The following is a 72,089-nucleotide window of genomic DNA, read 5'->3' as shown; positions in this document are numbered from 1 at the left end:
GGCCAGAAATATCTAGACCTATGAATAACCCATTTCATTTTATAAGTCAATTGATGAGCTCCACATATTCCTTCATGTACTTCTCCCATCTAACAAAACTTCATCTTGACTGTTTTGTAATACAACTATTCATCTAACAAAACATACTTAGTCAATTTATATCTCAAATTTCTGGTAACCTTCTGTGATGGATTCTTGAGGTAATCGGCTATTTCAACTCTCTAATCATTAGCCAAGGTCTCACTACTGAAGATTTCTTTGAACACTCAATAGCCTGACACATTCTGAGCTAACCGATTGGCCTCTTGATTCTGTGCTCTTGGAATATACCGAAGAGAAGTAAGGGGAAACTCCTCAAGTAACTTTTGACATTCATCATGGTATCCATTTAGAATATCATCTTTACATTCATATAGGCTAATCAACTGATTAATAACTAGTTGTCAATCTCCAAATATTTCAATTGACTTATCCTTTACTTCCTAAAGAAGTTGAAGTCCCTTAAGAATAGCTTCATATTATGCTGGATTATTGGTGGTCATTGGTTTGGTTTGAAAGACAAACTCAAAACTTGCCCCCCGAGGTGAAATAATAACAATACAAATGCCACCACCTTGCTTGCATAATGATCCATCAAAGAACAATGTCCAAGGCATAGGTTCCACATAGTCGATGCTTGGTTTATGGTGTTGAGTAATAAAATCAGTCATCACTTGTCATTTGACTGCTTTAGACGACTAATACCTCAAGTCAAATTCTGATAATGCAAGAATCCACTTTCTCATTCTCCCATTTAATATCGGCATTGACAATATGTGTTTGATCACATCAGCTTTAGACACAACTATACACTCAGCTAATAATAAATAATGTCACAATTTAGTGCAGGAGAAATATAAGTATAAGCATAACTTTTCAATAGGAGAATATCTTGTTTCTGGATCCAAAAGTCTTATACTTAAATAGAAAACAACTTGTTCCTTTCCTTTAAACTCTTGCATCAAGGCCGATCCAATCGTTTGGCTATCGGCCGACAGGTACAACTTAAAAGGCTTACGTTGCTGAGGAGGAACTAGCACAGGTGGAGATTTTATATACTCTTTTATCTCCTCAAATGTTTTTTGTTGTACATCACCCCATTTAAATTCTTGATCATTTTTCAACTTTAACAAAGGAGAAAATGGCAGAATCCTTTCTGACATATTTGAATTAAACCTTCTGATAAAATTAATCTTACCAAGAAGAGATTATAATTCTATTTTATTAGTTGGAGGTACTGTCTCATCAATTTCTTTCATACTTTTCTAACCAATCTTAATTCCTCTCTCGTGGACCATAAAACTCAAAAATTGTCCAGCTGACACTCCAAAGGCACACTTATTAGGATTCATCTTTAAACCATATTTTCTTGTGCACTCTAAAGTCTCCCGCAGATCAGCCAGATGTTCTTTGTACCCTTTGGATTTCACCACCACATCATCAATATAGATTTCAACAATCCTATCGATCAACTTATAAAAAATATAATTCATTGCCCTCTGATAAGTTGTACCAGCATTCTTTAATCCAAAAGTCATCACAACTCATTCAAATAAGCCGATTGCACCGGGGCACCTAAAGGCTAGTTTTGCTATGTCTTCTTCAGCCATAAAAATTTGATTATAACATGCATTACCATCCATAAAACTAATTACCTTGTGCCAAGCTACTGCATCTACCAACATATCAGCTATTGGCATTGGATAATCATCCATCGGTGTAGCCTTGTTCAAATCTCTAAAATCAATATAGACTCTCAACTTCTCATTTTTCTTATACATAGGAACTACACGTGATATCCACTTTGCATATCGGCAAGGTCGGATAAATTTTGCTTCTAGTAGTCTTTTAGTCTACTTAATATCATCAAGAATATTTGGATTAAATCTCCTTGGAGCTAGTTTAAATAGCCAATATCCAGGTTCGATCTAAGCCAGGCATTTCATAACATTCCCAAGCAAAACAATCTTTAAATTCCTTTAACAAATCTATCAATTCTTGTTTATACTCAGGATCCAATTTAGCACTTACATACATTGGCCTAGGCCTATCTCTAGGACCAATATCTATTTATTCTAACTCATCGGCCGATGTAAAGCCATGTCCTAGTTTACCATCTGTACCATCTATTGGATTATCCATTAAAACAAACTTTTAGAGCCAACCGCTCAGATCAACTGTTGGCCTTCATTATTGATTCTAATAAAGCCTCCTTCCCATCGCTTGCTAGAAAAATACTCAAAATCTTCTAGTTCCCAATACATTGGATCAATTGCTGCTATACTTACGGAATCATCAGCATGAACTAGCTCAACATTGTCTCTATGCCACTAAATCAAGCATTAATGCATAGTCGATGGTACAAAACAATTGGCATGAATCAAATCATGACCAAGAAGTAAACTGTATGAACCATTTCCATCAATGACAAAGAATGTAGTGAGCAAAGTCTTGCTCCTAATTATCAATTCAACATTTATCGCCCCCTAGTCTTGAATGCATTACCCCCAAAATTCTTAAGCATCATGTCAGTCTCAATCAAATCTTCTGGTCCATTACCAAGCTTGCAATTAACAGAGGCACCTCCATCAACCAACATTTTTCTCATCGGTTTCCCATCGACAAAACCTTTCACATATAAAACCTTCATATGTCGATGCTTAACTGGTTTATCAAATATAGCTTGTTGTATCAATGTCAACTGGGCTGCCTTCTCTTCATACTCTAATTCATCAAAATCCGAATAGACTTCTTGATTTGCTGGAGCTTTAAATTTAGATGGTAAAAGAAAAGTCATTTGAATATTAGCCGATGGTTGATCCTTATCGGCTGTTTGCTTAGCACGCCATATTTGCGGTTTACTTGATTTCTGAGCCTATTCTAATTCTCTGCTCCTTAGGCATTGTACTCTTCTCTTCTGAGTTCTTGTTAAACCTCCTGGACACGACTGTCATTCCTGCCAGACATTATGTTGATATTCAATTCGATCATAGATAGACCGACGATTAACTTGAGATTTCCTAAACTCTCAATATTGTTTGCTATATTTTGGGTAATTATTTCTAGTAGGCAATCTCAAACCTTTATTCCAACAATGTTTGAAGAAAAGGCAATTCCAATATGACTCAGCTTATTCTCTTTTATATCTCTCTTCTTCTTATTGACGTTGATATTCCTTCTCTTCTAACCAGCGTTGATAATCTTTTTCCTTTTGCCGTTGCCATTTATTCAACAGAATTCGAGATGTAACATGTGGTCTCATCGCACCATCTCTCGACGTTTCTACCTGCTCATATCGGCTCTTTTGTTGGTTACGACGTCTTTTAATTTCACCATATTCATTTGTCGATATTTGCATCTCTGGATCAACTATTCTAGTTTCTCTTGCCCTAGCTGATGTCAAAACATTAGTTTTACCTTTGTGCAACTTAGCATCAACCATGTTCTGATCCTTTGGGAAAAGATTATGATCAACTTTCATTTTCCGAGCTGTATCAAATTTAACTTCCCTTGTTGAATAGCCCTCTAAATATGCTGTCAAAAAATCCTACAATCATTAGTAGTATGAGAAGTAGTGTTATGGTACTTGCAGAACATCTTATTCTTCAACTGATCTGGAGCTAATATAACATGATTGGCAGGCAGTTTAATTTGTCCCTTCTCAAGCAAGAAATCAAAAAGTTTGTCTGCTTTTGTAACATCAAAATCATAATTTTCTTCAACTTCTTTTCCCCAAGGATTTGGAACCATTACTATCTTTTTACCCCAATTCCATTCAGCTACGGTAATTTCCTCTTCTTCATCATCATCATCGACTAAATATGGATTATTAGCTTCAGTGATTGTAGCATTCTTCTGGAATTGGGTATCTCTACGCATATTCTGGAACTAGCTATTAAAAGATACCACCCGTTAAGCTAATTGACCTAAATTTTCAAATTCTTGCCCAAGCAACTTTTCTCTCCATGTTGGCAACATTACTTGAATGACCAACGTAGCTAGCTGATCATCAATCAAATTCAACGAAAAGCATAAGTTTCTTGTTTCTCGAAACCTCTAAAAGAACTCGGCACCCAATTCATTAGCTCTTTGCTTTATAGTTGTCAAATCTATAATCTTTCTTTCCCCTATCCCAGAGTAGAACTATGTATGAAATTTCTTTTCAAGATCACTTCAATTGGCAATAGAATTAACCGCTAGTGATGAAAACCAAGTGAAAGTTGGTCCCAACAGGGACAAAGAAAAGAAACAAACTCGATGCGCTTCTTCAACAGAGGCTTCACCCAACTGAGTAAGATATCGACTGATATATTCTATTGTACTTGTGTTATTTTGACTAGTGAACTTAGTAAATTCTGGAAGCCTATAGTTCATAGGAAGGGCAACAAATTATACCACTCTAGATATGGATGTTTGTATGAAAAGGTCTACCCTTTTGGTTTTAAACTAAACTGATTTCTCATCATTTTGGTTACTCTAAGCAACAATTCATCAGTATTTGAGTTTGGGTTTCTTAGCAATTGCTGATCCATCTGCAGATTGAAATTCTGAGTGCCTTGATATCTTGGATTTGGAATCATATTGAGCATATTATAATCTGAACGATAATGATATCCTTATGAAATATCTATCTATCGAGCCTCTTGCTGATTTACTATTTGAAATCTCTGATTAAAAATATTAGGAACTGTATCTCTACGAATCCTTTGAAGCGATTGTGCTATTTTTTGAGCCGACGGTGGTATTTGGTCTGATATACCAAAATTAATCATCTGATTTTGAACTTGCCCTGTCGGCTGTTGCACATGTTACACTGATGATCTAGGATTATATTGCATTTGATTAGTAGTAGCACCCTGAATTTGCTCAGATGGATTCTAAATTGCCTGGGCATCATCACTCTTAGCTAGTGCTACTTCTTGATGGCTAGTACCACCTTGATTAGTCCCCTGAGTTATTAGATGCAGAATATTGTAATAAGCCGGTCCAGCCTGATCAACTAGAAATCCATGAAAACCTCCTTCATGGTATTGTGCAATGTAGTCAAGAAAGTTGTATTATGATTCAGCATTGCATCATGAACAGATTTGTTGATAGCTTCTACAAAGAAACGCCTATCATCAGTTTTGTCTGTATCTGACTATCCATGCATTAAAACTCTCGACAGTGGATATTTCTGAATAACTTTATTGTCAAGTGTTTTTTTTTGTATGACAACAAGCACTTATTTCAAAACTCCTCTATAGCCTTACCAATAACATCTTTATCCTCATCAGGTAAGTCTTCATAAGGTACCATAAGAATATCCTTGATGTTGTGAACCGTCATGACGATTGTGGTCCTACCGAGCGTGCCAAAAAGTGTATTGACACAAAAATGTGGTGATGTGATCAACACACAGTAAGCCGGATGATCTAAGTGGAACGAGATTAGAGACCTGCTTGGCTTCAACACAGAACCAGTCGATTCTGAAAACCCAATGACGTGCCAGTTAATTTGACCTGCAATTAATAAAGAGAGAAAATCTTATCAATAATTTATGGTGGAACATGTCAGGGTTGCACCAGATAGTTCCAAATATACGGCTAGATAGCCGATTCAATAAGGTTATCGACTAAATAGTCGATATCCAGTGTATCCATGAAATGAAGCTCTTTAAATCAAGGATTATCCGCTAATATTAAATGATAATGATATGAATCAAAATAATTGATGCTTATGGAACATCAAAAAGCATCATTGGCTAAATGGAATAAGATCGATATAAAGCGTCGAGCCGATAAGTTTGATGAAAAGAGTATAACATGCGAATAAATCAACTATCTAATATAAATGAATTTACAAATAGTTTGAATCTAATCTATTATCATCAATAGTGAGGTTGGATCGGATCAATGCAGCTATAATAATGATAACAAACTAAAGCCAAAGAATATATAAAACTATCTATATGTTGACAGATTCATGAAAACATGCCATATGCGTGATAGTATAGGCAAATCAGCTAAAATAGCCAATGCAGTCATTGTAAACAAATAGAGTACATATCTTGATCATGAACAAGACCATTAATCGATAATTTCTAATCTAAAGTCTTACCAGTGAGGTTCGACCAGATCGATGCAGCTATGGTAGTGTCATTATATTAGATCTCATTAACTAGTGAGTTTATTCAAGATTGAAACATAACTTTGGAGACATACTATGTTTGATTAGAATAGAGATAAAACATCTGATCTAGCGGAATTAAGCCATCAATTATAAGATTTAAAGCGTGACCAGATCAAAGGACGACCAATTAAAATTATATGATGTCGATCTATCTCTATCTCAATCAAGTGATTTATTATAATTAATAAAATATTAATTATAACAAGATCGATAACTGGTGAATCAACAAAAAATAGTAAGAAAAATCTTACTAATCTTAGTAGATTCGATAAATGGTGATATTGTATTAAACAACAAGTTATTTAACACAAGATGGATAACTTTAATCTATATTATGATTCGTAAGAGATCAACCAGCTGATGCAGCCTTACAAACTACGATACAGATCGATAATTAACTTATATTATGGCTTATAAAAGATCAATCAGCTGATGCAACTTTATAAGCATAATACAAGTCATGATGGTACTCACAAGCAAGTTGTAGGTCGATCAATCGATGCAGCCCTGTTTGCTGAAGAACTCGCCGAGGTCTACAGTACTTCTACTCCTAATGTGATGGCGAAAGCCAGAAAAATTGTATTGATTGAGTGTTCATTTCCTTGTACAATAACCAGGGTCTAATATTTATACCCGGAACCTAAATACGAATCCTACTAAAATACGACTCATTACAATTCTTGGAGTAAAAGAAAACTTCCTAACTTAATAATAACTTAGACCCTAAATTTCCTTATTTGTAGAGTCCGACACGTCTTCCTGGAGCCATTCAAGCATAGCCATTGATGTCGTCTGCTGAGGTCAGCTATAAAATAGCCGATTCTGACATCGTATCTAAATCAGTTAATATCGATTCACATCTAATCGATTCCTTGATGACAAAATCCTAAAAGCTTCGAGTTCCCATATTTTTTTCTCAAATTTTGATGTAAACACATCTAGATGCGTAACAAAAGCTATGCACCTAGAAAATCAAAATGACTTATAATTTGGGATGGAGGGAGTACTATATACGGACTACTCCAATGCTGATCAATTGTTAGTTTTATTTTTGCTGGGTTGCGTGTGCAAATTGATTGTTATCGTATCTATTCTTAAAATTATTCACAAAAAAAGAACATATTCTTAAAATCTTCTAATGTAAGAGACATTTTACAAGTGTCTTGAGTACAAATCTATACTTATAGCATATATGTTTCAAAACTAAATAAAATAATATTTATTGACGTTTGTAGCTTTTTAAGTTTGACCCCATCTTATCATAATCGACAAGTTTTTGTGGCCAATATGCAATAAGACTTGTGAAACGACCCTAATTTCCATGAAGGGAAATCCACAGCGTCGAAGTGTAATAAGATCATTGTAGATCATATTACCCAAATTTCAATCGAATATCACATCCATACAACGATAATATCAGAGTACAAGTAGTGCGGAATTACATAATTTATTACATTGCCGCATTGGCGGGATCAAAAGTAGCATTCATTCAGAAACAGCTTGAAGATAAGATCGCCAAACTCGAGCGTAGGCATGAACCCCTCATCCGTCAAACTCCTCGGAGCTATACTCCTCAGCAGAACCTGTGTGCCAAAATTTATCAGTACGATTTGTACTGGCCACTCCCAACCCTATGAGCATTGCTTTGTGAAAATTAGATGCAAGTTGGGTATAAGCAAAATGAACCTATAAGGCTGGGGTTTCCTATGCATTTAGCATATCAGTAAACAATAATATTTTGTCAAGTTTTAACACCATTCCCACACACATTCCACTCCATTCCCTTTTCTGAGCTAGGTTTCGATCCTAGGATCGACATACCACCATCTCCATACCATCACCATACCATACCATCGCTCAGTCGACAGGCCAACTCCCCCTCGACACTGTCTCAAGGCCCGTAGCCCTAGGCTATGTCCGACACTCTCTCACGGGGGAAGAAGAGAAGGACTCATCTCACTATCTAGTTTAAGCGAATCCCAGGAAAGGTCCATAGCCGACAAGTCGGCATATGTAACGATCGATCAACCATACACTCTACAGAGGTTTTACATAACCACAAGATCTGCCTTCCTCACTGACCGTCGTCAACTAGGCTGATTCCGGCTGCTTGCTAGCCTAGGATAATGCCACTCTACCATTCAGCCCTAGTTCACCCCAAGTCAAGTCTGGGGTGGCTGAAACTGTGAGTCATGAGCCAGGTCCACAAGGTCTCCATGAAGTCTCAGAAGGGTGTGGGGGGAAATCCTCCGCGCCCCGTACCTCCTTACACTATCCGCTATCAACCTAGCAGTAGTGGCAATATCCTACCAAGTAGTCCAGTCGTCCCGCACCATATAGGGCGAGTGGTACGTAAGGCTTCCTGGTGAATCTGAGTACTAGTAAGTCCTTAGGGATGACCAAGCCAGAATGTCTCCATCGGGGTTTCCATTTACCGTGCCACCACAGCACCTCCATCCCAGGCTCCACCCATCACAGGTTCACACCCAGGTCCACCTCATATACCATCTACCCACCACAGGTATCCATTTCTAGGGGTGCCCAGGTAGCATCCCTTAGCAAGACTTGCCCCAGGCTCGTCGTATACTCCAACTTGGTCAACACAACCCTCACCCTCCACACACCCAAGTCACACACGCAGCACTCTCCCCATAGTTCAGGTAACACCAGTTTCCACCACGCACATAGTATAAGCGTAGTAGAAGTATAAGTAATGAAATATATAGCAGTAAGCGTGTGTCTAGCCTAATAGCTAGGTATGCAGGGGTAAGGTTGCATCAAGGTAAAGGCTTTCAAGCAAGCATACTACCAAGCAAGTCCTAGCATAGTATAATTGTAGCAGTAAAGTAAAGCGATAGCAGTTCTAAGTTAGCCATGCGTAATAGGTGCTACAAGATTGGGTGGGATGTGGCACCTTTAGTGTAGTCGTCTCCGTTCTCCTCACGGTACTCACGGTCCTCGTCCGTCAGGTTCTCCTCCAAGTCTGCATCGTTTGCATTATAGTCGCATTAGCGACGTCTATAGAATAGCACAAAGAAGCAATGAAAATTCAAAAGAGCCAAATGCACTCAAACATGGGTTCATTGCATAGAGCTTGATTTTAGATGAATTTTGGTCCTGGTTTCGTATTTTTCCGAGGTCGTATGAGTTAGTTATGAATTTCCGAAGTTTAAATCTATTTCTAAAATTGCAAAAAGGCTGAAGTAATCCTGGGCTGACACGTGTCATGCTGTGGTTGGTCCACGTGGCTTGCTGTCATCAGCATGACGTCATCATCTCAGTTCCGAGCTGACAGGTGGGTCCAGGGGCTCTTGGGTCGTAGACATGTGGGTCCCTTGTGATGTCATCATGACATCAGCATCTGACGTGTGGGTCCAACGTGTCTGTGCTGCTAACATGTGGGGCCAGGTCAATGATCAACATTGACCAGTCAACACTCAATACGGGCTGGGTCTGAACTGGGCTGGTTGGGCTTTGGGTTGGGCCGGTCTAGGCCAGGCCGAGCCGAACAGGTGGCACGCTGTGACGCTGCCATGTCATGGCCGTGGGCTCTTATTGGGCTTCATCCACAGCACGGCTCACACCATGTGGCTCACGGTGGACCAGCGCTCCTGGTCCATGGTCCTAAGGCTGGGTCCATGGTGGACCGAGTCCATCGTCATTTCTCCTCGACTCGGCTCATGTGCACCGGGTGCAGGGCTGCACTGCTTCACCTTGCCCCTTTTCCTCTGTTTCTTCCACGGCGCGCTCCTGCCGGCAACATGCTCATCGGTGAGCTCCCGCAACGGCTCAGGCCTCCAATTGAGGTGGGGAAAAGCCTCCCTGTGCCATGGCGACTGCAATGGTGGAGTTCGGGCGATGGATGGTGTATCCTAAGTCACTAGGCATGGCGAACGGCGGCTCGAGCACAACCGACATGCGGGAATGGCGCAGGTGCAGCGGCATTGGCCGGCTCTGTGGTGCGCATGAGCATCACAATGCACCAGCGGGCATGTTGGGTAGGTCGAGGGGTCCTCCAGGGCCTCCGATGGCTTTGGCCACGACGGACGGCCTTCCGATCATGTCGGCAGCGTCGGTGTGGTGGCTATGGCCTCGGAGGGTGTCACAGTGGGGCGTGTAGGCTCCTATGGATCCGTGTGGACGCGGCGAGGGCGTCCAGAGCTTAGGGTAGGACTTCCGGTTTCTAGGTGGCCGGTGGGATCTTCCTGGCGGCCACTGCGACATGGTGTCGACGGCGAGGCGTGCGGGTCACTGTGGGCTCCTGCGGGGTGGTCACGGCGTGCGCGTGATTTACCTGTGGCTTCAGCGAACGGAATGGGCGAATCAAGGAGGCGCCAGGCGCTCCCGGCGGTACTAGCCACGGCAGTCGGTGCTCAGACCGGTGGTCGGGTGCTCGGACTGGTGGTCGGGTGCTTGGACCGGTGGTCGGGTGCTCGGACTGATGGTTGGGTGCTCGGACCGGTGGTTGGGTGCTTGGACTGGTGGTCGGGTGCTCGAACTGGTGGTCGAGTGCTCGAACTGGTGGTCGAGTGCTCGGACCGGTGGTTGCGTCATGGCGGCGGCGTTGCGAGCGCGGCATGCATGCTCGGCTACGACGCCCGGGGAACCTGGAGAGGCCTACAGCGTCCAAGGGCTCGGGGATGGTCACGGTCAATGTGAGTGTGCTGTGCTGGTGTGCCTAGAGGTCGGGGATGGCCTTGGCCTATGCGCTCACGGTATGGAGCGCCATGGCCAGAGTAGCAAGGTCCAGTGGCGAGCAGGGAATGAACCGGGGCTCACCGTAGGTGTTGTGGAAGAAAGGATGGCGGTGCAGTGTCGAGTTGCGGCTGTGTAGCTCCGAAAGCAGTGCCGTGCAGTGCCGATCTACGATCGTGATAACGACGACGGCGTTGCCCTCGGCTCCGGTGACTTCGGCAGCATGCGGGGGCTCCGATCCTCCTCTCACGATCTCCTTCTCGGCCCTCTACTCTCGATGTGGTGCGGCTGCTGGGCCACCAAGCGGTGGCGGAGGCTGAGGGAGAAGCTAGGGCGCCGGGTGCGAGTGGCGTGCAGGCTGGCTTTATAGCCGAGCGCCATGCCTCCCAGGGTGGATGGCATCGTGCGGTGGAGGCGGATGCATCACATCAGACGGTGGTGCGGGGTTGCGTGGGTGTGGTGCAAGTGGGACAGGGTCATGCCCCGGGCATGACCCCCCCTGCCCGCCCTTGCCACAGCTGTCGAGCGCCGGTCACGTAGGCGGTTGAGGCGTGGGTGAGGAAGACGACACTGTAGACGGGGGGTGCGGCTGACTTGCGGGGTCCAGCGGCTAGTGGCTGCGAGCGAGGCAGATGGGTGCGCGGGCATGGGCGATGCACTGGGCTGGCTGGGCCATGAAGCCGAGTAGCCTGGGCTGCAAGGCCTTCTTCCTCCTTTCCTTTTTCTGTTTTTCATTTCGTCTCTTTTGTTTGAATTCGAATTTGGCTCTAAAATTTGAATTCCAGATTGGTGCACCTAATTTATTGGAGTTGTTAAGCATATCATAACTCAAATGGAAATCCAAATCACATTCAATGTATGCAACACTATTTGTTAGAATTTAAATAAACGCAATTAACTAATGACATGCCATGCTTATGTGTTAACTTGGGTTGGGGTTAGACCTAATGCATTTCTTAGGTTGGGTTACTATACATGACACTCATCATCACATGGAAGTTTTTAAGAATAATTTTGTAGTTGGTATTTTCAGTGTGTGGATTTTTGGGTTGTTACAGTCCTACCCCCTTAACAGAATCTCGTCCCTGAGATTAAAGCGTAACGTACTCTTTGAAGAGGTAAGGATATCATAGCCAGAGGTCAAACTCTTTTTCCCATGTTGCTTCTCTCTCTGTGTGATTGCTCCATTGGATTTTGCACATAGGGATAGTCTTGCTATGGGTCTCTTTGGTATCTCTGTCCAGAATTCTGATAGGATGTTCTTTATACTGAAGTGTATCTTGAATGTCAAGTGTATCAGTTGGAACTACTTCATCGGGCACTCTCAAACACTTGCGTAGCTGTGAGACATGGAATATGGAGTGTACACCCATCAATTCCTCGGGTAGCTCAAGTTTGTAGGCGAGCTTTCCAATCCTCTTGCAAATCTTGTATGGGCCAACAAATCTTGGGGCAAGCTTTCCTTTCACATGGAATCTGACAGTTCCACGTAGAGGGGATACCTTGAGATAGACGAAGTCTCCCACATTGAACTCAAGTTCTCTTCTCCTTTTGTCGGCATAGCTCTTGTATCGACTTTGAGCAATTTTCAAATTCTCCTTCACTTGTGCAACTCCTTCTTCTGCATCTTGAATCTTAGCAGAGTCAAAGAATGATCTTTCTCCTAGTTGGGACCACATCAAAGGTGTCTTATAAGGTCTGCCATATAGAGCTTCAAATGGCGACATCTTGATACTAGCTTGGTAGCTGTTGTTGTAAGAGAACTCTGCATAAGGTAGGCATTTCTCCCAATCAGAGCCATAATTCAGTACACTAGCGCGAAGCATGTCTTCTAAGATCTGATTTACTCATTCTGTCTGTCCATCTGTCTGTGGGTGATAAGCGGTACTGAAATCAAGTTTGGTTCCAATAGACTTGTGCAGAGCTTCCCAGAATCAAGACACAAACTGAGGACCACGATCAGATACAATGCTAGAGGGAGCTCCATGTAGTCTGAGAATATGCTCAACATATAGATCCGCTACTTTTTCGGCATTGGTCTTGGTCTTTACTGGTACAAAGTGAGCAATCTTGGTCAAACGATCAACAATCACCCAGATGGAATCATTGCCTTTCTGTGAACGGGGCAATCCAACTATGAAATCCATGGATATGTTCTCCCATTTCCACTCAGGTACGTTAAGAGGCTTTAGCAATCCTACAGGCCTTTGATGTTCAGCCTTGACTCTATTGCAGGTGTCATAACATGCCACATGTCCTGCAATGTCTGTCTTCATGCCTTTCCACCAGAAGTGTTTCTTTAGGTCTTGGTACATCTTTGACCCTCCAGGGTGAATACAGTATTTGGAATCGTGAGCTTCTAACAGAATCTCCCCTCGTAGTACTGGGTCAGATGGAACACAGATTCTGTTCTTGAACCAGATAGTTCCTTGTTCATCTTCCTAGTGGTTGGTCTTGTAGCCTAGTTTCATCAGACCACGGAGATACTCAATCTCTTCACAACTTTTCTAAGCTTGACGGATGCGATCTGTGAGATCATACTGTATGTGGAGCTCATTCAACAAGTCATGCGGTAGTATCTCAAGTTAGAAATCATCAATCTCTTCTTTGAGCTCAGGTGGTACGGAATCAGTGATCAAGGTGTGACAGTAACTCTTGCGACTAAGAGCATCTATGACTACATTAGCTTTTCCCGGATGATAGTGAATTTCTAGGTCATAGTCCTTGATCAACTCAAGCCATCGGTGTTGCCTCATATTCAAATCTTCTTGAGTGAAAAAGTACTTCAAGCTCTTATGATTGGTGTAGATGTCACACTTGTTGCCTATGAAGTAGTGTCTCCAGATCTTCATGGCATGCACAACTACTGCTAATTCCAGATCATGGGTTGGGTAACGGTTCTCGTGTTCTTTCAACTATCGAGAAGCATAAGCTATCACTCTTCCATCTTGCATCAACACACAACTGAGTCCTTGACGAGATGCATCACAATAGACCACGAAATCTTTGCTGATATCAGGTAATGATAGCACAGGAGTGGTGGTAAGCTTCAGTTTTAGTTCCTGGAAGCTTTGCTCGCACACGGGCATCCATTCAAACTCCTTAGTCTTTTTCAGAAGATTGGTCATTGGATGGGCTATCTTGGAGAAGTTTTCGATGAATCGGCGATAATATCCAGCCAATCCCAAGAAACTTCTGACTTCTGTCACATTGCAGGGTTGATCCCATTCTTTCACAGCTTCAATCTTGGCTAGATCAACTGCAACACCCTTAGCTGATAGTACGTGGCCTAAGAAGGCAACTTCCTGTAGCCAAAACTCACATTTACTAAACTTTGCATATAGCTGATGTTGGGCTAGTTTCTCAAGCACAGTTCTCAGATGATGTTCATGTTCTTCAGCGGTGGTTGAGTAGACAAGGATGTCATCAATGAATACCACCACAAACTTATCCAGTTCATCCATGAAAACTTTATTCATCATGCTCATGAAGTATGCGGGAGCATTCGTGAGTCCAAAGGACACCACAGTGAACTCAAACTGACCATACCTAGTCACAAAAGCTGTCTTCGGGATGTCACTCTCTCAAATCTTCATCTGATGATAGCCGGATCTGAGGTCAATCTTGGAGAAATACTTGGCACCTCGAAGCTGATCAAGTAGATCATCAATCCTTGGCAGGGGGTACTTGTTCTTGATGCTGACTGCGTTCAAGTTCCAGTAATCAATGCACATTCTCATCGAGCCATCCTTCTTCTTAACAAACAGAACCGGGGATCCCCAGGGTGAAGCACTAGGTCTGATATATCCCTTTGAGATCAGCTCATCAAGCTATTTCTTGAGCTTAGTTAGTTCATCAACTGACATACAATAGGGTCTCTTGGCAATGGGTCCTGTTCCCAGCAAAAGATCAATGATGAACTCTACATCACGGTCTGGTGGCATTCCTGGCAATTCTTCAGGGAATACATCAGGATAGTCTCTGACCACAGGCACATCATGAACTGTCTTCTCCTCTTTCTGTGATTCTAAACTCGCTTTAAGGGCACACAAGATTGAGGTGGACTTTTCGGACTGGGGTTCACATCTAATGATTTGGCCTGATGGGTGGGTCACTTGGACATATCTAGGTGAACATGATATGATACCTTGGTGAATGGTTAACCAATCCATACCTAAGATGACATCAAGGTTGGTGGAAGGTAATAGGGTTAGGTCGGCCTTAAAGATAAGACCCTCAATGGTAAGACTCACTCCCTTACAGATGTGGGTGCATTTTAGGTCTCCTAAAGGTGAGCTAGTGATGATAGGATCTTCACGTGGGGTTACAGATAGGTCATGATCTCGTGCAAACTTGGATGATATGTAAGAGCAAGTGGCTCTAGAGTCAAATAGAACTGATGCAGTATTGCCATTAACTAAAAACATACCGTACACAACATTAGGGGCAGCTCGTGCTTCCTCGGCGTCCAGATGGTTGAGACGTCCATGAGTAGCTGATCCCTTGAACTGAGACTTCTGTGCAGCTGAGTTCTGAGGGCACTCAGTGGCTTTGTGACCTGGTTGGCCACAAGCAAAGCAGGTGAAAGGCGTACTGCCTGTAGGGGTTGGCGTGGGTGCCTTCCAGTTTCTAGTGCTTGGTGCGGAGCGGTTCTGTGCTGGGCGTTCATTCACTATGCGGGGATGGTTGAAACGGTCCTGACTGTTGTGGTCCTGAGCATAACAGTCCCGGGTGTAACGGTCCTAAGCAGGGCGGGAGTATTTGGTGGTGTAGCCTCCACTTCCCCTACTCGATCCAGGGTTGTCATCCCTGTTATGGCGAGAGCGTTCCTTGGATGGTGCATCTCTGCAGAACCTCTTGCGATCACGACCACGGAGAGACTCCTCAGGCTTGCGTTTCCTATCCCTGTACTCTTCTCCAGCTTCAGCACAGTCCTTCTCAATCTGGATGCAGCGATCCACTAGAGCACGCAATGCGTTGCTCTCAATACCGCCAAACTTCAACTTGATGTGCGGGTTAAGTCCCTTGCGGTAATAGTATAGCTTCTCCTTCTCAGAGTTCACAACATAAGAAGGTGCATAGCGTAGAAGGTTGGTGAAACGAGTAGTGTACTCAGTCACCCTGTCCTTTCCCATCTTGATGTTGCGGAACTCCTCGGCTTTGGCCTCCATGATACCCTTGGGAATGTGATACTCAGTGAATGCTTCAGCGAACTCATCCCACGAGATGTGGGCAGGGTCCTCATGGGAATCACTAAAACTATCCCACCAGGTGCGTGCTGCACCTGTGAGCTAGTGTGCGGCTGCTCCAACACACTCACTGTCGGTGAAAGTAGTGAGGTCAAGCTTCTTCTCCATCTCCTTGAGCCAGTCATCGGCTACAAGTGGGTTAGGGTCAGTGCCATCATAGGTAGGTGGACTTAGCTTTAGGAATCCTTCTAGCTTCCTTTGGAAGTCATACTGCTGACCTCCCTGGCGATGGTTTGCTCCTTCAACAAGAGCTGCAAGAAGATGGGTCTGTTGTGCCATCACTTCTGCCAGGTTCGGTGGTGGTGGTGGTGGTGGTGGAATGTTCTCCTCAGGTGGCGGAGTATTCTCCAGGTGGAAGGGTATCCCTCCGTGTCCACGGCCACGGCCACGACCACGGTTGTTGCCACCACGTCCCCCATTGGGTTGAACTGGTTCAGGGGTGGGCGCACGTCCTCGATTCATTAGGCGATTAGAATGGCGGTTCGGCATCTGCAACACTGATCCTAGAAAGTTTAGTGCTTGTGCCATAAGTGCTTATAATTCAATATGATTACATGATTTTGACGATTTAAAGAAAAACATTTATGCTATCCAACACTCATTATAAAGAAGCAATAAGATTCATAAAGATGCAATAAGATCCGAAACATTCATTACATGGTTTTTTATTACATAGCATCACCTCCAGTAGCTACACTTGAAGATGTGCGAGAAACGTACTACATATAGTGTCTCATAATACATCTCATAAGTGGTACAGCATGGGGTACAACTCATGGAAGCTATTAACATGACTCATGACCACGCAGGGTCATTCTACTCTAACTCGTACACCGCAGTCGGAATATGACTGTTCTCGATCTCGATCTCCTTGTCTGACTTGTGAAGTCAGGACACATACTTCAAGGCCTCGGCGAGCTCCTTAGTAGGCTTGGCTCCCGGTAAGGTAGGGCAGGCATCTAGGTTGAGGCGAGTCGGGGCTAACTCAAACTCCTCTATCCTAGGCTTCGTCTTGCTGCGAACCTCCTTGGGTAGCTGATCCCACATATCCTTCATCTCCCTGAGGCGCTTCCTGTCAGACTTCTGCCAAGCCTGCCATGTCCTCTCACACTTGTCCTGTAGGTACTCAGTCTGCCTGAGTGCCTCGATCAGGTGACCCTGGTTGCGAATGGCCTTCTTCCTGAACTCCTCCAGCTCCTGAGTCAGGGTCTTGTTCCGAGATTGGATCTTCAGCATATCAATCCCCTTGGATCTCTCTTTGTCTCCTCTACGGTTGAACTCAGCCTTCTTGTCGTCCAACTCACTCTGCAACTCCAAGACCTTGCTGTCGAGGTAGCAATTCCTATTGCCTAGGTCGGCTGCTTTGTCCAGTAAGTCAGCGACCTTGGCTTTGTGGTCCTCCTCACGATGGTTGAGCTCGTCCTGTAGCTTGGCAACTATCTCCAGTAGACTAGCTCGCACCTATGCTCCCTACGAGTCTCGCTCCTAGTACTCCCACCAGAGGGCCTGGTCCTGACATCTCCTCTGCTCTAGCTAGGTCATGTACCTATCCTGCTCCAGTAGGTGGATAGCTGAGACACGAAGGCATCTATCCTCTTCGGCAAGGATAACTCTGCCTGCTGCGAAACTCTGCTCACTGGGGGTAAGGCTAAGGTCGAGGGCCTAGGGAAGTAGACGGAACTCTATCGTCTTTAGGTGCTCGTAGTGGTCCCTCATCACTCAGCGAAGTGCCTTGTGTGAGATAGCTCACAGTCCCTCCTCGACTGTGTCTTCTATAGTCAACTCGGTGAAAGCTGGGACAGAAGGTAAGGTAGTGCTAGCTGGGAACTCCACTAAGGTGACAATCGGTCCTTCGATTCCTCCTTCCTTAGCTGGCTTCCTAGTGCAGGTGACCTTGACAAGCTCATCAGGGACACCTAACGTGACGAGAACTCGGCAGAGGGTCTGTGAAAAACCCCCGAGCTCACGTAGGTCAAAGGTAAGCTTGGTGTGGTCCAGAGGTAGCGGTCCTAGTGGCGGCCAGTCGACGTTCGTTGCCATCTGCATGTTTTAAGGGGACAGGTGTTAGCAGGTCAATAATAGATAAGCCTTGCATGAAAGTAAATGCAGGGTCGGTATATAACCGAAAGAAGGGTTGTTTATGTCCTATTCTATCATCCATTTCTAAGGGTTTTGTCCTAAGGTCAAGTATGACTCTGATACCAACTGAAACGACCCCAATTTCCACGAAGGGAAATCCATAGTGTCGAAGTATAATAAGATCGTTGTAGATCATATTACCCAAATTCCAGTCGAATATCACATCCATACAACGATAAAATCAGAGTACAAGTAGTGCGGAATTACATAATTTATTACATCGCCGCATTGGCGGGATCAAAAGTAGCATTCATTCAGAACAGCTTGAAGATAAGATCACCAAACTCGAGCGTAGGCACGAACCCCTCATCCGTCAAACTCCTCGGAGCTATACTCCTCAGCAGAACCTGTGTGCCAAAATTTATCAGTACGATTTGTACTGGCCACTCCCAACCCTATGAGCATTGCTTTGTGAAAATTAGATGCAAGTTGGGTATAAGCAAAATGAACCTATAAGGCTGGGGTTTCCTATGCATTTAGCATATCAGTAAACAATAATATTTTGTCAAGTTTTAACACCATTCCCACACACATTCCACTCCATTCCCTTTTCTGAGCCAGGTTTCGATCCTAGGATCGACATACCACCATCTCCATACCATCACCATAGCATACCATCGCTCAGTCGACAGGCCAACTCCCTCTTGGCACTGTCTCAAGGCCCGTAGCCCCTAGCTACGTCCAACACTCTCTCACGGGGGAAGAAGAGAAGGACTCATCTCACTATCTAGTTTAAGCGAATCCCAGGAAAGGTCCATAGCCGACAAGTCAGCACATGTATCGATCGATCAACCATACACTCTACAGAGGTTTTACATAACCACAAGATCCACCTTCCTCGCTGACCGTCGTCAACTAGGCTGATTCTGGCCGCTTGCTAGCCTAGGATAATGCCACTCTACCATTCAGCCCTGGTTCACCCCAAGTCAAGTCTGGGGTGACTGAAACTATGAGTCATGAGCCGGGTCCACAAGGTCTCCATGAAGTCTCAGAAGGGTGTGGGGGGAAATCCTCCACGCCCCGTACCTCCTTACACTGTCCGCTATCAACCTAGCAGTAGTGGCAATATCCTACCAAGTAGTCCAGTCGTCCCGCACCATATAGGGCGAGTGGTATGTAAGGCTTCCTGGTGAATCTGAGTACTAGTAAGTCCTTAGGGATGACTAAGCCAGAATGTCTCCATCGGGGTTTCCATTTACTGTGCCACCACAGCACCTCCATCTCGGACTCCACCCGTCATAGGTTCACACCCAGGTCCACCTCATATACCATCTACCCACCATAGGTATCCATTTCTAGGGGTGCCCAGGTAGCATCCCTTAGCAAGACTTGCCCTAGGCTCGTCGTATACTCTAACTTGGTCGACACAACCCTCACCCTCCACACACCCAAGTCACACACGCAGCACTCTCCCCGTAGTCCAGGTAACACCAGTTTCCACCACGCACATAGTATAAGTGTAGTAGAAGTATAAGTAATGAAATATATAGCAGTAAGCGTGTGTCTAGCCTAATAGCTGGGTATGCAGGGGTAAGGTTGCGTCAAGGTAAAGGCTTTCAAGCAAGCATACTACCAAGCAAGTCCTAGCATAGTATAATTGTAGCAGTAAAGTAAAGCGATAGCAGTTCTAAGTTAGCCATGCGTAATAGGTGCTACGAGATTGGGTGGGATGTGGCACCTTCAGTGTAGTCGTCTCCGTTCTCCTCACGGTACTCATGGTCCTCGTCCGTTAGGTTCTCCTCCGAGTCTGCATCGTTTGCATTATAGTCGCGTTAGCGACATCTATAGAATAGCACAAAGAAGCAATGAAAATTCAAAAGAGTCAAATGCACTCAAACATGGGTTCATTGCATAGAGCTTGATTTTAGATGAATTTTGGTCCTGGTTTTGTATTTTTCTGAGATCGTATGAGTTAGTTATGAATTTCCGAAGTTTAAATCTATTTTTGAAATTGCAAAAAGGCTGAAGTAATCCTGGGCTGACACGTGTCATGCTGTGGTTGGTCCACGTGGCTTGCTGTCGTCAGCATGACATCAGCATGATGTCATCATCTCGGTTCTGAGCTAACAGGTGGGTCCAGGGGCTCTTGGGTCACAGACATGTGGGTCCCTTGTGACGTCATCATGACGTCAGCATCTGATGTGTGGGTCCAGCGTGTCTGTGCTGCTGACATGTGGGGCCAGGTCAACGATCAATGTTGACCAGTCAACGCTCAATACGGGCCGGGTCTGAACTGGGCCGGTTGGGCTTTGGGTTGGGCCGGTCTGGGCCGGGCCGGGCTGAACATGTGGCACGCTGTGACGCTGCCACGTCATGGCCGTGGGCTCTTATTGGGCTTTGTCCACAGCACGGCTCACACCGTGTGGCTCACGGTGGACCAGCGCTCCTGGTCCATGGTCCTAAGGCTGGGTCCATGGTGGACCGAGTCCATCGTCATTTCTCCTCGGCTCGGCTCATGTGCACCGGGTGCAGGGCTGCGCTGCTTCACCTTGCCCCTTTTCCTCTGTTTCTTCCACGGTGCGCTCCTGCCGGCGATGTGCTCATCGGCGAGCTCCCGCAACGGCTTAGGCCTCCAATTGAGGTGGGGAAAAGCCTCCCTGTGCCATGGCGACTGCAATGGTGGAGTCCGAGCGACGGATGGTGCATCCTAAGTCACTGGTCACGGCGAACGGTGGCTCGAGCACAACCGACGTGCGGGAATGGCGCGGGTGCGGCGGCATTGGTTGGCTCTGTGGTGCGCATGGGCATCACAATGCACCAGCGGGCATGTTGGGTAGGTCGAGGGGTCCTCCAGGGCCTCCAGTGGCTTTGGCCACGGCAGATGGCCTTCCGATCATGTCGGCGGCGTCGGTGTGGTGGCTATGGCCTCGGAGGGCGTCATAGTGGGGCGTGTAGGCTCCTACGGATCCGTGTGGACGCGGCGAGGGCGTCCAGAGCTCAGGGCAGGACTTCCAGTTTCTAGGTGGCCGGTGGGATCTTCCCGGCGGCCATGGCGACATGGTGTCGACGACGAGGCGTGCGGGTCACTGCGGGCTCCTGCGGGGTGGTCACGGCGTGCGCGTGATTTACCCGTGGCTTCAGCGAACGGAACGGGCGAATCAAGGAGGCGCCAGGCACTCCCGACGGTACTGGCCACGGCGGTCGGTGCTTGGACCGGTGGTCGGGTGCTCGGACCGGTGGTCGGGTGCTCAGACTGGTGGTCGAGTGCTCGGACCGGTGGTTGCGTCATGGCGGCGGCGTTGCGAGCGCGGCATGCATGCTCGGCTACGACGCCCGGGGAACCTAGAGAGGCCTACAGCGTCCAAGGGCTCGGGGATGGTCACGGTCAATGTGAGTGTGATGTGCTGGTGTGCCTAGAGGCCGGGGATGGCCTTGGCCTACGCGCTCACGGTATGGAGCGCCATGGCCGGAGTAGCAAGGTCCAGTGGCGAGCAGGGAATGAACCGGGGCTCACCGTAGGTGTTGTGGAAGAAAGGATGGCGGTGCAGTGTCGAGTTGCGGCCGTGTAGCTCCGGAAGCAGTGCCGTGCAGTGCCGATCCACGATCGTGATAATGACGACGGCGTTGCCCTCGGCTCCGGCGACTTCGGCAGCGTGTGGGGGCTCCGATCCTCCTCTCACGATCTCCTTCTCGGCCCTCTACTCTCGATGTGGTGCGGCTACTGGGCCACCAAGCGGCGCCGGAGGCTGAGGGAGAAGCTAGGGCGCCGGGTGCGAGTGGCGTGCGGGCTGGCTTTATAGCCGAGCGCCATGCCTCCCAGGGCGGATGGCATCGTGCGGTGGAGGCGGATGCATCGCATCAGACGGTGGTGCGGGGTTGCGTGGGCGCGGCGCAAGGGGGACAGGGTCATGCCCCGGGCGTGACCCCCCCTGGCCCGCCCCTGCCACAGCTGTCGGGCGTCGGTCGCGTAGGCGGTTGAGCCGTGGGTGAGGAAGACGACACTGTAGATGGGGGGTGCGGCTGACATGCGGGGTCCAGCGGCCAGTGGCTGCGAGCGAGGCAGACGGGTGCGCGGGCGTGGGCGACGCGCTAGGCTGGCTGGGCCGCGATGCTGAGCAGCCTAGGCTGCGAGGCCTTCTTCCTCCTTTCCTTTTTCTATTTTTCATTTCGTCTCTTTTGTTTGAATTCGAATTTGGCTCTAAAATTTGAATTCCAGATTGATGCACCTAATTTATTGGAGTTGTTAAGCATATCATAACTCAAATGGAAATCCAAATCACATTCAATGTATGCAACACTTATTTGTTAGAATTTAAATAAACGTAATTAACTAATGACATGCCATGCTTATGTGTTAACTTAGGTTGGGGTTAGACCTAATGTATTTCTTCGGTTGGGTTACTATACATGACACTCATCATCACATGGAAGTTTTTAAGAAAAATTTTGTAGTTAGTATTTTCAGTGTGTGGATTTTTGAGTTGTTACAACTTGTGTCTACCCTCTACAGCACAAAGATATTTATCCAACTTTCCAATTCAACAAGCTACTACATAATGGATTCTACTATCGTTGTGGCCATAGTCTAATAGAGAAATTTAAAATGCGCTATGTAAAAAGTAAATCCAAATAAAGAGCATAATTGTATTGTGGAGCTCATACTATCCAAGAACATTGGTTAGAACTAGGATTAATATCCCAGTTAGATACTCTGAGAAAAGACTTAGGGCATCCCAACATATGCTAGTGGGAATACGAATTGACATACCTAGCTACCCATCTTCACTAGGCACAGTGCTTCGATCAAAATGGAATGAACCACTCCTCCCATGTACAAGCATCACGATTACTCTATAAATTCGGTAGGAGGATCTCGTAGTACTTGTTCCGTGACGAGGCCTTCAATTCATACGCACAAGCAAAATGCACTCTAGGCCTAATTTCATCTCCAAAGCTCCTGAAAAATCACTTGATAAGCCAATGATTATGCCAAGTAACAAAAATGAAAAGAAAGCTCTATTTTAGCCTACAATAGTTAAGGGCCTATTTTGGACATCACTACTGAAAAAGTGATTCTAGATCTAGGATTCACCGTAGCTCCAATAGTGGATCTGAGATCCACCATAGATCTACCGAGAAACCGTTTAGATACACAACAACTCTTAATCCACGCAAGGGCATTTTGATTGGAGTAGACAGATTTACCCTTGGGATAGGCCCCACGTGTCAATATCTGAAGAAAGCTTCTTCCTAGGCCCCACGCGTCAGGAGGCAAAATGCAAAAAAAAAAAAAAAAAAAAAAAAAAAAAAAAAAAAAAAACCATCGGCTTCTTCTTCGTCTAACCGGCTCGGGCCTGAGCAGGGGAGGACCGACCGGTGGCCGAATCCTGGCTAGGGGAGGGCGGGACCAGCAGCGAGGGGCGGCCATCGAGCCGTGTGGGGCCCGCACGGGCCTGCGCAGCTACCAGGCGGTGAGGGCGCACGGCCAGGGCCTCGGCTGCAAGCGCCCGCACACCCATGGTGGCAGTGGCGGCGGCGGCACTCGAGAGGCGGGTCGTGGCCTGCTGTGGAGAGGCACGACAAGGCAAGGGGAAGGCACGGGAGGCTCAGCTGGGGGCGGAGGTGGAGCACCCGACGAGTAAATGCCGGTGACAGCACGCGAGCTCCGCAGCCATGGCGAGCGCTTGGCCTGAGTAGAGACGGAGAGCGAGCAGATTTGACGGCACGTCCGGCGGAGGCCACGGCGCGCGGGGCCATGGCGCGGCCGGCGGTTCTCTTGCGTGCGGCGGTGGAGGCGAGCGCAGCCACGGTTGCGACGGAGAAAGAAGAAAACGCGATGGAGGAACAAGAAAAATAGAAACGAAACGATATCTTGTGTAAGGACCGACTGTGGTGGGTAATTTTTCTCAACTACACCGAACTCAGTTTTGTGGAGGCACACCTTAAAAGTTCCATCAGTTTTGTAGAAACACACCTTAAAAGTTCCATCGAAGTAGTGAATCTGGTCTCCCAGATCCATCGTTTTGATGGTTCTAGATTTTGTATACTAGACCATTTGAGTAACTTTTAGGAAGTAGAGCTATTTTTAGTGAATTTGGAGCTCGTGGAGCTGTCCCAAATATGCCCTTAGCTTCCTATAAAACTCTGAAAGCAAGCGGGAATGGGGGAAAACTAGGGCCTCGTTTAGATTGTGAAAAAATTTCAAACCGATGAATAGTACCACTTTCGTCTTATTTGGTAAATATTGTCCAATCGTAAATCAACTAGGCTCAAAAGATTCATCTCGTGATTTCCAACTAAACTGTGTAATTAGTTATTTTTTTTACCTATATTTAATACTCCATGCAAGCGGCTAAAAATTGATGTAATGGAGAGAGAGTGAAAAAACTTGGAATTTGGATGGCATCTAAACAAGGCCTAGGTGGATGGAAGGAAATTGCTCTATACGTCGTGGGTTCAGACTATGATGAAAACGGATCGGATACGGACGGATATCACCGATATTACATTTGTTTTCATATTTATGTCCGGATTCGGAATCGAATACGGATAGTGTCAACTATGTCGGATAGGATACGATTGGATATCATATCGACATCATAAATATACGATTTGAGTATTCGGATACGGATACGGTATCGGATGTTGGATATCCGGACTTGGATACGGACAGATCTCAACCCCTCTAAACAGATTCGATTTTGAATACGGTCGAAAAATATCCGTACCGTTTTCATCCTAGTTCAGACCCCCACAGCCGCACAGCGTGCGTTTTCGCGTGAAAAAACGTATGACTTGTGATGCCATAACGTATGTGTCTACCTGGTGGATAAAGTAGCATGGATGCTTCTGAACCGCTTCTATAAATACTCTTTGTAGTGGTGAACCACGAATTGGTCTATCTCACTGAAATAGCACTACAACTTTCATAAAAATAGTCTCCATCCATCTCCATATATGAACAAGCTCTTTGTAGTACGAGTGCCCATTTGGACCAGTGTCAATACCAATCTGGTTATGAAAACAAATCGTCTTCAATGCTAGATTTTATTTCTTAAAACTTACACTCAGCATCCATGAATACTCACACACATCCTCGGTCCCTGAAGTATCTCCGAGAGACCTCAGATTTTGAGCTTGACAAAGTCACTCACATATACGTGTCATGAGCATCTCACATAGACCACCAAATGAAAAGGATTTTTTTCTCGAACTACGTCGTAAAGTTGCGTGTCATTTCATTAAGATACAAATAAAATACGAGTCTAGTTAGACCCTACTCGAGTACAAAACACCACAAACACACACCCACTCACTTAACTAAAACAGACGCGCCGCAAAATATATCGACGTTGACCAGACAAAACAGGCTGCCTTATATCCTCAAGGCTGGCTCCCTGACCAAGAGTTCCTAGAGCTTTCTTTGCTCCAGCACAGCAAAGATTGCTCAGCACTGACAGCCCTAAGAACCTCCTGGATGTTTGGCGTGGCATTTTCAAACACACATGAGTTACGGTGCTTCTACACCTCCTAGGCTACAAAATTATCAGGGAGTTGAGACCCAACAAGATGTTGTAGGTTCTGGCGACAGAGAACTAAGACCCAAATATTGGAAGATTTGAGTCCATATTTGACAAGTGAATACACAGCCAACCAGGATATGGATTATTTATTTTTAAAATAAATCTAAGAAATTGCAAGCACTCATGTTATGTCTAGCCTAAATGGACAAGTTGTATCACAAGAAACCACGCCTAAACAACTTTGAGGGCAAAGTTTGCTGCAAAGATCGATATTTGAGCTCCAAACATGCTAATACTCTTGCCCACGAGCAAGTTTCATATGTAAAATATGTTGAATTCACATAAATTTGGAACTGTAACTTGGAAAAGGGCTCTCAACGGGACGCCCTTTCAGCCATTGAACGTAATTTGGAACTCAATATTTTTCAGCTACCTCTGTAATAATGCAGTGCTGTTTTTTTTTTCAGGAATCAGTACAATCAGCATGCATGTGTGCCGAGAGTAATGAGACAACAAAAATTCTAAAGGGCGTGAGCGGGGTGATAGATCAAGCAGGTATGGCTATATGATTCACTCTGCGCCAGGCGTAAAATTAAAACCCACTACCACTATATATATGCCTTGTTGTAGTTACTGCATAGAAGAAGGGCTGAAGCGGAGTAGCACGCACCTGACATGTAAACATATAGCTAATTACACATCATTTATCTCATGAACTATTTCACCTGACATGCTGAAGTTTCCATTCCCTTTTTCTACACAGGATGACACTTGTTCTTGGAGCACCCGGATCTGGAAAGAACATTTTTACGAGTATTGTCTGGGAAGCTAGATCCTTCTCTTAAGGTAAGGCAACCTATATATGTATATATTTGAAAAGTAAAATGCATATCAATTTGCAAAACAGTAGTTTTGCATAAGAAATACCATTGGTAAATTAATTTAAATTTCCATCTATGGTACCATGCTTCGCCCTGCTGAATAGTTCGAAGGCAAGGTTACATACAATGGAGAGGCAAGGTCTTCTACGCCTCAGCACCTGAGCGCATATGTTAGCCAGCATGATCTTCATCATGCAGAGATGACTGTGAAAGAGACAATCAATTTCTCTTCCAACATGCTGGGATCCAACAACGAATTCAGTATGGCAGTGTGTTTCTTGTGTTACTTTGACCAAAATCAGAATGCATGTTCTGTAAAATGCATGCGTTAGATGAACTAATGTATAGCCATGTGAAAGAACCAGAGTGCTCAGAGATACAACTACTAATGTGTTTCTCCCATTTGGAATGAACAATGAAATTAGAAATGCTAAGAGAGGTGGCGAAACAACAAATGGGCACTAATGAAGCAACTGATGAGCTATTTAGCAAGGTTCTATTCAACTTTGTGATCCTATATAATTGGTTAAATTTTGCTCCATGTATGAATAATAACAAATAATGTCTATACAGGCCACTGCGTTAGGAGAAGGAAGTAACCTTAAAACCAACTATATAATCAAGGTTTATTATTCTTTTCCTTTCAGAGAATGTCAAGTGCAAGTATATATATACATTTCTCCTATCCGTAAACTTAAAAGTTGATGGCACCACAGATTCTTGGCCTCTCCACTTGTGCTGACACCATAATAGGGGACGAGCTCCAGAGAGGCATTTCTGGAGGACAGAAAAAGAGAACCACAATTGGTAAATACTTTACTCTAGAGCTAGCTAGTAAATTGCTTGATACACCGCAGAAGGCAAACATCATATGTTTTGACACTTCATTAACTGACACGTGTTATGCACAAATAATCCATAAAATGTGAAGCAAACCATAGAGAATGTTAGAATGATACATTAAGCACACAAACTTAACTGCACAGAAATAGTACACAAAAATGAGCTATGCAATCTCCATTGTTAAAGTTTAGGGTGCAAGGTGCATGACCTTTGTACTGAACAAGAAGCAAAAGTTGGTTTTGTTGTTGAACTTACTCATACTGTCTCAAAGCTAATGTACCTTCCCAACATGGAGGTACATACCTTAGCTCTTTGAAATTGACAAGTTGTACCAGAAAAAAGTCACAGCCGGAACAATGCAGATATTTGTTGGAGTAAGTGAATTCCCCACCTCTCCCTATCAACTTAAGCTTTTGGGTTGAACTGGTTGGTACATGCAACTTAATATGGTATCAAAGCGAGAGGTCTCGAATTCAAATCCTGGTTAACACAAATAAATAAATTATAATTTTTGCTCGCTCTTATTCCACGTCTGAGGCCTCTGAGGGAGCCTCCATATGAGAGGGAGTGCTGGAGCAAGTGAATTGTCCACCTTTCCCCATCCGCTTAAGCTTTTAGGTTGAACTGGTCAGTGCATGCAACTCAATAATATTATATTACATACTTTTGTATGATAATTATCGAGTTTTTAGCTATAATGTTTACAAGCTCTATTTTTTCCTTATTTGTATAATGAAGTACCTTCATGATGGACTTGGTTTCTGCAATCCAGGTGAGATGTTAGTTAGTCGTGCAAGGTGCTTCTTTATGGATGATGTATCAACAGGCCTTGACAGCTCCACCACATATGAGATTATGACATTTCTCCGGCAAATGGCACATATAGTGGGTCTTACAGTTGTTATTTCACTGCTGCAGCCATCTATAGAAACATTAGCATTGTTTGATGACATAATCCTTTTGTGTGAGGGACGAATTGTCTAGCATGGTCCTCGAAGCCATGTCGTTGGTTTTTTCAGTACCATAGGCTTTTCATGCCCCGACAGGAAGAATGTAGCTGATTTCCTTCAAGAGGTAATTCACTAACTATATAAACTAAAGAAATATAATCTATGCCAAGTACATTTGGCATCTTGGAAGATACCATTAAATTCCCAAAGAAATAAAAGAAATGTTATTGTCATCTTCTAATTTGTAGTCAAAGTCTACAATGAGAGCTAGAGTATCATAATGGGTTATTGGTAACTTACTAACCCAGTGTGTGGATGAAATTAATAAAACTTTAGTACGAGGACATCATGCAAGATATGACAATAAATGTACGCCCTCCCAATAAAATGGGAAACAAGAAAGACATTATGTAGAGGAAGTTTGATCCCAGTTATTAACACATTGGGAAAGAGTGGTTTCATGCATCGGTGCAAAAGCTGTCCAATTATGAACCATTTGGACAGAAACATGATACACGCTCATGACAACAAAATTTAAAAAACTGCTTCATATTTTTTAACAGGTGACCTTAAAAATGGAACATAAGCAATATTGGACTGGTGACGAGAGCCAATATAAATACCATTCCATCTAAGACTTCGTAAAATGCTTCAGAGCCTACAGTGTCCCTCAAATTGTAGAAGACAATCAATGCACAGAGAATGGTAGCAAACAAGCAGTTCAAGAAGGTGACAGTTTTAGAATATCGAAATGGAAGATTTTCAAAGTTTGTTTATCAAGGGAAGTACTCCTGTTAAAGAAAAATTATCCAGTGCATATCTTCAAGGTTATACAGGTAATGTTTCTCGCTTTTGTTACTGCAACACTTTTCTTTCGGTCAGAAATGAACCAAGATACAGTTCTTGATGGAGTAAAGTACTTGGGAGCTCTCTTTATGGGTGTTATTGTTATAAATTTCAACTGCACAATCGAACTTGGAATGGTCACAAAGAGGCTCCCAATATTCTATAAACAAAGGGAGTTACTAGAATTACCTGGGTGGCCTCTTGTTTGCTCAGTTTTTCTAACCAGCTTACCAGTGTCACTGATGGAGTCAGGTCTTTGGACCTTTTCAACCTATTATGCAATTGGTTATGCACCTTCTGCAATCAGGTATAGCCCTCGGCAATTTGAACACCAAAAATAGTCCCCCCAGTCATAAAAAGGCGTTCATTTGGACATTGATATACTCTCCAAAATCAAACTTTGGCTACTACTGTTATGATATGGGGTTTAGTAGATGCAAACATGATGTGGAAGCGTACTTGCCCTCGCAAAGAGGCTCTGAGCAGCAATTTATATTATCTACTCTCTCTTGGTTTCCAAATGACGACAGCAGGTTTATATATCGCTGGCCACCTAACAAGAATATATAAACCCAAACTTATCTCTCAAACTAACGGACAAAAAGTCTAATTCTTAATGTAACCAAATCTCAAATCCAAGCAATGGCCTAACAAACTGATGCAAAAATTGTAGATGGCACCTTCTTCCTTATCCTTCTGTGAGCATACGTCTTGCCACAGAACTGAGCCCATAAAAATTAAGAAGCATAGAAAAACTGCACTGAAACGAAACATTTTTAGAATAATCTGCTCATCAATTTTTGTAAGTTTCAAGTTCAATGTACAAAATTACTAATGCACATGACTTAAACTGCTTTGCATCGCACAACCTAAAACAACACCTTTTGACATAGACGAGAGTGTTTTCTAAAAGACGGAAAGTAATTATTATTCAGCAGTCTTTAAGAGTATGTAGTGCCTAATAGAAGAATTTGTATAATGGTGGCAGATTATTCCAGCAATTACTGGCACTTCTGGCCACACATCAAATGTCACTGGGCCTTTATCGTTTGGTAGTAACAGTAGGAAGAACACCAATAGTGTCCAACTCACTAGGTGCTCAAGTTCTTGTTTGTACATTCATATTTGGAGGCTTCATTGTTACGGCGGCGGGCTTTGCTTTGGAGGAAGTATAGAGGAGATCGAGGAACGCGAGGTATCAGAGATCATGTCGACGTCCGGGGCCGTTCTACCGCCAATTCCACCCACCTCGAGCCCCCCCCACGTCTGGGGTTCTAGCCACATCAGGCACCCTTGTCCCTGCTACATCGGGGGCCCTGATTTCCCCCACCTCGCAGCCTTCACCGCCGTCGCAGATGTACGCGATCCCGGCGGAATCTCTGACGGAATTCACCAATGCCATCCAAGGCATTCAGAACCAGATGGCCCTGCTGAATTGTCAGATGACCAACATGGCGCAGCGCCTGACGGCCATTGATGGGCTGGACCTGCCCACTGCAGCGCACCTACCACAGTTGCCGCAGCCCGGCTTCGCTGCGCTGCTGGCCTCATCTGCGCTCGTACTCCCAGATGCAAGATCGGCGTCGTCCAGTGTGCTTCCGATGTCCACTGCAGCGCCATCAGCTCCAATGGCGACCACCGCTGCACCAAGGGCTCCACCGACGTCGGCCAGCCAGTTCGGCGTGCCGATCACGCAGATTTGCTTCCCGCCGTCACCCTCGCCGATCCCCTCCTTCGAGTCCGTCATGGGGGGCATGCCAATGGCGTCGGCTCCGGCGGTGTCGGCACCTGCGCGGATGTCTGTTCATCTGCCGATGGAAGGGGCACAGGAGGGTCACGTGGTTCCCAAGTACCACAAGCTCGTGTTCCCGACATACGGCAGCAAGGAGGATCCGCTCGTCTGGCTGAACAAATACGAGCAGTTCTTCAATGGCCATCAGACACGCCATCAAGACCGAGTCTGGCTCGCGTCGTACCACCTCACCGGCGTCGCCCAGCAGTGGTACCTGGTGCTCGAGTCTGATGCTGGGCGCCCAATCTAGGATGACTTCCGCACACTCTGTCAACAGCGGTTCGGTCCGCCCCTCAGCACCAATCATCTCTCCGACCAGGCGCGCCTTCCCTTCACCTCCATAGTTGATGCTTATATGGAGGCGTTCCAGGCATGGGCAGTGCATGCAGGCAGGCTGTCGCTAGGCCAAAAGGCCAACCTGTTCACCGGAGGGCTGCCCAAGCACATCCGCATCGATGTGGAACTCCACGATCCGCAGGACCTCCAGCGGGCGATGCACCTGGCACGTGCGTACGAGCGCCAAAACACGCCGATGCAGCTCGCGCTGCCACCTCCGCCACGCCGCCGCGCCACTGGAGTGGCCCCCACGACTCCTGCAGCCACAGGAACGATCTCTGCAGCCTCATCCTCTTCATCGGCAACGTCGCAGCGCCCCTTCAAGAGGCTCACACCGGAGGAGATGGTGGAGCGTCGTAGGCAAGGGCTCTTCTACAATTGCGACAAGCCTTATGTGCGGGGCCACAAGTGCGCCCGGCTTTTCTACCTCGAGGTCGCCGATTACATCATGGAGGAGCCGGACGACGACGCTGAGGACAACAAGGCAGCGCCACCTGCTGCAAATCCGCCCCCTTTTGACCCTGATGCCCCTATGATTTCCCTGTCTGCCATCACAGGTATCCACGACTCGGGCACCATGCAGTTGCGCGTCTGGATCAGTGCGCATGAGTTCACGGCGCTGTTGGACTCTGGGTCTACGCACAACTTCATCAGGGCGAGTGCTGCGCACCGTGCGGGCCTACGCCTCTTCGATAGCCGGGGCGCTCACGTCATAGTGGCCAACGGTGAACGCATGGCGTGCCAAGGCCTAGGCCACAATATCCTTCTTCAGATCAGTAGGGAATCTTTCCGCCTTGACATGTTCTCCATCCCCGTGCAGGGCTGCGACGTCGTCCTGGGGATCGCTTGGCTGCGCACCCTAGGACCTATCTTGTGCGACTTCACGACGCATACCATGGCCTTCAACCTCCATGGCCATCGCATTGTCTGGGTGGGAGTGGAGGCATCGGGCTCGCTGCCAGCACCAACAGCCGACCCTCTGTTGTCCAGCACCCTCTTCACCGACACAGGATCTGAGCAGGACCTCTTGGAGCGCCTCCTAGATAAATACAGCGACGTTTTCGCCGCTCCAGCAGGTCTACCCCCGGCTCGTGACTGCGATCACCGCATTCATCTCAAGCCAGCAGCCGAGCCGATGGCTGTTCGTCCCTACAGATACCCTCAAATTCAAAAGGACGAGCTTGAGGCGTAGTGTGAGGACATGCTGTTATGGTCGGTAAGGTCTATAGGCGTAGACGCCTGGATAAGAGTCCGGCTTAGCCGACTGGTTGGCTAGGAGTCTGGCTTAGCTGGCCTATTAGTTATCAGGTCCTAGAATATAGGACTGCCCCTAGCCAGCCAGAACAGGTCACGCCAAAAGTGGCCTGTGAAGACAGGGTCTTGATCGCTCACGATCAACTCCGGAAAACCGTGCAAGCGGACGATGTCGGTGAAGAATGCACGGGAGACGGAGGCGGCCGTGTAAGGATGCCCCAATGGAATGAAGTGGGCATACTTGGAGAACCTTTCAACCACCATAAGTAGCACGCTCTTACCATGAACCTTGGGCAGTGCCTCAACGAAGTCCAGTGAAATATCAGCCCACACCCGCGATGGCACCGGCAGAGGCTGAAGTAGACCGACAGGGTGCAGTGCTTCAGTCTTGTTGTGCTGGCACGTCGCACATGTACGGATATAATCCTGCACAACACGTCGGTCATGCTCCATGGCGAAGTCCATGCGGAGGCGCTGTAGGGTCTTCTGGATGCCCTCATGGCCAACCGTGTGAGCCAACTGCACGAGATCAGGAAGCACCGCGGACGACTCAGGCACGTACACCCGGCCATCCTGAAGGATCAGCCCCTCACGCACCGTCCACGCTGCACCATGGTCGCCATTGGTGACAGCATCACGGAAGGCACACTAATCTGCGTCGTTGTCGAACTCATGGCGCAGCTCGGTGTAGAGGTCAAACATCGGCACAGACAATGCTGCCAGCGATGCATCAGTGCTGGTCAAGGCCTCCAACAGGGGAACATCTCCATCACGCCGTGAGAGGGCATCTGCGACTGTGTTGGCACAGCCAGGCTGAAACTCCACCCTGAAATCAAAGCCAAGAAGCTTGGAAACCCACTGAGTTTGTGGAATTGTCGATAGGCGCTGATCCAGCATGTATTTCAGCGCATAGCGATCCGTGCGCACAATAAAAGCACGACCCCAGAGGTAGGGGCGCCAATGACGCATGGCATGGACGAGCCCAATTAGCTCACGCTCGTACGCCGCCACTTTGAGATGTCGGGCTATGAACGGCCGGCTGTAGAATGCCAGCGGACCCACTCCTTGATGTAATACCACACCAAAGCCGAAGTCGGACACGTCACAGTCTACCATGAACTCCTTGCTGAAATCTAGTAGATGAAGAACAGGCACACTGGACAAGGCCCCCTTCAGGGCGTCGAAAGCTGCTGCTGCCTTCGCCGTCCACTAGAACGCATTCTTCCATAGGAGCTGCGTGAGGGGCGCTGCGATGGCGCCAAAGTCCTGGATAAAGCGGCGATAATAGCCAGCCAAACCCAGGAAGCCACGCAAGCCGCGGGCAGAACGCGGCTGAGGCCAAGACTGCACAACTTCCACCTTGGAGACATCCATGGAGACGCCAACTTCTGAAATCACATGTCCTAGGTAGTGGACCGCCCTTGCAGCGAACATGCACTTGGCGCGCTTGAGATGTAGGTGATGCGCGCGCACAACGTTGAGGACGGTGCGGAGGTGCTGCATATGTGCTGTCCAAGAGCCACTTTAGATCAGTATGTCGTCGAAGAAGACAAGGACGCAGCGGCGCAGGAAGGATTTGAGGACGGAGTTCATTAGTGCCTGGAACGTAGAAGGAGGATTGGACAAGCCAAAAGGCATGACCAAAAACTCAAAGTGGCCATGGTGTGTTTGGAACGCCGTCTTGTGCACATCATCGGGGTGGACACGCACTTGATGATATCCGGAGCAAAGGTCCAGCTTTGTGAAATAGCGGGCACCATGAAGCTCGTCAAGCAGCTCCTCGACCATAGGTATAGGGAACTTGTCCTTGACGGTGACGGCATTGAGTGCCCGGTAGTCGACGCAAAACCTCCAGGTGTTGTCCTGTTTCTTGACCAGCAAAACAGGTGCTGAGAACGGAGATGTGCTGGGCTAGATCAGGCCGTGCTGTAGCATGTCCTCACACTGTGCCTCAAACTCGTCCTTTTGAATTTGAGGGTATCTGTAGGGACGAATAGCCACCGGCTCGACTACTGGCTTGAGATGAATGTGGTGATCGCAGTCATGAGCCGGGGGCAGACCTGCTGGAGCGGTGAAAACATCGCTGTATGTGTCCAGGAGGCGCTCCAAGAGGTCCTGCTCAGATCCTGTGTCGGTGAAGAGGGTGCTGGATAGTAGAGGGTCGGCTGTTGGTGCTGGCAGCGAGCCTGACGCCTCCACTCCCACCCAGACAACGCGATGGCCACGGAGGTTGAAGGCCATGGTACGCGTCGTGAAGTCGCACAAGATAGGTCCCAGGGTGCGCAGCCAAGCGATCCCCAGGACGACATCGCAGCCCTGCATGGGAATGGAGAACATGTCGAGGCGGAAAGATTCCCTACCGATCTAAAGAAGGATGTTGCGGCCCAGGCCTTGGCACGCCATGCGTTCGCCATTGGCCACTACGACGTGAGCACCCCGGCTATCGAAGAGGCGCAGGCTTGCACAGTGCGCAGCACTCACCCTGATGAAGTTGTGTGTAGACCCAGAGTCCAACAGCGTCGTGAACTCATGTGTGTCGATTCGTACGCGCAGCTGCATGGTGCCTGAGTCGCGGATACCTGTGATGACAGACAGGGAAATCATAGGGGCATCAGGGTCAAAAGGGGGTAGATCTGCAGTAGGTGGTGCTGCCTTGTTGTCCTCAGCATTGTCGTCCGGCTCCTCCATGATGTAATCGGTGACCTCGAGGTAGAAAAGCCAGGCGCACTTGTGGCCCCGCACATAAGGCTCATCGCAATTGTAGCAGAGCCCTTGCCTGCGACGCTCCGCCATCTCCTCCGGTGTGAGCCTCTTGAAGGGGCGCTGCGACATTGTCGATGAAGAGGATGAGGCTATAGAGATCATCCCTGTGGCTGCAGGAGTCGTAGGGGCCACTCTAGTGGCGCGGCGGCGTGGCAGAGGTGGCAGCGCGAGCTGCATCGGCGTGTTCCGGCGCTCGTACGCACGTGCCAGGTGCATCGCCCGCTAGAGGTCCTGCGGATCATGGAGTTCCACATCGACATGGATGTGCTCGCACAGCCCTCCGATGAATAGGTTGGCCTTTTGGCCTAGCGATAGCCTGCCTGCATGCGCCGCCCATGCCTGGAATGCCTCCATATAAGCATCAACTATGGAGGTGAAGGGAAGGCGTGCCAAGTCAGAGAGATGATTGGTGCTGAGGGGCGGACCGAACCGCTGTTGACAGAGTGTGCGGAAGTCATCCCAGATTTGGCGCCCTGCATCAGACTCGAGCACCAGGTACCACTGCTGGGCGACGCCGGTGAGGTGGTACGACGCGAGCCAGACCCAGTCTTGATGGCGTGTTTGATGGCCATTGAAGAACTGCTCGTATTTGTTCAGCCAGCTGAGCGGATCCTCCTTGCCATCGTATGTCGGGAACACGAGCTTGTGGTACTTGGGAACCACGTGACCCTCCTATGCCCCTTCCATCGGCAGATGAATAGACATCTGCGCAGGTGCTGACACCGTCGGAGCCGACGCCATTGGCATGCCCCCCATGACGGACTCAAAGGAGGGGATCGGCGAGGGTGATGGCGGGAAGCAAATCTGCGTGATCGGCACGCCGAACTGGCTGGCCGACGTCGGTGGAGCCCTTGGTGCAGCGGTGGTCGCCATTGGAGCTGATGGTGCTGCAATGGACGTCGGAAGCACACTAGATGACGCCGATCTTGCATCTAGGAGTACGGGCGCAGATGAGGCCGGCAGCGCAGTGAAGCCGGGCTGCGGCAACTGTGGTAGGTGCGCTGCAGTGGGCAGGTCCCACCCATCAATGGCCGTCAGGCGCTGCGCCATGTTGGTCATCTAACAATTCAGTAGGGCCATCTGGTTCTGAATGCCTTGGATGGCATTGGTGAATTCCGTCAGAGATTCTGCTAGGATCGTGTACATCTGTGGCGGCGGTGAAGGCTGCGAGGTGGGGGAAATCAGGGCCCCCGATGTAGCAAGGACAATGGCGCCTGATGTGGCTGGAACCCCAAATGTGGGGGGGGGGGCTCGAGGTGGGTGGAATTGCGGCGGAACGGCCCCGGACGTTGACATGATCTCTGATACCAGGTTATTACGGCGGCGGGCTTTGCTTTAGAGGAAGTATGGAGGAGATCGAGGAACGCGAGAGCGAGCTAGGGTTTGGCGGGTAGGAGCCATGGTGGCTGCGGCAAGAGGAGATGATGAACAGTAACGAGCCTGGACACCCAAGGGAGACGGTAAGTCTCAATCCCAGGTTACCTCCTCTATTATAATTCTTTAATATTTATACAAGTAGATCTCAACCGACTCAAACCTAACTCAATCCAATAACCAACTCTAATAGATAACCGTCCTATATTCTAGGACCTGATAACTAACAGGCCGGCTAAGCCGGACTCCTAGCCAACCAGCCGGCTAAGCCGGACTCTTATCTAGGCGTCTACGCCTATAGACCTTACCGACCATAACATTCATCATAACAAAAGGTTAGATTTATTTACCACTCAATAGTATATTAATACAAATCAGCAGTTTCTATGTACTGTTTTGTGGGCATACATGCAGTTTACATGTTTTTTATGTGCTCCAAATTCAAACTGACAACTAGATAACCTCCAATCATGGTTGAGATGGGGTTACTGGGCCTCCCCGTTCACCTATGCCCTGAATGCTATGACTTTGAATGAATTTCTTGACATGAGATGGGCTAAGGTAAGTTGAAAATAAAGTAGATGACGATGCCAGATTCCTAGTTCAAAACATTGGCAATAGTTCCCTTGATCATTGTTGATGATATTACACTACTATAGTTGTTCTATTTTAAGAATTACAAGACACTTGGAGAAGCCATTCTGATGCTTAGGGGTTTGCTCAATGAGTGGTAATGTGTAGCACCCGGTTTTAAGAACAAAACCATATACGCACCATATATGAGCCCTAGAAAGTCAAATCTCACGTATAGCTACAAATAAGGGTAATATCGAAAGACAATGCTCAATATATAACGTACTTAGTATAAAGGATATAACCTTAAACAACAAAAAGCAGAAAGCCAACTCTGATCTTCGGGTGAAGACTCTAATTCATAGAGACAACTGACTGGTTGATCACAATCCTAACTTCTTCAAACTCTAGCAAACTGGTACATATCCAGGATTTTTATCCAAATAATTGAAAAATAAAACAAGCGTAAGTACATGTCGTACTCAACAAATATAACATGGGGTTCATAAGGCTCAAAACGTTGACACTGGTTTAGTACAGTTAGCTTTTAGTAAGTCATGATTTTAGCAATTGAGTAACATCAAATTTATTCACAAGCCCACATAAGCACATGATCAGGTAAACATGAATAATGAATAGCATAAACAGTAACCATTAGTGAGCATCTTCATCATCAGTATCATTCGTGTTCATCATCTATTTTGTAAGGGTTCTAAGGCCGCTCGTGACCGTGAGCACGACTGTTATAACAGTTTTACACTCTGCAGAGCTTGTATACTTTCACTATGAGTCGTGATTTACCCTTTTGCCCGAGGTCACGAGCCTCTTAACCCACTACCAAGGAAGGTCGGCAGGGTTCACTATGAAGCCTTTCAAAGGTTCGTCTAACAAGTTAGGGCCGCTAGGTTTCCCCATCAATAAGCATGAATTCCCCTCCAAGGATTGACCGACAAAAGGCCCAGAAACAAAAATGCACTCAACCTAGCAGGCAAAGGTCATACCTGTCGGAGCCCCTCTTGCGCCATAAAGGTAACCACTAACAAGCTAGAAAAGGTCATCATACTTAACTAAAGCCAGAACCATGTGACCCTCACAATTGTACTGTAAGTCCTGAATGATCACTTACAGATAAGTCCTTAGGAAGAGGAATCTAGAGCACCATAAAAACAGCCCAATGCTCTAGTTCCACAATTCCATGTTGCTAAAAAGCATCTTTTAGTGTTTATTGCGTATACCATTAGTCAAGTTACAAGATCATGGTTTCAGCTAAGCACTAGCATCATACTAACCAATGCAATACCCGATAGGTGACAAGGAATCTAGGATATCAAATAGCTAGGAAAATTAATACGGTTGCCAAGGTAGACACATGTATATGATTAAATTATTAAAGTGAATAGGACAATAAGGAATGTCCCATGCTATACTTGCCTTAAACTCTGATCCTTCTTCTAGTCCAAACCTTTAATGAATTGCTTCTGGACTCACCAACTTCTTTAATATCACCAACGCAAAGCTCATCGACTGGACATGATCAAAAAACACCACACAAGCATCCATGCAATCATACACAAAGCAAACAATAGAACTAAATTAGAACAGTACACCAAACATAATAAACAGCAAGTAAAAATGTTTTAAAGATGTTCTGCACGTTACTACAAACACACAGACACAAAAATCACTCTAATCGGAGCTATAACGAAAAAGTTATGAATTAAACAAGATTTCCTTTAATAAAATAATAGATTAAATCTAACCTCAAATTTTAAAAGTTGAAAACATGTTTGACAGTAGTATGAACTTATAGATTACACAATTACGAATCTAACACAACTTGAACGGGTCAAAACGGAGTTAAAATAAAGAAGTTATAGCCTAAAGAAGGTAGTGGCAAAACTGTAAATAAGTGGATCTTCTATTTTGAATTAAAATAAATAAAAATTAGAATTTTGAATCTGGAGTGGACTGTGGGTTAGATTATTCAAAAGTCGAGGGCCTCTTTAGCAAAATTGTCGGTCGAAACGGTATCTTCTAACCTAGGTCGTTGATCTCAGATCGGGCAGTGTAGATGAGATGGGAGGGGGAGAGAGAGAGAGGCTGTCAGCCGGCTACAGTGACCGGCGCGGTGGTTGGCCATGACCGCCGACGAAGAGCTTGCTGGCGAGCACGAAGAGGGCCCAAGAGTCCATGATTCAACGCGGGGAAAGCATGGGGTGGAAGCGGGGATCAAGGCGAGCTCACCTAGGGTCTTAACATGGTCGGATCCGGCACGGAGGCGACGAGGGACACGGCGGGGCTAGGGCTTCGCAGTGGCGCGGCGACTTGGCAAGGTAGCGGCTTTGGCGAGACTTGATGGAGAGGTGGCATGGTGCGGGGAGTCCGTATTTAAGGCCGGGGAGCCATGGGGCGCACGCAAATGGGTGGAGTCGGGGGTGGCGCGGGGTCTCGGTGGAGTCCGGCGCGGAGACGACGCGAGGAAGACGATGGCATGGCTGACATGCAGGGCTACTAATGTAGACTAGGCCTGATCTTCCAAAAGGTATGATAGCGTCGATTGGTGGAGACTCAACGTTCACGATCTAGGCTTCAAACCAAGATTGATTCAGACCCCCGCAACCGTTACACCACTGCTCCGTTGGTTATCAACCACGCGAACGCGATTGACCTCGCCGAGAAGGCTTTCCTGCAGGCGAATCGAGAACACAAGCAAGAACGGGATGAACGCAATCTGAAATTGCAAATAAATATGAGGCTTATGAAATCAAGAAGGAGTTCAAGTCTTTATTCAAAAGGACTAATCATCACAGGTGAACAAGATCAAGAACTGGGGCCCTGGTTCACAGCAAGCGGCCTTGGTGGCGACAGTTGTAGCAAAACGATGTCTATTTCACGAGGAAATCAAGAACTAAACAAAACCCAAATCCTAAGGAGAGCGACGGCTGGTATTTATAGAGTCTTGGGTGTCACCCCCCTGGACGCGGCCCCTAATGGGCCCAAACACGATATACGGTCCAACGGACCAAAAGACGGTGTCGCAGCACCCTGACAGATTTTGGATGCTGACTTGTTTCGATGATTTCTGTTGATTTCGAAGGTCTTTTGACGTGAAACCAATTGGGTTAGTTTCCTTATCCAATTAGCTTTCCATATGCTCGTGCTGCAGCAATTGTTATGCGTACAGTGCGAAACATGGTGAACACCGGGCATACTGTTGTCTGCACAATTCATCAGCCAAGCATCTAGATATTCGAATCTTTTGATGAGGTATGACTTGGTACAGACAAGCTAAGTACTACCAGAAGTGAAGAGAATTTAAAGCAGAAAGGAAATTTTCTATCCCCCATATGCAAGTACCAAGTAGGCATGTGACTTTTACAGAGAATTAACAAACCAAAAAAGTAAATTCTTTTGTCTTAAAAAAGCAAAATCTTAAGAGTAACCTTGTTGGTCCTGAGATCTCCCGCACGGATGAGCCGACCGCTCACCGTGTTCTCGCTCACTATGGCTAGAGGTAGAAGAAGGGAGGGAGAACAGAGCGCATACACAAACAGCACAAGCACCAGTGTTGGCCGGAGCTCTATAGAGGAGATGGCAAAACTGAACTCTCTCTCTTCACTGAGTTGCAGTGGGAAGCTATATATACAACTCTACCCATCGAATCCCAGTACACAGACATGTCAGGCTGTCATGCTGCTATAGTGACTAGATGTGACAACAGGGCTAACTTTGGAGTCTGCCCCTGCTGAGCGGCAGGGCAGCCTTTCGGCGCCTGCCCCTGCCGCGGCTACAGTGCAGCAGCAGGGGAGCCCTTTCGGCGTCTGCCCCTGTGAAAGGTCGAGATGGCGACTAGAGGGGGGGTGAATAGTCTTTTCTAAAACTTAATCGCGTCGGCTAACCGATACAAATGCGGAATTAAAACTATCGGTCTAGCCAAAACTATACCCCACTATATATGTTCACTAGCACCTTGCAAAGATAACAATTATGCAACAAAGGTGCCGGGCTAGCTAGAGCTCTCCTAAACAATTTTAGGAGCAAGGTTACACAAACCTATGCCACTAGTACTTTAAGCGACAAGGGAGCTCCTACACATGCTAGTAAGGAAAAGCACAAAGCTAACGATGCTCACTAGCAATGCTCAATAACAAGGTAACCAATGCCTAATTAGAGAGCGCAAATACTTAGCTACACAAACTAAGCAATGTGACTAACAAGGTTACTAAAACCAAATTAGCCACGCAAGGGAGCTACTTCTATGCTACACAAGCAAGAAGGTAATTAGCAAGCTACACAAGCTATCTAATTACAAGAGCAACTACACAAGCTTAATATGTATAAAAGTAATAGCAAGCTTGTGTAATGGGGATGCAAACCAACGGGAAGAACAAGGTTGACACGATGATTTTTCTCCTGAGGTTCACATGTTTGCCAACACACAAGTCCCCGTTGTGTTGACCGCTCACTTGGTGGTTCGGCGGCTAATTAGCATCACCCGCTAAGCCCGCACGTCGGGCGCCGCAAGAACCTACCCCTTGAGTGAGGGTAGCTCAATGACACGCTTTACTAGAGTTGCTCTTCGTGGCTCCCACGGGGTGAGCACAATGCCCCTCACAAGCGCTTCTCCGGAGCACAGCACAAGCTTCTTGCGCGCTTCGACGGAGATCACCACCAAGCCGTCTAGGAGGTGGCAACCTCCAAGAGTAACAAGCACCACCGGCTTGCAACTCGATCACCTAGTGCCACTCGATGCAACCTTATGATGCAATCGCACTAGAATCGCTCACTCACACAATCGAATGATCACTATCAAGTATATGTGTGATGGAGGGCTCCCAAGCACTCACAAGCATGGACACTAAGTCCCTTGAGGTGCTCAACTCCAGCCATGGCCGAAGGCCACTTCTATTTATAGCCCCAAGGGCTAAACTAGCCGTTACCCCTTCACTGGGCAACGGTCGGGCCGACCGGACGCTCCGGTCGTGTTGACCGGACGCTGGACCTCAGCGTCCAGTCACCTACAGACGGCCACGTGTCCCGACTCCAACGGTCACTGACTTGATCGGACGCAGCAGCTTCAACTGACCGGACGCTAGACCCTTAGCGTCCGGTCGTTTCCAGTAAGCTCCCGAGCATGACCGGACGCATCCGGTCGAACGCGATCGGACGCAGCCAGCGTCCGGTCACTCTCCAGCTACTGCTATGCTCCATGTCAGCGCGACCGGACGTAGGCAGGCAGCGTCCGGTGCATTCAGACCCAGCGTCCGGTCAGTTGACCGACACCAGCGTCTTTGCGATCAACTTGCTTTCACTTCTAACTTCTTCACCCTTGCTCCAATGTGCTAACCACCAAGAATTTGCATCCAGCGCAATAGAAAATAGGCATTCCATCCGGCGCAATAAAAAATAGGCATTCCACCAAGAGAGGGACCCAAACCCATCTCATCCCTGCAAACACCACCTCCTTTGTAAATGTGCCAACACCACCAAGTGTACACCACCATGTGTATGTGTGTTAGCATTTTCACAATCATTTCCCAAAGAATGTTAGACACTCAACTTGCCACGCCACTCGATCCTAGCGATAATGCAAAGTTAGATCACTTGAGTGGCACTAGATGACTGATATGCAAACAAGTTTGCCCCTCTTGATAGTACGGCCATCTATCCTAAACCCGGTCATAAACTTCTCTACACACCTATGACCGGTGAAATGAAATGCCCTAGGTTATACCTTTGCCTTGCGCATTCCATTCCATCTCCTTCAATGTCGATGCAACACATGCACTAACACGATCAATAATGATATGATCCACTTCATATCATCACATGATCATATTGGTTCATCGATCTTGACTCTACTTGCTCTTCACCGTTGCCATCGTCCATCGGCGCCAAGTCTTGCTCAAGCTTCACCGCCACGCGGTCCATCACTCCAAAGCCTTCGACTTGCCCTTCACGCTTGCAACCGGTCCATCAAGCCAAGTCTTGTCTTGATCTTCTCCACCTTGATCACATGACTCAATGTCATGTCTCATGTGCATTTAAGCTCCTTCATCATCACATGTGTGAGCTTTGCAACATCTCCAAGCCATTTTCACCTTCATGGCATATGTTGCTCACACGCATGTACCTGTGGACTAATCACCTGTGTATCTCACATAAACACAATTAGTCCACCTAAGTTGTCACTCAATTACCAAAACCAAACAAGGACCTTTCACCCTGCCGCACGTACAGAGGGAGAGCAATATATTACTTTACAATTCTTCCCTTAATCATGTAGCTAACCCTAGAACCTCCACCATGCCGATCATCTTCTTCAGCTCCGTGAACCAAAGACGACCAAGCGGCTTGGTGAGGACATCCGCGAGTTGCCGACCAGTTTCAATGAACTCGATAATGATCTGCCCTCCATCGACATAGTCCCTAAGGAAGTGGAACTTAACGTCGATGTGCTTACTCCGATCGTGGAGAACCGGATTCTTCGTGAGGGCGATGGTGGGCTAGTTGTCCACCATCAGTGCTGGTGGGTGAGCTTCCACATCGGTCAGCTCGCCCAGTAGCCGATGCTGCCACATAGCTTGGTACGCCGCTGTGGCCGCCGCCACGTACTCTGCCTCGCACGTGGACAGCGCCGCCACCTTCTGTTTTAGCAACAGCCATGAGATTGGAGCCGACTTGAGGTAGACAAGCATGCTAGAGGAGCTCCGTCATCCGTCGATGTCCCCCACCAAGTCTGCATTGCTGAACATAGTGAGTTGCAGCCCACTTCCACCTGTCTTGGGGAAGACGATCTCCTGATCCACCGTCCCCTTAACGTAGCACAACAGCCACTTCACCATGGCCTAGTGATCCTCTTGGGGATCCTACATGAAGCGGCCAATGTAGCCCACTATGAATGTAATGTCTGGCCTCGTGTGGACTAGGTAGCGCAGACTATCGACGATGCTCTGGTAGAGTGTTGCATCTATCTTCACGGTGGTATTGGCCTTCGTCAACTTTAGCCGCTCCACCATTGGAGTCACACACGTCTTGCACTCAGCCATTCCGCTCCACTCCAACAGCTTTGAGGCGTACGCACTCAGACCGAGCATGAGCGCCTCCTTCCCCTATCTCACCTCAATGCCGAGGTCATAGAAGAGTGCACCAAGATCGCCCATTCAAAAACGAGCCGCCATCCCACGCTTGAAGTTGTCGATGTCCTCCGCACGTGCGCCAGTGATGATCAAGTCATCCACATACACACCGATGACGAGCTCCTCCTTCCCCCGTCGCCATGTGTAGAGCGTGTGCTCAGTTGTGCACCACGTGAACCCAAGCTCGCCCAGCGTGGCATCAAGCTTGGCGTTCCACGCTCATCAGGCCTACTGTAGCCTGTAGAGCGCCTTGTGTAGTCAGAGCACCCTGTGCTCCACTCCCTTGATGGTGAAACCCGGAGGTTGCCTGACGAAGACCATCTCCACCAGCTCGCCGTTGAGGAAGGCTGATTTTATGTCCAGGTGATGGACGCGCCAGTCCTTCGCTGCTGCTAAAGCCAGCAGTAGTCGGATAGACTCGATGCGCGCAACCGGCATAAAGACTTTTTCAAAGTTGATGCCATCGTGCTAGACAAAGCCTCGAGCGACGAGGCGTGTCTTGTGCTTGACAATGGCGCCGCGCTCGTCCCGCTTGACCTTGTACACCCACTTCAGGCTGATCAGATGACTCCTAGAGGTGGATCAATGAGCTCTCAAGTCTCGCTTCCCTCGATCGCCTTCATCTCCTCTAGCATCGCCCATCGCCAATTTGCATCGCGCTCGGCCAGTGTGAATGTGGATGGTTCCTCTGCATTGATGAGAAGCAGCTCTAGGTCATTGTGTAGCTGACCCACCAGGCCTAAGGACCCTGTGTCGCTGATGATGTCATCTAGTCTATGGAACCACACCTCGTCACCATCATGGAAGGCATCCACAAACTCGGTGATGTCGCTTGGAGGTGAGGCGAACTCGATCAGCATCGATGGAGTCCCCTATTCCGTCAAAGTGGTCGGCACAGCACCTAGAGTGCTCGGTACCTTGGCTACAGTGCTTGGCACTACTCCTGGACTGCTCGTCACCACTCCTAGAGTGGTTGGCACAACTACAGGAGTGCTCGGCACTAGTCTTGGAGTGGTCGGCACCACTGCAAGACCTCTTGGCTCCGCTACGGGAGCATTCGGCACATGTCCTAGAGTGGTCGACACCACTGCAGGACCGCTCGACACCACTCCTGGAGTGCTCGGCACCGCCCCAGGAGTGCTCGCTCTATTGCTGGAGTGGTCGGCACCTTCTCTCTAGCATCTCCACCACTGTTGATGACCAAGTGCTCGACAACGAAGGTGCTGGTGAAGCCGCTAGCTTCCCCCATGCCTAGGACTGTCCCAGCCCTAGGCATCCTTCTCATCGAACATGATGTTGCATGAGACAACCCCCTTGTCTCCGTGTGGGTCATAGAGCTGGTACGCCTTGGTACCTTCCTCATATCCCAAGAGCACCATCGATGTGCTCTTGTCCTCTAGCTTGGTGAGGATCAGCTTTGTCTTCCTGACGTGGCTGATGTAGCTGAATGTCCGGAGGAAGGACACGCTCGGCTTGCGCCCATACCAAGCTTCAAATGACGTCACACCCTTCAGGGCCTTTGTGGGCACGCGGTGGAGGATGAACACCGTCGTGGTTACCGCCTCACCCTAGAACCTTGCTGGCATGCTCTTGGCCTTCATGATGGATTGAGCCATGCCAACCACCGTCTGGTTTCGCTACTCCACCATGCCATTCTGCTATGGCGAGTATGGCGCGATGTGGTGTCGCACCACACCCTGATCCACATAGTATGTAGTGAACTCCACCAAAGTGAATTCATCACCGTGATTAGTCCGCAGCACGCGCAACTTCTTGCTGCTTTTCGCCTCCGTAGCGTGCCTTGAACTTCTTGATCGCCTCTGCCACCTCGTTCTTGGTTGTCAGGAATTGTAGCTACATATAGCGACTGTAATCATCCATGAGCAGAAGGAAGTACCGCCGATCACCTGTTTGTGGCTGGCGTGATTGGCCCACAGAGATCATCGTGTTCGAGCTCAAGAGCATCTGCCGCATGATACTTGGCCACCTTTGGGAATGGCAGCCTCTTCTGCTTCCTAGCCAGGCAGCTATCACACAGCTCGCCTGCATGCTTGATCTGGGACAACCCTCGGACCATCTTCTCTAGCCGACCGAGCGCATCGAAGCTGAGATGGCCGAACCAGGCATGCCATAGCCACGGCTCCTCGGTGTGCCGTGCTGCCAGGCGCATCGACTGCTCCACCTTCAAGTCGAGCAGGTACAATCGATTACATGAGCGTTTTACCTTCGTGAGAAGACGCCACTCCTGATCCCAAATCTTCAGGATCCCGCTCTCGATGAGTACCTCGCATCCACACTCGCTAGCTGCCTGATGTTGATGATGCTTGAACGTAGCTGAGGGATGTAATACACATCCATCAGCGCATGGTGCTCACCATTCTAGCACCTAAAGATGATGGTGCCACGTCCTCAGATCACCACCCTTAAGCCATCACCGAACTTCATTGTGCCGGTCATGTTGTTGTCGAGCTCGGAGAAGGCTTCCTTGGAGCCCTGTCATGTGGTTGCTAGCGCTGGAGTTTAGGTACCACCGCTGCTCTTGCTCGCCGTCCACACATCCAAGGTGGACTTGGGCGCACGATTCGTCGAGGTTGACAGCCTTTAGAGCCTTGCCGTGTCCTTTCTCCGCCATCACCTCTGCCTTCTCCTTGGCCTCAACATTGCGTAGTGCACAGAACATAGCCATTAGGAGAGTGGCCTCATCATCTTCATTAGCCTATGCTAAATGAGCCTTAGTCTTCTTCTCCTGCTTGCGATCTAGGCACTCCTTGGCCCAATGGCCCGTCTTTCCGCAGCACTGGCAGGCGTTGGGGTCGACCTTCTTCTTCTTCTCTGAAAAAGCCTTGCCGCGACGCTTGCCATCGCCACCGCAGTTGGAGGAGGCTTCCCCAGACTTCTTCTCCTTCATTTGGGCAGCCCTCTCCTCCTTTGTCAGCAGCAGCTTGCCATTGTTCATCGTTGTTATGGCCTGCTCCACACGCTCGTCCACCGCCCACAGATGACCTGCCACATTCTCAATGGTGAGGGTGGACAAGTCCAGCATTGTCTCTATGGAGAGAGCGATCTGGATGTACTTCACCGGCACGGAGTGAAGGTACTTGGAGATCGCCTCTTCTTTGTTGATGGTGATGCCGTGGCTCCTTAGCATGCTGATGAGTGACTACAGGCGGAGGGAGAAGTCCTCCACCGACTCACCATCCTTAAACTTGAGGTTGGCGTACTCATGCTTCAGCAGCTGGGCCGTTGCCTTCTTTGCGCAGTCGGAGCCGACGCACATAGCTGCAATGGCCTTCCACGCCTCCTTAACAGAGTTCTTCGTCCCCAATAGCTCCCTGTACTCCACTAGCACAACAGCGATGATAGCCTCCAATGTTGACATGTGGTCTTCTTCATTGTAGGTGCCCTTGTCAATGGCATTCTAGAGCCGTCGGGCTCTGAGTTTGACCTTTATGGTCACCGCCCACTCGCCATAGTTGGTGCGAGTCAGCGTTGGCCAACTGGTGCCGCTGACCTCCCACACCATGCGCTCGATGACATCATGTCGTGGCTGGGTAGCCACAGCCGCGCCACTGCTATCGCCCATCTCCAAACAGCCCAGTCATCGCCAGCGGTTAGTCCGGCAACGACGCTTTGTACGACTTTGGTACCACTCGTTGGTCCCGAGATCTCCCGCACGGGTGAGCCGACCGCTCACCGGCGTTCTCGCTCACTATGGCTAGAGGTAGAAGAAGAAAGGGAGAACAGAGCGCGCACACACACAGCATAAGCACCAACGTTGGCCGAAGCTAGAGGAGATGGCAAAACTGAACTCGCTCTCTTCACTGAGTTGCAGTGGAAAGCTATATATACAACTCTATCCATCTAATCCTAGTATACAGATATGGCACCCTGCCATACTGCTACAGTGACTAGATGTGACAGCAGGGCTGACTTTGACGCCTGCCCCTGCTGTGGCTACAGTGTGGCAGGGGAGCCTTTCGATGCCTACCCCTGCCGCGGCTACAGTGCAGTAGCAGGGGAGCCCTTTCGACGTCTGCCCCTGCGTGTATAGAGGAAGAGCAGGAGATTACTTTACAAACCAGATGATGATCAACTAGTCTCCTGTATAAATCTACTTAGTAATGTCGACATCATAAAATGACTTACAGTGGTTCATTGCAGCTGTTACTAATGAAAAGTGGAGGACAGCTCATTTACAGTGGTTCACTAGGTCCCCTGTCTGGAGATTTGATAAAATATTTTGAGGTGAGACCAGTGATTAAGATGAAACTGTTATTCAAAAACTGTGAGACGGGGAAAAAAAAACTAAATGACTGCTTTTCAGGCTATCCCTGGAGTTCCTAAAATCAAGGATGGTCAGAATCCAGCTGCATGGGCGCTAGACATTAGTTCACATGCCATAGAATACCCGATTGACGTGGACTATTCTGAAATTTATCATAACTCCAATTTATAGAAGTAAGTTAAATATAATCATAGAACTGATTTGCTCATTTCTGATAATTTAGGCCCCGTTTAGGTCCAAATTTTTTTGGATTTTGGCTACTGTAGCACTTTCGTTTGTATTTGGCAATTAGTGTCTAATTATGGACTAATTAGGTTCAAAAGTTTCGTCTCGCGATTTCTCACCCAACTGTGCAATTAGTTTTTTTTCCGTCTATATTTAGTACTCCATGCATATGCCGCAAGATTCGATATGACGGGTACTGCGCAAAATTTTTTGGAATCTAAACAGGCCCTTAGTTGCTCACACGAAAACGTTATGTACGCACAGGGAGAACATGGCTATGGTTGACGAGTTGAGCAAACCAAGAACAAACTATGAGGAACTACACTTGCCATCAAATTATTGGCCAAGCTTTAGGCCCTGTTTGAGAGAGCGTTTCTGAGTCTCGCTTATAAGCTGAGCAGGCTTATCTGATAAGTCACGATCTGGAGAATCTGCTGTCTAAATAAGCTGGACGTTTGGCTGCCCTGATTATTTATGGTAGATTATCTGTTCTGGATGTAAATTGACCTATGTACCCCTGAGGCTAATGATACCTCTTTTGGTTCGTCACAATGATCTGAAGGCAATGGTGGAAAGTTTGAGGTAGCAATATGGTTCCATTAAGTTGTAATGTACAATAATAATCGAAAATAATATCCATTTGGGTAATGTAATTGCTACAAAATACTCAAGTTTCTAACAATGAATCACCCAACCAACGCATTAGCAATAGCATCACGGAAAGCACACATATTCATTTCATCCGCCGAAGCACCACCATCAGCTGAAGAAACTTGGGACCCGACACCACTACTGTCTTCCACATAGGTTTCAAAATGTTTATTACATATGGCATTATCTCTAATGAAATTAGTGCACCACTTCATCTTGAGAACTCCAAATGGTCGCTCAATCACATTTCGCAGGGATGCATGAGCATAGTTGAACACCTCCTTCGATCCGGAAGAGCTTGCGTGCTCACCTTGTTGGACGGCAGCCGGCGGTGGGGATGGGAGGGCAGCAGGCGGTGGAACTGGGAGGACATGCATGCCATTAACAAAATGAAGCAAAGATGTACATACTGCTAACAATAAAAAACAGAATGCAGCAGAATACTAAATAGATGCATGACAATGTTAACAGCTGCCATAGAATGTAGCAGAAAATTAAACAATAGCATGGCAGGTCAGACAGAATGTATGCCTCAAGAGTTAAGTTCATAAGGAAACTTCACACATCTAATTGATTCATCATTCCTTGCCAATGAACTATTCTATGAAAACACAAAAGCAGCAGTGCACCGATATCAACAATGGGCACTTTTATTCATGAAGGGGTGATGATAGCATCTAAGGTTTGTGTTATATGAACTTAGGCATACTGAAAAATCTCAGATTTCAAAGGCTTTTTTTTATGGCAGCCATCGCATGCACCTATTTGATCCACTCCAACCACATTACCAAATAGGTGAAAATCCAGCATTACATCCTGAAGCTGCCTAGAAACAAACCGGCAGAAAATAGCTTGTACTGATAAGAAGATCTAACATCGACAAGTCAAGAATGGCTCCTGAGCCTAAACTGAAACGGCAATAACTAATCATTGCTCGTGCCCGCGAGGTAATGAGGTATCACGCTGCCTAGAAACAAGCCGCTATCAGTTCTCCTGTATCCACGATAACATCACTAGAAGGAACCCAATCTGAAACCAGAAAATCCACAGGCGAACTCTGCAATAGCTCTCCGTTCCGTCTGTTCCGCTCGCACCACCGGAACCAAAGCAGCAACCTACAGATTGGATCCACGGCAGCTTTGCTCGCGGTTTCCAACACTCTCGTCGCCTCCGCAGGGGAACCAACCAAAACCTAGACCCCAAACGAACCTAACAAGCAGCCAAATCTAGCGAAGCAGCCCCGCCAATACATCCAGCAACTAGAACCATAGCGACAGATCGGGAGCACAAGTGATGAGTACCTTGTCGGTGGGTTCCACTTCGATCTGGAAGCTGGATCCCTTGAGCGTCTTCACGGAAAAGTCCCACCCGTGAAAATCAACTGCTGGAGCACCTAATCACCTTGCTGTACCGGCGGAGGGGGAGGGGAGGGCCGCCGGAGCCCTGGCTGGAGATCCGAAGGAGGGGAGGGGACGGCCGCCGGCGCACTGGCTGGAGCACCGGCGGAGGGGGAGGGGAGGCCCGGCGTTGGGGAATGGGAGGCGGCGGCGGATCTGGCGAGAGGAGGGAGTGCTGGGCCGGAGAGGAATGGGAGGCGGCGGCGAAGAGGCATGCGGCACCGGGGAGGGAGCGAGCATGGGACCGCTCAGGTCTTGAGGGAGGGGCAGGGACAGGAAAAGCCTTCGCGATTTCGGAAAAGCGGGGTCTTGCTCGTGATTTCGGATGCGCTGCGGGCGACTGGAGATCGCGGAAGCGCGTTCGCTTTTGGCCAAAATCGCACGGCGTTTGTGTGGGATTATTTGCTTATTGGGCTCAGAAGCTGAGCAAACGCTCTCCCAAACAGGGCCTTAAGGAACAATGCATCGCTTGCATTTGGAAGCAATATTTGTCTTACAGAAAGAACTCAGAGCTCAATGTTTTTCGCTTCATCAACACTTTTGCAACCTCGATCGTGTTTGGTATTGTGTTCTGGCAAACTGGTTCAAGAATGTAAGTGTGGATGCAATTTCATTCTATTCCGAAATATGAAATATGAATCTAAATTCAAGTTAGTAAAATACGTACCTGCTGCTTTCTGCTGCATAACAGAGAGGTGGAGCAAGACGTGTTCAACATACTGGGGATTGGATACGGATCGGCACTGTTTCTAGGCTTTGTGAACTGCACTAGTTTACAGCCAGTGGTTGCTGCAGAGAGCTGTTTCCTACCGAGAAATGACTTCTGGCATGTACTCTTCTACGGCATTTATCATAGCTCAGGTGAATCAACTGATGTAACACGAGAAGATCACTGATATGACATGGATTGACAGAGCAGCTAAAATTCTCACTATGGATTTTACTTTTACGCAGGTAGCTGCTGAAATCCCTTACATGGTTATCCAACCACTCATTTTCACAGCAATTGTGTACCCAATGGTTGGATTTGTTGATATATTATGGGCTTGGCCCGTATAATATTTAATAAATCAAATAAAACTCTGTGGCCTGTAACATTAAGCGTTGTATGATTTAATACCGTACGGGACTTTGACTGAACGTTGCTCAACTTATTTGGTTGGAAATTATCCATCTTAATTGAGAAGCTGAGAAAAGAACACATGAGTGCCACACGAGCGCGCGCTGCCGCCGCCACCGGCCGGGCCGGGCCGTGGCGGGAGGCGAGCGGACGGGCGGGCGTGGCCAGGTTTTGCCACTTATTACACATAATTACAGGAGTTTCTCTCCTTTATAGTGGGGCGAGTTGATTGCGCCAGTTACCGTCTCTTCGTGTCTCTGTCTCCTGAGTTTCTCCACTGGCTTTCTCCCTCCCCGCCGCAGGCATAGAAGTAGAAGTCTTCTGTCAGTCCAATCTTCCCCCCTCCCTTCCGAGAGACCACATCTCAGCCGCCCTTTGGCTTCCCCATCCCGTACCTCTGCGCGCACGGAGCAGCGGAAGAGCAGGTGCCTCTAGAACCCTCGTCCGCCTGCGAACCTTACACGAGATGTGCAGCGATTAGGTTTTTGGGGAGCGATTCCGCTACTGCTCGTCCGACGTCTTCTTCCTAGTGATCTCTCGTGAAACCCGTCTTCTTCCTGGTGATCGCTCGTGGAACGGCAAGGTGTCTTCTTCCTGGTGATCGTTCGTGGGACTGCACTGCGAACACCTTCCTCCATCGACTGTGGTCCACGACTTCGAGCAACGCTCTATGTCTGATGCGAATGGAGCCTCCGATGCCCTCGGCATGGGACCCTCCGCTGGGTGCACTCTTAACTCTTTGATTATCGTACTTTGCATACTTACTATATCGATCAGTATATCATACTTGCATGCTATAGCGTTTGTTAGTGATATACACATGCACATATATGTCATCACGAACCTGCTGATGTTTTATTTCTAGATTAAATTGACCATAAAAATGCCTAATTATCTAACAATCTAAAAACCTAATGTTAGGCAATTTTCTGTCAGTGGTTTTGCTACTGCTTTGAAGCCGAATAATTTCGATGGCAAGAATTTCATGATATGACGTGCCAAAATAGTGTTGTGGTTGACTGCTATGAATTGCTATCATGCCGCACAGGGGAAGCCTGAACAGTTTACTCCTGAGGAGGAGCAAAAGTTCTTGGCTGCCGATAACCTGTTTTGAGGCACCGTGATTAGTGCACTTCATAGTAAGTATGAGAAAAACTACATATCTTGCACATCAGACAAAGAGTTATGGGATGCTCTTGAGGCAAAGTTTGGAGTTTCTAATGCTGGTAGTGAGTTGTACCGTATGGAGCAATTGTATGACTATAAAATGGTTGAAAACCGTTCTGTAGTGGAACAGGCTCATGAGATACAGGCGCTAGCAAAGGAACTAGAACATTTTCCATGTCTATTGCCCGATAAGTTTATAGCCGGCGGTATAATCGCTAAGCTGCCACCTTCTTGGTGGGATTTTGCTACTTTTCTAAAACACAAAAGACAAGAGTTTAGCGTGGCTGAACTTATTGGATTTCTTGATGTTAAGGAGAGGGCGAGAGCAAAAGACAACCGTGGAAAAGGAGTTGAGTCTTCCGCTGCCAATATGGTATAGAAGAAAAACTCATTTGCATCCCATAATAAAAAGAAGAAGAACATCCAAGAGAACAACAATACAAAGCCTAAGCAAACTGCTCAGTTTAAGAAGAAAAACAACAAAAAAGGTGGAGGTTGCTTTGTTTGCGGGAGTGATGAGCATTGGGCAAGTGCGTGCCCAAACCACAAATATAAGCAAGAAAAGAAATCAGCAAACGTGGTGATTAGCGAGACTGGAGGAGGAACATCTGGGTATGATAATTCTTTACCTTTTGTTCTTTCAGTTTGTCTTTCACCTGAGTGGTGGATGGATAGCAGTGCTAATATTCATGTGTGCGCTGATGTTTCTTTGTTTACTTCCTATCAGGCTGGCGGGACTGGAGCCTTGCTGATGGAAAACGGTTCGCATGCGCGTATTCTTGGTGTTGGTACGGTCATTTTGAAGTTTACTTCGGGAAAGACGGTGCTATTAAAGAACATACAGCATGTCTCCACCATCAAGAAGAATCTTGTTAGCGGTTCTCAAATGTGTCGCGATGGCTTTAAAATTGTGCTTGAGTCCAATAAGTGTGTTGTGTCGAGACATGGAATATTTATTGGAAAAGGTTATGATTACGGAGGCTTGTTCCGCTTATCTTTGCTTGATGATGTGTGTAATAAAGTAGTGAACAATGTTAATGTTTCGGATGAGTCGAATATATGGCATTCATGACTTTGTCACATTAATTTTGGCTATCTCACGTGGCTTGCAAATCTGAACTTAATCCCAAAATTTAACTTAGTCAAAGATTCTAAGTGCCAGATGTGTATGTAATCGAAGCAACCGTGCAAGCCTCACAAGGCTGCTGAGGCGAGGAACTTGGCACTATTAGAACTCGTTCATTCTGATTTATGCGAAATGAATGGCGAATTGACTAAAGGCAGTAAATGATACTTTATGACATTTATAGATGATTGTACTAGATTTTGGTATGTGTATTTATTGAAAATTAAAGATGAAGCATTGCATTATTTTAAAGTCTATAAAGCTGAGGTAGAAAATCAACTTGAGAAGAAAATCAAACGTTTGTGGTCCGATCGTAGGGGAGAATATTTCTTAAATGAATTTTCTATGTTTTGCGTGGTCCATGGAATTATTCATGAGAGGACGCCACCATACTCACCATAGTCTAATGGGATTACAGAGAGAAAGAACCATACTCTAACTGATTTGGTTAAGGCCATGTTAGAGACTACGGGACTATCTAAGGAATGGTGGGGTGAGGCTATATTGGTAGTGTGTCATGTCCTGAATTGGGTGCCCACAAAGAACAAAGAAATTACACCATTCGAGGAATGAGAGAAGAAGAGATTAAATCTCTCTTATCTACGAACTTGGGGTTGTTTGGCAAAGGTGAATGTGCCAATAAACAAAAAGTGAAAGCTTGGATCAAAGACTGTTGATTATGTTTTTCTTGGTTATGATATTCATAGCGTGGGTTATAGATTTTTAATTATAAATTCTAGTGCTCCTGAGATGGCTGTTGATACAATCATGGAATCTAGAGACGCTATATTTTTTGAGAATGAATTTCCCATGAAAAATGCACCTAGCACGACTGGTCATGAATTTATAATTCTCCAGTGAGCATGAAAATTTTACTCTGATAGAATAAATTGAGGAACCCTATATGCAAAATCCTGAGGAGGATGACACTATAGTCACTAGAAAAAGTAAGAGACGGAGGACTGTAAAGTCTTTTGGTGATAACTATATTATGTACCTTGTGGATGACACACCAACGACCATTGAAGAGGCATATTCCTCTTCTGATGCTGACTTATGGAAGGAAGCAAGTACAGAGTGAGATGGATTCTATTATGTCTAATGGAACTTGGGAAATAGTTGATCGTCCTTATGGTTGCAAGCTATAGGGTGCAAATGGGTGTTCAAGAAAAAGCTTAGGCCTGATGGTACTATCGAGAGGTACAAGGCAAGACTTGTGGCCAAGGGTTATACTCAAAAGGAAGGTGAGGATTTCTTTGATACTTATTCACCGGTTGCCCGGTTGACTACAATTCGAGTTTTGCTTTCCCTAGGCGGCCTCTTATGGTCTTATCGTTCATCAAATGGACGTTAAGACAGCTTTCCTAAACGGAGAGTTAGAGGAGGAGATCTATATGGATCAACCAGATGGGTTTGTAGCAAATGGTTAAAACGGCAAGGTGTGTAAATATTAAAGTCATTATATGGCTTAAAACAAGCTCCTAAGCAGTGGCATGAGAAGTTCGACAGAACTGCTAACATCTGTTGGTTTTGTTGTGAATGAAGCTGACAAATGTGTGTACTATCGGTATGGTGTGGGGTGAAGGAGTTATTTTGTGCTTATATGTTGATGATATACTGATCTTTGGATCTAGCCTCAAAGTGATTGAGGAGGTGAAGGAATTTTTATCTAATAATTTTGAAATGAAAGATTTGGGAGAGGCTAATGTTATTCTTAATATCAAGCTTCTGAGAGAAGGTGATGGTTGGGTAACTCTATTACAATCCTACTATGTAGAAAAGGTGCTGAGTCGCTTTGGGTTAAGTGACTATGAACATGATCCTACACCTTATGACCCAAGTGTGCTATTGAGGAAAAATCAGAAGAATAGCAAGGGATCAATTGAGATATTCCCAGATCATTGGTTCGCTCATATATCTTGCTAGTGCAACAATGCCTGACATCTCATTTGTTGTGTGCAAGCTGAGCCGATTTATGTTAAACCCAGGAGATGATCACTAGCGTGCTCTTGAGAGAGTGATGCACTATCTAAAAGGCACTAGTAAGCTATGGTATTCGTTATACCAGACATCCGAAGGTGTTGGAAGGCTATTGTGATGTCAACTGGATCTCTGATGCAGATGAGCTTTATGCCACAAGTGGATATGTGTTTTCGCTTGGAGGTGGTGTTGTTTCCTGGAAGTCTTGCAAACAGACTATCTTAACTGAAGTCTACAATAGAAGCAGAACTCACAACATTAGACACCACTGGCTCTGAGGCCGAGTGGCTTCATGATCTCCTTATGGATTTACCAGTTGTTGAAAAACTCATACCGACTATTTCTATGAACTGCGATAACCAGACTATGATTACGAAGGTTAACAGTTCTAAGGATAACATGAAGTCCACAAGGCATGTTAAGAGATGACTAAAATCTGTTAGAAAATTGAGAAACTCTAGAGTATTAGCGTTGGACTATGTTCACACGTCTAACAATCTGGCAGATCAATTCACTAAGGGTCTATCATGCAATGTAATAGAAAGTGCATCGAGAGAGATGGGTTTGAGACCCACATGAAATTTACAATATTGGTAACCTGTTCTATGTGATCGAAGATCTCGTGAAGTATGATGGTGAAACAAGCTAGTAGTAAATTATGAGGAAAAATCCTTAGTAAGACTCATTTCCGATGCATATCTTTTCTTTCTCTAAGGCAGGTTGGTTTTTACCTTAATGTGTTCCAAGTGTCTTGCAAAAGCAAAGATGTTGTCCTAGAGAACATCTTTTGAGGAACACACCTATATGAGTCAGACTGTTGGTCATAGTCTATGAGATTTGGGTGATCTCTAAATACTCATGAAAGGCACTGGAGTATGACTTATATGCTTCAAATAGAGGGGATGCCTTTTGCGGCCTAGTATCAGCTAAGGACTTTAGTGACATTCACCTCACACAAAACTGTCAATTCAAGGCTTAGTCCATTGTTCAGTTGTGACTGAGTGAAACTATTGCTCTAGATGGATGTTCAACTTAATAGTCTCCATCGAAACACTGGTATATAAAAGAAATGTGGTTCTGAGACTACTTTATTACAAACCCTAGAGTTTGGTGGGGATTATTGGATATATTATGGGCTTGGCCCGTATAATATTTAATAAATCAAATAAAACTCTATGGTCCGTAACATTAAGAGTTGTATGGTTTAATACCGTACGGGATTTTGACTGAATGTTGACTCAGCTTATTTGGTTGGAAATTATCTATCTTAATTGAGAAGCTAAGAAAAGGACAGGAGTGCCACACGCGCGTCGCACCGCCGCCACCGCTGGCCGGGCCAGGCCGTGGGCGTGGGCCATGGGGCGTGGTAGGTAGGCGGGCGGCGAGCGAGCGAACGGGCGGGCATGGCCAGGTTTTGCCACTTATTCCACATAATTATGGGAGTTTCTCTCCTTTATTGTGTAGGCGAGTTGATTGCGCCAGGTACCGTCTCTTCGTGTCTCCATCTCCTGAGTTCCTCCGCTGGCTTTCTCCCTCCCCGCCGCAGGCATAGAAGTAGAAGTCTTCCGTCAGTCCAATCTTCCCCCTTACCTTCCGAGAGATCACATCTCAGCCGCTCTTTGGCTTTCCCTGTTCCGTACCTCTGCGCGCGCGGAGCAGCGGGAGAGCAGGTGCCTTCAGAACCCTCATCTGCCTGCAAACCTTGCACGGGGTGTGCGGCGATTAGATTTTTGGGGAGCGATTCCGCGACTGCTTGTCCGATGTCTTCTTCCTGGTGATCTCTCACGGAACCCGTCTTCTTCCTGGTGATCGCTTGCGGAACAGCAAGGTGTCTTCTTCCTGGTGATCGTTTGTGGGACTACACTGCGAACACCTTTCCTGCATCGACTGTGGTCCACGACTTCGAGCAACGCTCTATGTCTGGTGCGAATGGAGCCTCCGATGCCCTCGGCATGGGTCCCTCTGCTGGGTACACTCTTAACTCTGTGATTACCGTACTTTGCGTACTTACTGTATCGATCAGTATATCATACTTGCATGTTGTAGCGTTTGTTAGTGATATACATATGTACATATATGTCGTCACGAACCTGCTGAATGTTTTATTTCTGGATTAAATTGAACATGAAAATGCCTAATTATCTAACAGGATTTCAGCTGGCTGTCAAAAAGTTTTTCTCCTTTGCGCTATACATGATCCTGATTTTAATGGACTACACTCTCTATGGGATGATGGCCGTTGCACTGGCACCCACTGCTGAGATAGCTACTGGCCTATCCCTCACCATCTTTGTAATGTGGAATTTCTTCTCGGGATTCATTGTCACTGTAAAGGTAAGTGCTAGTTTGGCTTGTAGATCCAACTTGGTGGTCGCAGTGAAATATCAAATATTTGACAGGACACCAGTCTCACAGATGACAACGTCGTGCTTAATTCCATTTCCCTCTGCAGGCAATGCCGGTGTGGTGGAGGTGGATGTACTGGGCATGTCCTACAGCATGGACCCTATACGGCCTTGTGTCCTCACAACTTGGTGACCATAAGGAACTAATCCGCGTGCTGGGCCAGCCAGACCAGCCAGTGATGACATTCTTCCAGGAGTATCTTGGCCTGGAAAATAGGTATCTTCCCCTGGTCACAGCTCTGCACTTTGATTCCGAGCGCACTCTTCTGTTTTGTCTTCTGCGTGGGTATCAAGTATGGCAGGTTCCAGAAAAAGATGAATGAATTAAGGGGATTGACTGCAACCCTGTGTAAGGTGGTATTTTAGTTTTGTCCTACGTCAAATTTCTCTAGCTTTCATCAAATCTATAGTAAAAAATACAATATAAATGCAATACCAAGACATATTTGACGGTGAATTTAATGAAACTAATTTGACGTTGTTATTGTTGGTGCATTTTCTGTAACCGTGATCAATGCTAAAGAAGTTATACTAAAGACAAAACTAGAACACCTAAAGGAGGGTACCAAATAGCATGAGCGGAGGTGACACGGCAACGGAGTAACAAAGTGTTGGCATTGCGTTTAATAACTTGATTGGTGTTCCCATGGCTTCATAGAATCGCAGAAACCAGATACTCCAAAAAAAAATTCCAGGCAAAGGGAGCCACAGACGAATCCAACTAAGAAGCTAGGGATGGCGCTCTAAGGGGAGCCAGGATTATAGATGGCCAACGGGCCGGCCCGGTCCGGCATGGCACAGCTCCGTGTCAGGCACGGCCCGAAGGGAGTCGGGCAGGCACGGCACGTCATGCCACGCGGGCCGTGCCGAGGCGGGCGTCGTGCCTGGTCAACGGCCCAGGCACGGCCTGCTGGGACCGTTTTTTGGGCCAGCCCGGCCAGAGAAGCACGGCCATTCTAGCATGCCGGGCCAGTCCGAGGCCCACAGAGAGAAGGGGAGAGCAGGAGCCAGGGCAGCCATGGGAGACGGCCGCCGCCGCCGGCGCGCTTGGCCCCGAGGCAGATCCGACCGCCGGCGTGCTCGCCCTAGAGGTGGGGCTTCGCGGGGAGGCATGGAGGAGGGCCAGGAAGCGGTTGCCGGCGCGCTTGAATCCTTCCGTCACTACTCGAATCTGGCCGGGGACGCCGTGCGCAAGGAAGACGGCCGCACACGAGGGAGACGCCGCCGCGCGTGGGGAAGAGGCGAGGCCGTGAAAGGGAAGCGCGAGCTGCGAGCCTGCGACTATGCGTCTACAAGGTGAGAAAGGGAGGAGCCGAGGAGAGTGGGGCGACCCTGCGACCGAGAGGACGAGAGTGCGGCGCTGCTGGGAGGGGGCTGCGTGCTTGTGGCCCTACGCTGGATGGGCGAGAGAGAGAGTGAGAGGGGAGGGGGAGTTAGGGTTAGCGGCCACCGTTAGCCTGGTGATGGGATACTAGGATGTTAGAAGGTCGGGCCGCCACCGGGCCGACCCTTGTGTATCGGGCCATGCCGTGGCGCCCGCCGTGCTTGAGCAGCGGCCCATGCACGGCCCTATGTATCGAGCTGGGCTAGCTAGGGCCCGCTACTCATCGGGCCGTGCCATGCTCGTGTCGGGCTAAAATGCCGTGCTTTGGGCCGGGCCGTCATGCCCCGGGACTGCATGGACATTTATAGCCAGGATATGCTGGTGCGGTGGAATTCTTTTACCTTTGGTTCGTCGGTAGGCGGCCCTGCAGGTGCATGGGGCGGGGTTGGAGTTGGACCATGGACTCCAGTACCTCTGACCCTCCATGGAGCCGACCGACTCCGGGACTGCGACCTGCGGACGCGGCTAAAGAGGATTCATTGGAGCTAAGAGCTTAGCTTGTGTTGTTTTTACAGAAATTCGTCTTTCTGCCATTTAAGGATAAAGTATGGTCTGATTTTTAACCTTCGACTAATAAAATCGAGTTATGGTGTAACATACTTTTTAACTATCGAAACTGTTATGAAAACAATTAAATTTTAGTTTGATTTCTAAAAAAATATTAATTAATTTATTTTAAATCATAAAAATATGAAACTAGTTCCAGTTCCATATGAAAATGTCATCTATATATTAGTGCTATATTCGGATTTACTTGCTTTAAATAAATAACAAGCGCGACTACAAGCAATAAAGCAATAAGAACATAAATAAACCAATTCCAAATACCAATATATATAGATGGTAAGCAAGTAGAGAACTTTTTTAGAAAACAATCGGTACTAGTTTTATATTATTCTCATTGAAAAATAAATTATTTATGAATTTTAGATAGTAAATCAGATTTTATTATTTTTACATAATAGAAATCCACCGTTGAAACCAGCACAAGGACAATTTTTTTCTGGTTTTGACAACTTGAGTATGTCTTTCACCCGGTTTTATAGTTAAAGGTTGAAAATTAGGCTACGGTGCAAGTTGAGGCTGAAAATTATACTTTACCTGCCATTATAAATGTTGGGCTTAGCACCCTAAAAACTACACAATTATATTATCCTTTGGTGCAATTATGTGTGTGTAATCGGTTGTACATGCTATAACGAAGCAAAGATAGCAAAAATTATTTCATGATGTTTAAAGCTACAGAGAATTAACTATACAATTAAGAGGAGGGTTCTCTTTACAATAACACACTATAAAAGTTGATAATAATTTCTTGAGTGCAAGTAACTTCTATAACATCGTTACAGAATTTGTTTCAAGTCACTTGGATCTATTTTATTTTCTATGAAAATTACACAGGATTATGAACTGTTGAGCACAAACATGTGGAAAGCCCTAGTTTAGTTTTGGTAATTGAGTTCCAACCATGTGAACTAATGGTTTCATTGAGTATGATTAACTAGGGTCCACTTGATGATGATGAACAAGACATAGGAGGTGATGGAGATGGAGATCAAAATCATATGCATGCAAGTGTTCTTAAGTAGAGAAAATATGGACCAAAAGCAAGCCATAAGGCAAAGGTATATGATAGGACTTCGCTTTTGCCAACCAAGACGCGGTAGAGTGCACAATTGGGTTTAGGATAGATAGTCGTACTGTAAAAAGAGGAAATCTTTAGTTGCAACATTGTCTAGTGCCACTAAGTGTTAGTTTCATTCGCATATGCATTAAGCTTAGGCCCCGTTTGGTAGGGCTCCTCTCCGTCTCCTCCAAATGAGCTCTATCAAACGGTTTAGTAGGAGGAGCCGTTTTTCAGTGAAAAAAGGAGTTAGTGTTTTGGAGGAACCACAACTTGTGACTCCTTCAAAACAGCTCCGACTCCTCCGAAGGATCCCTTGAGAAGGAGCCCTACCAAACAAGGGCTTAGTGATGTGGTCAGGTGCAAGAGAAAACTCTTTCAAAAAATGTTTGTGAAAAGCTAACTAACATGCATAAATTTTTTGGAACACTTGAGGAGTTGGTACTTTTGAAAAAAGAGCTGTTTGCAGCCCCTCTGCAAGCACTGGATTGATCGTATCTAGCCCTGTAGAGGGCACCAGATCAAGCATTGTAGAGAGAGGACCTAATCGAGGTTAGGGTTAAGCACTGAATTAGTCTGGTGCTCAACCCTAAGGACTACTAGAGGATGCGGTGTGACTATTCCTAACGCGGACGTTTTAAAAAGGGGGCACCGGATTGATGATGCTAGGTATCAGATCAATCTAGTGGCCCAAAAACCTCTCTGGCCACTCTTCAGAGTGCATTAGATTGATTCGGTGTGAGACTAGGGTGGTTCACCGGACTATGCGTTAGTGAAAAGTGATTGTTGGGCTTACACTTACTGGCTAGTTTCTAGATTTTGACTCTTGGGAGGCCATCGGATTGATCCGTTGTGCTTCAAGGGAAGCACCGGATCATCCCGTGTGTATGGTTTCTGGGCATTTTTGCCCCCAATGACTTAGCTTGTTAGCTCTATAAATGTGTTTGGCCGGCTCGTTTGAGCCTCTTACCACCCTTGGATGATACTTGTACAAACATAGAGCTCAAGCAAACTTAAAGGTCCTAAATGGCTAGAGGGGGGTGAATGTAGCCTAATAAAATTTTATACAGAACACTAGAGCAATGGGTTAGTCAGCTAAATGGCGATAAAAGCGTTTTGCTCTAGCTCTACTAAAAATGCAAGCCACCTACCTAATTCTAATGGCTATGATCACTATATCACTCAAGAGGCTATGTCACTACAACTATGAACTAGTGAGCGTACTAATTAGATCAATTAATTACTTCTAGTTACTCAACTAGGCTACACTAGCAAGCTACTACTACACAAGGCAAGAATGAATAAATATAATGCACAAGTGAGAGTGGTGAGTAATATACCGAACTAGCAAGAGATAAATCAATCAAGAATACCAATTGATGACACAAAGATTTATCTCGAGGTTCACTTGCTTGCCGGCAAGCTACTCCTTGTTGTGACGACTCACTCACTTGGTGGCTCACGCGCTAATAGGCATTACACGCCTAGCCTTACCCAAACGCACCATAAGAACCAACACAAGATGAGGGTACACAAGTCACGAGCAATCCACTAGAGTTGTTTGATAGGCACAAGAACCCCTCACAAGAACACTAGGTAGCCACGAATAATCACCAACTCATGCCAACACTCCTCCATTGCTCCAAGCCGTCTAGGTGGTGGCAACCACCAAGAGTAATAAGAAAACCATAGCAAGAACGATCCTCAAGTGCCACTAGATGCAATCACTCAAGCAAATACACTTGGAATCACTCAATCTCACTTTGGATGCACAATCAAGCAAGGAGATGAGTCAGAGAGGTTTGCTTTAGCTCACAAGGATGTAACAATGATCAAAATGTCCAAGAGGGTGGGCTAGAGCCGGCCAAGCCACTTAAATAGAGCCCCAAGGCTCTACTAGCCATTACCCCTCGAAATGATATCGGATCAAGGCTCCGGACCAAGACTCAAGGGAGCTACGAACCATACCACCGGTCCGATGCTCTCCAGCGCCTAGCGATAGGCTGCCATGTGCCCCATTCAAATGATCGCATGACTATTGGAGCCAATGGCTCCCGTGTGCTGCCCGGCTGGACCATCGTGCACCAGAGTCCGGCATTGTCTAGAGAGGTTCCCGAGAGGCAAAAATGCCCCGGGCCCAATCCGGCCATACCCTCCGGACCAAAGTGTCTTAGTCCAATGCATTTTGCCTCCTCTCTGTTTCAACTCATAATTATTTGTGGACCACTGGACCGGTAGCCAATGGGCTAGCGCCCCCCCTAGCCTGAGTCCAGCGCTCACGCACTGCATAGTAGCTCCCAACCAGACACGCGCACATGGTCCACCACCTTGCCCAAGCAGGGTCCGATGCCTCCGCGACAACTCTGTAGGGCTAGGGTATGCTACCAGACTGGCAAGGCATAGTCCAATGCCTTGTCACACCTGGGTCCCAAGCTCTATTCTTTCTCCAATTCTACTCTTTTCTTCCACCCTTGCTTCCATGTGCCAACACCAATGTGTTCCAACACTTGTGTACGTGTGTTAGCATTTTAACAAAGCATTTTCAAGGGTCAAGTTAGTCACTCACTAGGTCCTAATGCATATGCATGAATCACTTCACCTAGTGGCACTTGATAACCTTGTTTACCATGATTTTTCTCTCTTCATAGTATGGCTATCTATCCTAAACCTGGTCACACTCGCTATAGTGTCTTGACTAGCAAAACAAAATGGCCCTATAGCTTATACCTTTGCCTAGAGCCCATTTTGTTTTTCTCTTTCTTTGTTTCCAAGTCAGAGCACTTGACTCACCATCTTGTGGCCACCTTCATCACCATGAATGCCATCTAGCTCCACCATTTGGAGTGAACCAACCTATCTCATGTCACTTAGAGAAAGGATTAGTCCAATAGGTTTCATCAATTAGCCAAAACCAAACTAGGGCTTTCACAAACACTCCATCTCACATGCTAATTTCATGATCACATTTGTGTGAGATTTGGAGTGGTCTAGTGCTTTGCATTTGAGAGATTGCATTTGGTGGCACTAGGTGGTCTTTATGACTCAAGATTTCTTGTTACTCTTGGTGATTGTCGTCACCTAGCCAGCTTGGTGCTTGTGGAGGATCGTTGAGGGGCTCTTGGTGATTGTTGCCACCTCCGATCATTGTCTATTATGTGGGGCTTTGTGCTCATCCCCATGGGAGATTCACAAAGAATAACCATAGTGAAATCAATTGAGGTTTAGGGAGCTCCTTGGTGATCTACCATCTTCTAAATGAAGTGGTGATGTAAGGATCCACCTCAATAGGGATGTAGGTTGCCAGCAAACAACTGACCCTCAGGAAAAATTCTTTGTGTCACTTCACTTTGTTGGTTCACTCTATCAACACTTGCAATTACATTTCATATATTATGCTTGTGTTGTTTCTTGTTAGCTCTAGCTCTTAAGTTTGCTTAGTTGGTAGCTTAACTTAGCTTTAGTGAGTAGTTTAGTTTAGTTGCTCTCTTTGTTAGCTCACTAGTTGGTAGGCGTAACAAAAAGCTCACTAGTTGGTAGGTGGTAGTTCTAGTTGTTTGTGTGCTTGAGTGCTTAATTACTTGTTCTTGCAACTAGAATTATGTAGGGGCTTGCTTTGTATTGACTAGGGCAACTAATGGCTATTAGGATTGTCTCCCTTTCTAACATACTTTACTTAGTGTCTTTGAGCTTGTAGAATTTTTATTAATCTTTCACCCCCTTCTATCCATCCATAGATCCTTACAAGTGGTATCAGAGCCAAGTCACCATATTTGCAAATGTTTAACCACCCGTGGTGTAAAGGATGGCCACCTAACACACCTCAAGTAGCCGTGCTCCACACTTTGATGGCACCGGCTATGACTATTGGAAGAGAAAGATGTCTAGGCATATCAAATCAAGAGGTAGAAAGATGTCTCAGATGAGTTTGTGGTACTTGATCCAAAGAATCCCACACCAATAGAAGAATAGAGCTATTGCAACTCATTGATCAAGCTCTTGACATGTTATATGAGATCTTAGATGACAAGGTATTTGAAAGAATCAGAGATCTTGAGTATGCTTTCCATGTTTGGTAAAGGCTAGAAGAAGCATATGAGAGCACTTCAACGATAAAAAGTGCCAAGCTATTCATCTACGAAGATAACTATGCCAAGTTCACCATGAAGGATGATGAGAGTGTGCCCAAGATGTTTCATAGGCTCAATATATGATTGTCAATGAGTTGAGAGTATTAGGGCACAAGGTTGATGATGAGGATTTCTCTCACAAGTTCTTGTGGGTGCTTTCCATCTAGGTTTGACAAACTTGTGGCCATCATAGTGAGAGGAGGATTTGAAAACCTCACTCCTACCCAAGTTCTTGGAGAGGTTACCACCCAAGATACATTCCCTCAAGAAAAGGTGAAAATGAGAAGGACGAAGAGAGATGAAAGAAAAGCATTGCTCTCAAAGATACTTCATCCAAGGGCAAGAAAAAGAAAGATGAATCAAGTGAATAAGATGATGATAGCTCAAGCTTTAGCACTGATGAAGACACCATGACCTTGTTTGTGAGAATGTTTGGCAAGATGCTAAAGAAGAAGGGCTAGGCCGGTGGATTAAGGGAGATAGACATTAGTCTAGAAGATAGGACTAGACCGACGTATATGAGCACTAAGTCAAATCCTGAGTACAAGCCAGAATTGATAGATTTATTAAAAGAAACATAAATATTGTTCTGCTTAATGAGCTACCTGGCTTAGATCGGTCGATTGTTTAATCTTTGGTCTAAAGAGTTATGGTGCAACATGCAAATAAGCGATCGATGAAAAATGTTTGAAGGAATATTATTCAAGCATTTGGATCAACACTTGATAGTTGATTTGTTCAGTCATCGACTCTAATAGCCGATACCAGAAGGGTATCGCCTTTAGTTCAAAAATACCCCAAAAGGAAGAAAAGTCGATACGAGATGTATCGCCTATAGAGCAAAAACAAACATAGAAAAAAATCATAACATTGCAGGAAGTACACAGATACGATCATAGAAAGACGGAAGATTTCATTCATTGATCAGTTTGCCCTAAATGCAAACTAATCAAAAACATTGTTTATTACATCCTGAGCGAATGTGATGTCCACGATGGCCTCCGCTGCATATCCGAACTTCGCGATCAAGTCCTCGTGCTCCTCGAGGCCATCGCCCATTGGGAAACCAGTGTCCATGATATGGAGCTCGTACCCGGTCTGAACCTATGCCGTGGCTAGCACCACCGGTGCACCATGACGAACGCCATGAAGGGCGATCTCCTAGACGCGGGTCGGGACGTCATGGAGGCAGGCATTGATGAGGGGGCCCCGAGCGTTGACAGCATCCATGGCCACGTTTGCCGCCAGTTGGAGGGACTCCAACTGCACCGTCAGGGCTGGCGATCACAAAAACAGAAGAGCTATCAAGATAAAGATAGTGAAAATCAGAATAAAGGTGTTCCTAAAATCCATTTTACTCACCACCATGTAGTCGGATTCGGCCAGTCGCACCCGAGCAGCGCTGGCCTCTTCTTCGGCGGCGTGAAGGGTGGCTTGAGAGACCCTGAGGCAGATCACAAGCTGGTTGTTTTCCTGAGTTGCCACGGAATAACGGTCCTGGGCTGCCCTCCACTCTTGGAGGAAACGCCGGGGGTCGTTACCATTTTAAGAGTTGGAGGAATTCGACGACGAGGCCAGCGCAAAGGATGCAGCATCAGAGGGCTCACCGGCCCTGAGAAGAGGACGAAGGCTGTCATTCAAGACAAACCTTGAGCAGAAGATATCGATCCTTACCTCATACGTCGAAGGCGTTGGTTCACCGACATGTCCTCCTCCGGAATCTCCTCCACCACATGTTTGCCTCGGTTGTCTTCGTCGGCCATGAAGTTTGGTTGGATCTACAAGAAGGGGGAAGAAAACCACTATGGAGTCTGTAAGGGCGAAGAAGTGCAAAGGAACGGGAACAGTTACGAGTATAGATGTGTTCGATGCCGAAGCCCTCGGCTGGTATTTGAAGCCACGGAGCGAGGTGGTGGACGCCTCGGGACGTGCAAAAGGAACCATAATTAATAGAAGGCGAAGCGCCACCTCACCAATGCCGAAGAGAATACGGCGTTGGTGACTAAGGACAGAAGATCAAGGGGGTCTCTTAATAAAGGTCGTGTTTTTAGACTTAATCAAATTAAGGTTATGAGTCTGGAATCGACTATTTTCAAATCGTCTCTTTAGCTGAAACAAGAAATACAATGAGGCGATAGAAAATATGGTTATTATTGATTCTACACAAGATACATGTTGATATACAGATTACAAGTCTAGAATATCCTGGATTGCTTTCAATACTTCTAGCCAGATAGTGTCAACTTCTATGATTTGTTGCTTGTCTTCTTCGGCAGATCCAGGAATATCCTCAAGGCTACTGCGGATGACCCTGCCTTCCCTGACCTTGGCCAGCAGTTCTTATTTCTTTTGCTTAATGGCATTGGGTATTTGAGCCAGGTTGGACTTGTGGCGATCAATGGCAGCTTTCACCTTCTCTAGTTCCTTCTCAAGTTCTGCACACCTAATTTCTAGTTGGGTCAGCTTTGGATCGATCCTGAGGGAGGATTTCTTCAAATCGTCGATCAGCTGTGTCAGCTCTTTGGCCTCTTGCCTATTGAAATTCCTTTTGGCCAATAAAGCTTCACGGTTGGACAGATTCCTCTGAGCCTTTTTTACCTTTGGGACTTGATCTTCGATAATGGATAAAGGTGACAATACTTTGGTAAGAACTGGGGATGAATTATCTTTAATAGCCAAGAAGACTCTTTGCATTGAATTAGTGTCTTGGACCATATCGGCTATATTCTTCTCAAACATTGGCAATATATCCCTTAGCCGATTTTTGGTCTCTTTTGACAAAGCTTCCTTAGAGGAGGTGGTTGATGAGCTGATGTCATCTTCGTCTAGATACTCCTCAAGATTGAAAGAGTAGCTCAGAGCTAGGAGATTTAGTGCCTATATATATATAAAAATTTTGATTAGTAGGATTGGATCAGTTTATAATAAAATAAATGGTGAAGTGGATACAGTACCTTTTCTGTGATAGCCTCTATCTGAAGAGAAGGAACGACTGATGATACACCAATAATATCTTGTTGAATTGGCTCTAAGCTCTCAACATTGGTATCTGCAAATATCAAGGAAGATCTTTAAGTTCATAATTATTGCAGAAGGATAAAATGGATATATTATTTTCTTACCATCAGTTATGTGCTGAACTGGGGAATCGATAATCTAGGTGTCGACAACAGTAGGATCATTTTCAATAAGTAGACTATCAAACTCCTGCTCCTACGTGGGTGTTCCCTCAGAGGGTATCTGACGTGATAAATAGTCAGATGAAGGGTGAAATTGGATAAGAATCAAGAACTTTAAGGAGATACCTTGGCAACTGTCAGGGATTGAAGTGGAAGGATCCTCATCTTCTATAATCCTAGGAGCGTCGGTTGGTTCAACCAAAATCGGCTCCTCTTGGGGATCGGCCGATGAAGGTTTAGTTGATGCTGAACTAAATGCCTAGGACAATAGCTCTTGCACCCAGAACCGATTGGGATGCAATGGTTGATAACTGTGAAGAAAGAGGATCTAGAAGTTGAATATCATTTTGAGGAAAAGATGAATTGTTTACCTGAACAGCTGATGGTCTCGTTCTGCGGAGTCTTTTCCTAGTAACTACTTTCTGGGTTGCCCCTTAGGCCATCTTGTGCTTTGAAGATTGATACGTTACGATCAGTGGGGGCATCATTAGTTTTCATCAACTTCTTCAGTGGAGGTGTAGTTGATCCTATTCTTGAAACTAGGGCATGGTGGCTGATAATCTATAGGATGCCCCTTCCTATCCAAGCTTGGAGGATCGAATTTGGAGTCCTGAAAGGGTATGTTAGAATAGTTGGCAGGAGAATTCATCGAATAATTTTCTAAAAGAAGAAATGGTAATTTACCTCTCTATCAGAAGCAAACTCCCCATCCAGAGCTATGCACATAGGATGGACCAACCCATAGAAGAGATGAGAGTGCCATTCTTGCCACCAGGAGTCGAAGAGAGTGGAAGAGAAGCTAACTCTTGCCCAGTCGTGCAAGTAAAAAGAAGATATGATCCTAGTTAGAAAACTCTATAGGCTTCCATTACTTCACTAATATCTTCTCTTGGCCTCAGTATATCCTTGAAGAACAGTTGAGGGGGCAATTGACCAAGACCAAACTAACGAGCTACAAAAGAAGGGTTATAAAACTCATAGGTTGGAAGGTTGCTTGGAAGAAAGGAGCATGTAGCCATTTTGCCACGACCATAACGAAATTTGGCTAGGGAGAACGCAGGGCTTGATGAAGGAATTGAAGATTGCAGCCGCCGTCTCAGTCCGAACAGCCTGATTCAAATTAAAATTTGAATGGAAGATCAGCTCATTGTTCTCATCCTCATCATAGGGTAGCCAAGTCAGGATATCTACATCAAACCCTCTGTAAAACTTTTTGAAGAGATGGCCAACATCGATATCAATTGTTATGGCCGATGCAGCTTCACCATAGCTCATGCACTGACGGGTTCTTCCTTCTTCACCTCTATATTCCTCATCAAAGTTGGAGAAGGAAAACTTAGGTTTCTGAGACCAAGCCTTACAATCTTGTGCATATACAGGTTCATCCATAGCATGCATCAACCACCAAGGGCCACTGATAGTATGCACTAGTTCATTCTTCAGTAATTAGGCAGCTACCTGGTGCATTAGATGATAAGCATCTCATAACTAGATACTTTCCAAGAGGAATATCCTTAGCCTACTACTAGATGCTCTGCCATAAGTTTGTAATTGTAAGTTGGACCACAAGATGACCCACAAAAGATGAATCTCTCTAACCACATGTTCAGAAAGGCCATGTATTCTTTTTCGCTAACAACTGATTCATCTCCGTTATGGTTTAGAATGTAACTTGCCCATCTTGTATAGTATAATATTTTGGCTAATTTCTTGAATCCAGCACTTAAGAAGTCATAAGGCTGCATCAATCCTATTATTCTAAGGCCGGTCAGCATATAAACATCGACCAAAGTAATGGTCATTGGGTCGTGCTAAAAAACGAAGGCATTTAGGGTGTTGGACTAGAAATAAGATGTAGAGATCAGGAGTGGATCATTCCTCTCCATTCTAGACAATGAAAGTGTCAAGCATTGATTTCAGATCATAAAGCTCCCTAATCTCCAGCCTTTTTCTTGGACACCCTACGAAACCAGTCTCTCCATCCCCTAGGCATTTTGGGTCAGTTTCTAAAGGGAGTTTTGGTGTTCTAGAAAGATGAACCCACTATAGATTGTTTGAAGGGGATTTAGTTGGTTTCTTGATTGATAAAATTAGATGGATCAGGGTCACCTATAGGCCCAAGAAAATAGACATTGGGAGTAACAGCCGATGGAATCAAGATTTCGTTCCTCATTTCCTAGAAACCAGATAAAATAAATTCGAGAAGAAAGGAAACAGAAGATAATGACCGATACTTTGAAAATGGGAACTTGAAAGCATACCTCAGGGACGTGGTCGTTGGTCGCCATTGCAGTCGAAATAGATTTCAATCTGAGGAAGATTGCTTGAATAAAAGCTTGGTAAGGCAGAAGATTTGCTAGGGTTGAGGCTTTGACGATGACGGCATCGGCGTCGGCTGTTAAGATTTGCTCAAGAAAGAAGGGGAAAGCAAACAGGCTGAGTGAGTTGGAAAAGATACTATTGGGATATTATATAAGACTCGAGCTGGGAAGTCAGGAGTCACGCATATATCTCAAAATAGAACTAGTTGCGGCATGGTAAATAGATAAATAGGAATTTTTGAATAAAATTATTTTTATCCCAAAATTGGGGCATGTGTGTACACCAAAAATTGGGAAGAAGAACGCGGGAACTCGAAGCTTCCAAGATTGTGTCGATCAAGGAATCGATTGCATGAGGATCGATATCAGCTAATTTAGATGCGACACTAGAATCAGCTCTCTTTGAATGACGTCAATAGATAACGATAATGAGCTACGGTTGGCGTCGGGAAATACATGTCGGACTCTACAAAAAGGAAAAGATTAGGGTCTAAGTTATCTTAAGTTAGGAATGTTTTCTTTTATACCAAAGATTGTAATGAGTCATACTTGAGTAAGATTCATGTTTAGGCTCTATGTATAAATATTGGA

General features: G+C 46.4%; 1 protein-coding gene, 1 non-coding gene and 2 pseudogenes across 2 annotated transcripts; 2 read left to right on the top strand and 2 right to left on the bottom strand.

Annotated features, from left to right (window-relative positions):
* The first annotated feature begins 21,659 nt into the window (after positions 1 to 21,659).
* Positions 21,660 to 59,229, top strand: LOC136543923 (ABC transporter G family member 45-like; annotated as a pseudogene).
* LOC136547619 (uncharacterized) lies at positions 31,424 to 32,596 on the top strand. Its single transcript, XM_066539573.1, has one exon. The coding sequence runs from the start codon at positions 31,424 to 31,426 to the stop codon at positions 32,594 to 32,596; it is 1,173 nt and encodes a 390-aa protein (XP_066395670.1).
* Positions 34,570 to 35,775, bottom strand: LOC136542896 (uncharacterized; annotated as a pseudogene).
* On the bottom strand, positions 50,174 to 50,262 carry LOC136547778 (small nucleolar RNA Z266). Its single transcript, XR_010781734.1, has one exon. It is a non-coding gene; the product is annotated as a small nucleolar RNA Z266 (small nucleolar RNA).
* Positions 59,230 to 72,089: the final 12,860 nt, after the last annotated feature.

Source organism: Miscanthus floridulus, chromosome 3 (genome assembly GCF_019320115.1).
Source record: "Miscanthus floridulus cultivar M001 chromosome 3, ASM1932011v1, whole genome shotgun sequence".
In the NCBI taxonomy this organism is placed as follows: Eukaryota; Viridiplantae; Streptophyta; class Magnoliopsida; order Poales; family Poaceae; genus Miscanthus; species Miscanthus floridulus.
This window is presented reverse-complemented; position numbering and strand designations above follow the sequence as displayed.

What these genes read in the sequence shown, in the direction of transcription:
- LOC136547619 (XM_066539573.1), top strand. Translation starts at nt 31,424, where the DNA reads ATGGAGGCGTTCCAGGCATGGGCAGTGCATGCAGGCAGGCTGTCGCTA.